This window comes from Hippocampus guttulatus, chromosome 17, assembly GCF_054856545.1.
Source record: "Hippocampus guttulatus isolate MCC_2025c chromosome 17, RoL_Hgut_1.0, whole genome shotgun sequence".
In the NCBI taxonomy this organism is placed as follows: Eukaryota; Metazoa; Chordata; class Actinopteri; order Syngnathiformes; family Syngnathidae; genus Hippocampus; species Hippocampus guttulatus.
The window spans coordinates 14,213,024-14,285,112 of record NC_141277.1 but is presented as its reverse complement, the minus strand read 5'-3'; positions in this window follow the sequence as shown (position 1 = coordinate 14,285,112).

The following is a 72,089-nucleotide window of genomic DNA, read 5'->3' as shown; positions in this document are numbered from 1 at the left end:
AAGATACATTCAAAGTCAGAAAGCGCGCTCAGCTCGGGCTGAAAATGCATTAAAAGCAATAAAAACTCAAATTGAGTGTCACGCCTAAACCAAAGGGCTTATGCACACACTTCAACATGTATTTAGTTCAGGATGTCCTCCTGAAGCCTAAATGAGCATTAATTTGACTACACAACTCATTCCTATGAAGATACATTCAAACTCACAAAACGTGCTCAGCTCGGGCTGAAAATGCATTTAAAGCAATAAAAACACAAATTGAGTGTCACGCCTAAACCAAAGGACTTATGCACACACTTCAACATGTATTTTGTTCAGGATGACCTCCTGAAGCCCACATGAGCATTAATTTGACTACACAACTCATTCCTATGAAGATACATTCAAACTCACAAAACGTGCTCAGCTCGGGCTGAAAATGCATTTCACAATAAAAACTCAAATTGAGTGTCACGCCTAAACCAAAGGGCTTATGCACACACTTCAACATGTATTTTGTTCAGGATGATCACCTGAAGCCTAAATGAGCATTAATTTGACCACACAACTAATTCCTATGAAGATACATTCAAACTCACAAAACGTGCTCAGCTCGGGCTGAAAATGCATTTAAAGCAATAAAAACCCAAATTGAGTGTCACACCTAAACCAAAGGACTTATGCACACACTTCAACATGTACTTAGTTCAGGATGTCCTCCTGAAGCCTAAATGAGCATTATTTTGATCACATAACTCATTCCTATGAAGATACATTCAAACTCACAAAACGTGCTCAGCTCGGGCTGAAAATGCATTTCGCAATAAAAACTCAAATTGAGTGTCACGCCTAAACCAAAGGACTTATGCACACACCTCAACATGTATTTTGTTCAGGATCACCTCCTGAAGCCTAAATGAGCAATATTTTGACCACACAACTCATTCCTATGAAGATACATTCAAACTCACAAAACGTGCTCAGCTCGGGCTGAAAATGCATTTAAAGCAATAAAAACTCAAATTGAGTGTCACACCTAAACCAAAGGACTCATGCACACACTTCAACATGTATTTTGTTCAGGATGACCTCCTGAAGCCCATATGAGCATTAATTTGACCACACAACTCATTCCTATGAAGATACATTCAAACTCACAAAACGTGCTCAGCTCGGGCAGAAAATGCATTTAATGCAATAAAAACTCAAATTGAGTGTCACGCCTAAACCAAAGGACTTATGCACACACTTCAACATGTATTTTGTTCAGGATGACCACCTGAAGCCTAAATGAGCATTAATTTGACGACACAACTCATTCCTATGAAGATACATTCAAACTCAGAACACGTGCTCAGCTCGGCCCGAAACTGCACTTAAAGCAATAAAAACTGAAATTGAGTATAGTCATGGTACCTGCGTTGAGTTATAATTAGTTCAAGAACAAAGAGAAATTGAATAATTGGCTGAAGAGTACAGTTATACAGTCATACAAATGTAAAATGGTTTCAGGCCTTGGAGACAATAACGGACTTTGGTCAGTAGAGGCCAACATAGACCATAACATGATTCAAGACACATTTTGAAAACTTGTTCCACTCGGCCTGAAAATGCATTTAAAGCAATAATAACTCAAATTGAGTGTCACTCCCAAACCAAAGGACTTTTGCACACACTTCAATGTATTTAGTTCAGGATGTCCTCCTGAAGCCTAAATGAGCAGTAATTTGACTACACAACTCATTCCTATGAAGATACATTCAAACTCACAAAACGTGCTCAGCTCGGGCTGAAAATGCATTTAAAGCAATAAAAACACAAATTGAGTGTCACGCCTAAACCAAAGGACTTATGCACACACTTCAACATGTATTTTGTTCAGGATGACTTCCTGAAGCCTAAATGAGCAATAATTTGACCACACAACTCATTCCTATGAAGATACATTCAAAGTCAGAAAGCGCACTCAGCTCGGGCTGAAAATGCATTTAAAGCAATAAAAACTCAAATTGAGTGTCACGCCTAAACCAAAGGACTTATGCACACACTTCAACATGTATTTAGTTCAGGATGACCACCTGAAGCATAAATGAGCATTAATTTGAACACACAACTCATTCCTATGAAGATACATTCAAAGTCAGAAAGCGCGCTCAGCTCGGGCTGAAAATGCATTAAAAGCAATAGAAACTCAAATTGAGTGTCACGCCTAAACCAAAGGACTTATGCACACACTTCAACATGTATTTTGTTCAGGATGACCTCCTGAAGCCTAAATGAGCAATAATTTGACCACACAACTCATTCCTATGAAGATACATTCAAAGTCAGAAAGCGCGCTCAGCTCGGGCTGAAAATGCATTTAAAGCAATAAAAACTCAAATTGAGTGTCACGCCCAAACCAAAGGACTTATGCACACACTTCAACATGTATTTTGTTCAGGATGACCACCTGAAGCCTAAATGAGCATTAATTTGACCACACAACTCATTCTTTGAAGATACATTCAAACTCACAAAACGTGCTCAGCTCCGGCTGAAAAATGCATTTAAAGCAATAAAAACTCAAATTGAGTGTCACACCTAAACCAAAGGACTTATGCACACACTTCAACATGTATTTTGTTCAAGATGACCTCCTGAAGCCCATATGAGCATTAATTTGACTACACAACTCATTCCTATGAAGATACATTCAAACTCACAAAACGTGCTCAGCTCGGGCTGAAACTGCATTTAAAGCAATAAAAACTCAAATTGAGTGTCACGCCTAAACCAAAGGACTTATGCACACACTTCAACATGTATTTTGTTCAGGATGACCTCCTGAAGCCCATATGAGCATTAATTTGACTACACAACTCATTCCTATAAAGATACATTCAAACTCACAAAACGTGCTCAGCTCGGGCTGAAAATGCATTTAAAGCAATAAAAACTCAAATTGAGTGTCACGCCCAAACCAAAGGACTTATGCACACACTTCAACATGTATTTTGTTCAAGATGTCCTCCTGAAGCCTAAATGAGCATTAATATGATCACACATCTCATTCCTATGAAGATACATTCAAACTCAGAACACGTGCTCAGCTCGGCCCGAAACTGCACTTAAAGCAATAAAAACTGAAATTGAGTATAGTCATGGTACCTGCGTTGAGTTATAATTAGTTCAAGAACAAAGAGAAATTGAATAATTGGCTGAAGAGTACAGTTATACAGTCATACAAATGTAAAATGGTTTCAGGCCTCGGAGACAATAACGGACTTTGGTCAGTAGAGGTCAACATAGACCATAACATGATTCAAGACACATTTTGAAAACTTGTTCCACTCGGCCTGAAAATGCATTTAAAGCAATAATAACTCAAATTGAGTGTCACTCCCAAACCAAAGGACTTTTGCACACACTTCAATGTATTTAGTTCAGGATGTCCTCCTGAAGCCTAAATGAGCAGTAATTTGACTACACAACTCATTCCTATGAAGATACATTCAAACTCAAAAAACGTGCTCAGCTCAGCAAAAAATGCATTTAAAGCAATAAAAACTCAAATTGAGTGTCACGCCTAAACCAAAGGACTTATGCACACACTTCAACATGTATTTTGTTCAGGATGACCTCCTGAAGCCTAAATGAGCAATAATTTGACCACACAACTCATTCCTATGAAGATACATTCAAAGTCAGAAAGCGCGCTCAGCTCGGGCTGAAAATGCATTTAAAGCAATAAAAACTCAAATTGAGTGTCACGCCTAAACCAAAGGACTTATGCACACACTTCAACATGTATTTAGTTCAGGATGACCACCTGAAGCATAAATGAGCATTAATTTGACCACACAACTCATTCCTATGAAGATACATTCAAACTCACAAAACGTGCTCAGCTCGGGCTGAAAATGCATTTAAAGCAATAAAAACTCAAATTGAGTGTCACGCCTAAACCAAAGGACTTATGCACACACTTCAACATGTATTTTGTTCAGGATGACCTCCTGAAGCCTAAATGAGCAATAATTTGACCACACAACTCATTCCTATGAAGATACATTCAAAGTCAGAAAGCGCGCTCAGCTCGGGCTGAAAATGCATTTAAAGCAATAAAAACTCAAATTGAGTGTCACGCCTAAACCAAAGGACTTATGCACACACTTCAACATGTATTTTGTTCAGGATGACCTCCTGAAGCCCATATGAGCATTAATTTGACTACACAACTCATTCCTATGAAGATACATTCAAACTCACAAAACGTGCTCAGCTCGGGCTGAAAATGCATTTAAAGCAATAAAAACTCAAATTGAGTGTCACGCCTAAACCAAAGGACTTATGCACACACTTCATCTATTTTGTTCAGGATGACCTCCCGAAGCCTAAATTAGCATTCATTTGACCACACAACTCATTCCTATGAAGATACTTCAAACTCAGAAAACTTGCTCAGCTCTGCCTGAAAATGCATTTCGCAATAAAAACTCAAATTGAGTGTCACGCCTAAACCAAAGGACTGATGCACACACTTCAACATGTATTTTGTTCAGGATGGCCTCCTGAAGCCTATATGAGAATTAATTTGACCACACAACTCATTCCTATGAAGATACATTCAAACTCACAAAACGTGCTCAGCTTGGGCTGAAAATGCATTTAAAGCAATAAAAACTCAAATTGATTGTCACGCCTAAAAAAAGGACTTATGCACACACTTCATGAATTTTTTTCAGGATGACCTCCTGAAGCCTAAATGAGCATTAATTTGACGACACAACTCATTCCTATGAAGATACATTCAAACTCACAAAAAATGCTCAGCTCGGCCTGAAAATGCATTTAAAGCAATAAAAACTCAAATTGAGTGTCACGCCCAAACCAAAGGACTTATGCACGCACTTAAACATGTATTTTGTTCAGGATGACCTCCTGAAGCCTAAATGAGCAATAATTTGACTACACAACTCATTCCTATGAAGATACATTCAAAGTCAGAAAGCGTGCTCAGCTCGGGCTGAAAATGCATTTAAAGCAATAAAAACTCAAATTGAGTGTCACGCCTAAACCAAAGGACTTATGCACACACTTCAACATGTATTTTGTTCAGGATGACCTCCCGAAGCCTAAATTAGCATTAATTTGACCACACAACTCATTCCTATGAAGATACTTTAAACTCAGAAAACCCGCTCAGCTCTGCCTGAAAATGCATTTCGCAATAAAAACTCAAATTGAGTGTCACGCCTACACCAAAGGACTTATGCACACACTTCAACATGAAGTTTGTTCAGGATGACCACCTGAAGCCTAAATGAGCATTAATTTGACCACACAACTCATTCCTATGAAGATACATTCAAACTCACAAAACATGCTCAGCTCGGGCTGAAAATGCATTTAAAGCAATAAAAACTCAAATTGAGTGTCACGCCTAAACCAAAGGACTTATGCACACACTTCAACATGTATTTAGTTCAGGAGGTCATCCTGAAGCCTATATGAGCATTAATTTGACCACACAACTCATTTGTATCAAGATACATTCAAACTCACAAAACGTGCTCAGCTCGGGCTGAAAATGTATTCAAAGCAATAAAAACTCAAATTGAGTGTCATGCCTAAACCAAAGGACTTATGCACACACTTCAACATGTATTTAGTTCAGGAGGTCATCCTGAAGCCTATATGAGCATTAATTTGACCACACAACTCATTCCTATGAAGATACATTCAAACTCACAAAACGTGCTCAGCTCGGGCTGAAAATGCATTTAAAGCAATAAAAACTCAAATTGAGTGTCACGCCTAAACCAAAGGATTTATGCACACACTCCAACATGTATTTAGTTCAGGAGGTCATCCTGAAGCCTATATGAGCATTAATTTGACCACACAAGTCATTCCTATCAAGATACAATCAAACTCACAAAACGTGCTCAGCTCGGGCTGAAAATGCATTCAAAGCAATAAAAACTCAAATTGAGTGTCACGCCTAAACCAAAGGACTTATGCACACACTTCAACATGTATTTTGTTCAGGATGACCTCCCGAAGCCTAAATTAGCAATAATTTGACCACACGTCATTCCTATGAAGATACTTCAAACTCAGAAAACTTGCTCAGCTCTGCCTGAAAATGCATTTCGCAATAAAAACTCAAATTCAGTGTCACGCCTAAACCAAAGGACTTATGCACACACTTCAACATGCATTTTGTTCAGGATGACCACCTGAAGCCTAAATGAGCATTAATTTGACTACACAACTCATTCCTATGAAGATACATTCGAACTCACAAAACATGCTCAGCTCGGGCTGAAAATGCATTTAAAGCGAAAAAACTCAAATTGAGTGTCACGCCTAAACCAAAGGACTTATGCACACACTTCAACATGTATTTAGTTCAGGTTGACCTCCTGAAGCCTAAATGAGCAATAATTTGACTACACAACTCATTCCTATGAAGATACATTCAAAGTCATAAAGCGCGCTCAGCTCGGGCTGAAAATGCATTTAAAGCAATAAAAACTCAAATTGAGTGTCACGCCTAAACCAAAGGACTTATGCACACACTTCAACATGTATTTAGTTCAGGAGGTCATCCTGAAGCCTATATGAGCATTAATTTGACCACACAACTCATTCCTATCAAGATACATTCAAACTCACAAAACGTGCTCAGCTCGGGCTGAAAATGCATTTAAAGCAATAAAAACTCAAATTGAGTGTCACGCCTAAACCAAAGGACTTATGCACACACTTCAACATGTATTTAGTTCAGGAGGTCATCCTGAACCCTATATGAGCATTAATTTGACCACACAACTCATTCGTATCAAGATACATTCAAACTCACAAAACGTGCTCAGCTCGGGCTGAAAATGCATTTAAAGCAATAAAAACTCAAATTGAGTGTCACGCCTAAACCAAAGGACTTATGCACACACATCAACATCTATTTTGTTCAGGATGACCTCCCGAAGCCTAAATTAGCATTCATTTGACCACACAACTCATTCCTATGAAGATACTTCAAACTTAGAAAACTTGCTCAGCTCTGCCTGAAAATGCATTTCGCAATAAAAACTCAAATTGAGTGTCACGCCTAAACCAAAGGACTGATGCACACACTTCAACATGTATTTTGTTCAGGATGGCCTCCTGAAGCCTATATGAGAATTAATTTGACCACACAACTCATTCCTATGAAGATACATTCAAACTCACAAAACGTGCTCAGCTTGGGCTGAAAATGCATTTAAAGCAATAAAAACTCAAATTGATTGTCACGCCTAAAAAAAGGACTTATCCACACACTTCAACATGTATTTTGTTCAGGATGACCTCCTGAAGCCTAAATGAGCAATAATTTGACCACACAACTCATTCCTATGAAGATACATTCAAAGTCAGAAAGCGCTCTCAGCTCGGGCTGAAAATGCATTTAAAGCAATAAAAACTCAAATTGAGTGTCACGCCTAAACCAAAGGACTTATGCACACACTTCAACATGTATTTAGTTCAGGAGGTCATCCTGAAGCCTATATGAGCATTAATTTGACCACACAACTCATTCCTATGAAGATACATTCAAACTCACAAAACGTGCTCAGCTCGGCCTGAAAATGCATATAAAGCAATAAAAACTCAAACTGAGGTTCACGCCTAAACCAAAAGACTTATGCACACAGTTCAACATGTATTTAGTTCAGGAGGTCATCCTGAAGCCTATATGAGCATTAATTTGACCACACAACTCATTCCTATGAAGATACATTCAAACTCACAAAACGTGCTCAGCTCGGGCTGAAAATGCATTTAAAGCAATAAAAACTCAAATTGAGTGTCACGCCTAAACCAAAGGATTTATGCACACACTCCAACATGTATTTAGTTCAGGAGGTCATCCTGAAGCCTATATGAGCATTAATTTGACCACACAAGTCATTCCTATCAAGATACAATCAAACTCACAAAACGTGCTCAGCTCGGGCTGAAAATGCATTCAAAGCAATAAAAACTCAAATTGAGTGTCACGCCTAAACCAAAGGACTTATGCACACACTTCAACATGTATTTAGTTCAGGAGGTCATCCTGAAGCCTATATGAGCATTAATTTGACCACACAACTCATTTGTATCAAGATACATTCAAACTCACAAAACGTGCTCAGCTCGGGCTGAAAATGTATTCAAAGCAATAAAACCTCAAATTGAGTGTCACGCCTAAACCAAAGGACTTATGCACACACTTCAACATGTATTTTGTTCAGGATGACCTCCAGAAGCCTAAATGAGCAATAATTTGACTACAGAACTCATTCCTATGAAGATACATTCAAAGTCAGAAAGCGCGCTCAGCTCGGGCTGAAAATGCATTTAAAGCAATAAAAACTCAAAATGAGTGTCACGCCTAAACCAAAGGACTTATGCACACACTTCAACATGTATTTTGTTCAGGATGACCACCTGAAGCCTAAATGAGCATTAATTTGACCACACAACTCATTCCTATGAAGATACATTCAAACTCACAAAACGTGCTCAGCTTGGGCTGAAAATGCATTTAAAGCAATAAAAACTCAAATTGAGTGTCACACCTAAACCTTATGCACCCACTTCAACATGTATTTTGTTCAGGATGACCTCCTGAAGCCTAAATGAGCATTAATTTGACTACACAACTCATTCCTATGAAGATACATTCAAACTCAAGAAACGTGCTCAGCTCGGGCTGAAAATGCATTAAAAGCAATAAAAACTCAAATTGAGTGTCACGCCTAAACCAAAGGACTTATGCACGCACTTCAACATGTATTTAGTTCAGGAGGTCATCCTGAAGCCTATATGAGAATTAATTTGACCACACAACTCATTTGTATCAAGATACATTCAAACTCACAAAACGTGCTCAGCTCGGGCTGAAAATGTATTCAAAGCAATAAAACCTCAAATTGAGTGTCACGCCTAAACCAAAGGACTTATGCACACACTTCAACATGTATTTTGTTCAGGATGACCTCCAGAAGCCTAAATGAGCAATAATTTGACCACACAACTCATTCCTATGAAGATACATTCAAACACACAAAACGTGCTCAGCTTGGGCTGAAAATGCATTTAAAGCAATAAAAACTCAAATTGATTGTCACGCCTAAAAAAAGGACTTATGCACACACTTCATTAATCTTTTTCAGGATGACCTCCTGAAGCCTAAATGAGCATTAATTTGACGACACAACTCATTCCTATGAAGATACATTCAAAGTCAGAAAGCGCGCTCAGCTCGGGCTGAAAATGCATTTAACGCAATAAAAACTCAAATTGAGTGTCACACCCAAACCAAAGGACTTATGCACACACTTCAACATGTATTTTGTTCAGGATGACCACCTGAAGCCTAAATGAGCATTAATTTGACCACACAACTCATTCTTTGAAGATACATTCAAACTCACAAAACGTGCTCAGCTCCGGCTGAAAAATGCATTTAAAGCAATAAAAACTCAAATTGAGTGTCACACCTAAACCAAAGGACTTATGCACACACTTCAACATGTATTTTGTTCAAGATGACCTCCTGAAGCCCATATGAGCATTAATTTGACTACACAACTCATTCCTATGAAGATACATTCAAACTCACAAAACGTGCTCAGCTCGGGCTGAAACTGCATTTAAAGCAATAAAAACTCAAATTGAGTGTCACGCCTAAACCAAAGGACTTATGCACACACTTCAACATGTATTTTGTTCAGGATGACCTCCTGAAGCCCATATGAGCATTAATTTGACTACACAACTCATTCCTATAAAGATACATTCAAACTCACAAAACGTGCTCAGCTCGGGCTGAAAATGCATTTAAAGCAATAAAAACTCAAATTGAGTGTCACGCCCAAACCAAAGGACTTATGCACACACTTCAACATGTATTTTGTTCAAGATGTCCTCCTGAAGCCTAAATGAGCATTAATATGATCACACATCTCATTCCTATGAAGATACATTCAAACTCAGAACACGTGCTCAGCTCGGCCCGAAACTGCACTTAAAGCAATAAAAACTGAAATTGAGTATAGTCATGGTACCTGCGTTGAGTTATAATTAGTTCAAGAACAAAGAGAAATTGAATAATTGGCTGAAGAGTACAGTTATACAGTCATACAAATGTAAAATGGTTTCAGGCCTCGGAGACAATAACGGACTTTGGTCAGTAGAGGGCAACATAGACCATAACATGATTCAAGACACATTTTGAAAACTTGTTCCACTGGGCCGGAAAATGCATTTAAAGCAATAATAACTCAAATTGAGTGTCACTCCCAAACCAAAGGACTTTTGCACACACTTCAATGTATTTAGTTCAGGATGTCCTCCTGAAGACTAAATGAGCAGTAATTTGACTACACAACTCATTCCTATGAAGATACATTCAAACTCCAAAAACGTGCTCAGCTCAGCAAAAAATGCATTTAAAGCAATAAAAACTCAAATTGAGTGTCACGCCTAAACCAAAGGACTTATGCACACACTTCAACATGTATTTTGTTCAGGATGACCTCCTGAAGCCTAAATGAGCAATAATTTGACCACACAACTCATTCCTATGAAGATACATTCAAAGTCAGAAAGCGCACTCAGCTCGGGCTGAAAATGCATTTAAAGCAATAAAAACTCAAATTGAGTGTCACGCCTAAACCAAAGGACTTATGCACACACTTCAACATGTATTTAGTTCAGGATGACCACCTGAAGCATAAATGAGCATTAAATTGAACACACAACTCATTCCTATGAAGATACATTCAAAGTCAGAAAGCGCGCTCAGCTCGGGCTGAAAATGCATTAAAAGCAATAAAAACTCAAATTGAGTGTCACGCCTAAACCAAAGGGCTTATGCACACACTTCAACATGTATTTAGTTCAGGATGTCCTCCTGAAGCCTAAATGAGCATTAATTTGACTACACAACTCATTCCTATGAAGATACATTCAAACTCACAAAACGTGCTCAGCTCGGGCTGAAAATGCATTTAAAGCAATAAAAACACAAATTGAGTGTCACGCCTAAACCAAAGGACTTATGCACACACTTCAACATGTATTTTGTTCAGGATGACCTCCTGAAGCCCACATGAGCATTAATTTGACTACACAACTCATTCCTATGAAGATACATTCAAACTCACAAAACGTGCTCAGCTCGGGCTGAAAATGCATTTCACAATAAAAACTCAAATTGAGTGTCACGCCTAAACCAAAGGGCTTATGCACACACTTCAACATGTATTTTGTTCAGGATGATCACCTGAAGCCTAAATGAGCATTAATTTGACCACACAACTAATTCCTATGAAGATACATTCAAACTCACAAAACGTGCTCAGCTCGGGCTGAAAATGCATTTAAAGCAATAAAAACCCAAATTGAGTGTCACACCTAAACCAAAGGACTTATGCACACACTTCAACATGTACTTAGTTCAGGATGTCCTCCTGAAGCCTAAATGAGCATTATTTTGATCACATAACTCATTCCTATGAAGATACATTCAAACTCACAAAACGTGCTCAGCTCGGGCTGAAAATGCATTTCGCAATAAAAACTCAAATTGAGTGTCACGCCTAAACCAAAGGACTTATGCACACACCTCAACATGTATTTTGTTCAGGATCACCTCCTGAAGCCTAAATGAGCAATATTTTGACCACACAACTCATTCTTATGAAGATACATTCAAACTCACAAAACGTGCTAAGCTCGGGCTGAAAATGCATTTAAAGCAATAAAAACTCAAATTGAGTGTCACACCTAAACCAAAGGACTCATGCACACACTTCAACATGTATTTTGTTCAGGATGACCTCCTGAAGCCCATATGAGCATTAATTTGACCACACAACTCATTCCTATGAAGATACATTCAAACTCACAAAACGTGCTCAGCTAGGGCTAAAAATGCATTTAAAGCAAAGAAACTCAAATTGAGTGTCACACCTAAACCAAAGGACTTATGCACACACTTCAACATGTATTTTGTTCAGGATGACCTCTGAAGCCTAAATGAGCAATAATTTGACCACACAACTCATTCCTATGAAGATACATTCAAAGTCAGAAAGCGCGCTCAGCTCGGGCTGAAAATGCATTTTAACCATGAAAACTCAAATTGAGTGTCACGCCCAATCCAAAGGACTTATGCACACACTTCAACATGTACTTAGTTCAGGATGTCCTCCTGAAGCCCAAATGAGCATTAATTTGACCACACAACTCATTCCGATGAAGATACATTCAAACTCACAAAACGTGCTCAGCTCGGGCTGAAACTGCATTTAAAGCAATAAAAACTCAAATTGAGTGTCACACCAAAACCAAAGGACTTATGCACACACTTCAACATGTATTTTGTTCAGGATGACCACCTGAAGCCTAAATGAGCATTAATTTGACCACACAACTCATTCTTTGAAGATACATTCAAACTCACAAAACGTGCTCAGCTCCGGCTGAAAAATGCATTTAAAGCAATAAAAACTCAAATTGAGTGTCACACCTAAACCAAAGGACTTATGCACACACTTCAACATGTATTTTGTTCAAGATGACCTCCTGAAGCCCATATGAGCATTAATTTGACTACACAACTCATTCCTATGAAGATACATTCAAACTCACAAAACGTGCTCAGCTCGGGCTGAAACTGCATTTAAAGCAATAAAAACTCAAATTGAGTGTCACGCCTAAACCAAAGGACTTATGCACACACTTCAACATGTATTTTGTTCAGGATGACCTCCTGAAGCCCATATGAGCATTAATTTGACTACACAACTCATTCCTATAAAGATACATTCAAACTCACAAAACGTGCTCAGCTCGGGCTGAAAATGCATTTAAAGCAATAAAAACTCAAATTGAGTGTCACGCCCAAACCAAAGGACTTATGCACACACTTCAACATGTATTTTGTTCAAGATGTCCTCCTGAAGCCTAAATGAGCATTAATATGATCACACATCTCATTCCTATGAAGATACATTCAAACTCAGAACACGTGCTCAGCTCGGCCCGAAACTGCACTTAAAGCAATAAAAACTGAAATTGAGTATAGTCATGGTACCTGCGTTGAGTTATAATTAGTTCAAGAACAAAGAGAAATTGAATAATTGGCTGAAGAGTACAGTTATACAGTCATACAAATGTAAAATGGTTTCAGGCCTCGGAGACAATAACGGACTTTGGTCAGTAGAGGGCAACATAGACCATAACATGATTCAAGACACATTTTGAAAACTTGTTCCACTCGGCCTGAAAATGCATTTAAAGCAATAATAACTCAAATTGAGTGTCACTCCCAAACCAAAGGACTTTTGCACACACTTCAATGTATTTAGTTCAGGATGTCCTCCTGAAGCCTAAATGAGCAGTAATTTGACTACACAACTCATTCCTATGAAGATACATTCAAACTCCAAAAACGTGCTCAGCTCAGCAAAAAATGCATTTAAAGCAATAAAAACTCAAATTGAGTGTCACGCCTAAACCAAAGGACTTATGCACACACTTGAACATGTATTTTGTTCAGGATGACTTCCTGAAGCCTAAATGAGCAATAATTTGACCACACAACTCATTCCTATGAAGATACATTCAAAGTCAGAAAGCGCACTCAGCTCGGGCTGAAAATGCATTTAAAGCAATAAAAACTCAAATTGAGTGTCACGCCTAAACCAAAGGACTTATGCACACACTTCAACATGTATTTAGTTCAGGATGACCACCTGAAGCATAAATGAGCATTAATTTGACCACACAACTCATTCCAATGAAGATACATTCAAAGTCAGAAAGCGCGCTCAGCTCGGGCTGAAAATGCATTAAAAGCAATAAAAACTCAAATTGAGTGTCACGCCTAAACCAAAGGGCTTATGCACACACTTCAACATGTATTTAGTTCAGGATGTCCTCCTGAAGCCTAAATGAGCATTAATTTGACTACACAACTCATTCCTATGAAGATACATTCAAACTGACAAAACGTGCTCAGCTCGGGCTGAAAATGCATTTAAAGCAATAAAAACACAAATTGAGTGTCACGCCTAAACCAAAGGACTTATGCACACACTTCAACATGTATTTTGTTCAAGATGACCTCCTGAAGCCCATATGAGCATTAATTTGACTACACAACTCATTCCTATGAAGATACATTCAAACTCACAAAACGTGCTCAGCTCGGGCTGAAACTGCATTTAAAGCAATAAAAACTCAAATTGAGTGTCACGCCTAAACCAAAGGACTTATGCACACACTTCAACATGTATTTTGTTCAGGATCACCTCCTGAAGCCCATATGAGCATTAATTTGACTACACAACTCATTCCTATAAAGATACATTCAAACTCACAAAACGTGCTCAGCTCGGGCTGAAACTGCATTTAAAGCAATAAAAACTCAAATTGAGTGTCACGCCTAAACCAAAGGACTTATGCACACACTTCAACATGTATTTTGTTCAAGATGTCCTCCTGAAGCCTAAATGAGCATTAATATGATCACACATCTCATTCCTATGAAGATACATTCAAACTCAGAACACGTGCTCAGCTCGGCCCGAAACTGCACTTAAAGCAATAAAAACTGAAATTGAGTATAGTCATGGTACCTGCGTTGAGTTATAATTAGTTCAAGAACAAAGAGAAATTGAATAATTGGCTGAAGAGTACAGTTATACAGTCATACAAATGTAAAATGGTTTCAGGCCTCGGAGACAATAACGGACTTTGGTCAGTAGAGGGCAACATAGACCATAACATGATTCAAGACACATTTTGAAAACTTGTTCCACTGGGCCTGAAAATGCATTTAAAGCAATAATAACTCAAATTGAGTGTCACTCCCAAACCAAAGGACTTTTGCACACACTTCAATGTATTTAGTTCAGGATGTCCTCCTGAAGCCTAAATGAGCAGTAATTTGACTACACAACTCATTCCTATGAAGATACATTCAAACTCAAAAAACGTGCTCAGCTCAGCAAAAAATGCATTTAAAGCAATAAAAACTCAAATTGAGTGTCACGCCTAAACCAAAGGACTTATGCACACACTTCAACATGTATTTTGTTCAGGATGACCTCCTGAAGCCTAAATGAGCAATAATTTGACCACACAACTCATTCCTATGAAGATACATTCAAAGTCAGAAAGCGCACTCAGCTCGGGCTGAAAATGCATTTAAAGCAATAAAAACTCAAATTGAGTGTCACGCCTAAACCAAAGGACTTATGCACACACTTCAACATGTATTTAGTTCAGGATGACCACCTGAAGCATAAATGAGCATTAATTTGACCACACAACTCATTCCTATGAAGATACATTCAAAGTCAGAAAGCGCGCTCAGCTCGGGCTGAAAATGCATTAAAAGCAATAAAAACTCAAATTGAGTGTCACGCCTAAACCAAAGGGCTTATGCACACACTTCAACATGTATTTAGTTCAGGATGTCCTCCTGAAGCCTAAATGAGCATTAATTTGACTACACAACTCATTCCTATGAAGATACATTCAAACTCACAAAACGTGCTCAGCTCGGGCTGAAAATGCATTTAAAGCAATAAAAACACAAATTGAGTGTCACGCCTAAACCAAAGGACTTATGCACACACTTCAACATGTATTTTGTTCAGGATGACCTCCTGAAGCCCACATGAGCATTAATTTGACTACAAAACTCATTCCTATGAAGATACATTCAAACTCACAAAACGTGCTCAGCTCGGGCTGAAAATGCATTTCACAATAAAAACTCAAATTGAGTGTCACGCCTAAACCAAAGGGCTTATGCACACACTTCAACATGTATTTTGTTCAGGATGATCACCTGAAGCCTAAATGAGCATTAATTTGACCACACAACTAATTCCTATGAAGATACATTCAAACTCACAAAACGTGCTCAGCTCGGGCTGAAAATGCATTTAAAGCAATAAAAACCCAAATTGAGTGTCACACCTAAACCAAAGGACTTATGCACACACTTCAACATGTACTTAGTTCAGGATGTCCTCCTGAAGCCTAAATGAGCATTATTTTGATCACATAACTCATTCCTATGAAGATACATTCAAACTCACAAAACGTGCTCAGCTCGGGCTGAAAATGCATTTCGCAATAAAAACTCAAATTGAGTGTCACGCCTAAACCAAAGGACTTATGCACACACCTCAACATGTATTTTGTTCAGGATCACCTCCTGAAGCCTAAATGAGCAATATTTTGACCACACAACTCATTCCTATGAAGATACATTCAAACTCACAAAACGTGCTCAGCTCGGGCTGAAAATGCATTTAAAGCAATAAAAACTCAAATTGAGTGTCACACCTAAACCAAAGGACTCATGCACACACTTCAACATGTATTTTGTTCAGGATGACCTCCTGAAGCCCATATGAGCATTAATTTGACCACACAACTCATTCCTATGAAGATACATTCAAACTCACAAAACGTGCTCAGCTCGGGCAGAAAATGCATTTAAAGCAATAACAACTCAAATTGAGTGTCACGCCTAAACCAAAGGACTTATGCACACACTTCAACATGTATTTTGTTCAGGATGACCTCCTGAAGCCTAAATGAGCATTAATTTGACGACACAACTCATTCCTATGAAGATACATTCAAAGTCAGAAAGCGCGCTCAGCTCGGGCTGAAAATGCATTTTAACCAATAAAAACTCAAATTGAGTGTCACGCCCAATCCAAAGGACTTATGCACACACTTCAACATGTACTTAGTTCAGGATGTCCTCCTGAAGCCCAAATGAGCATTAATTTGACCACACAACTCATTCCGATGAAGATACATTCAAACTCACAAAACGTGCTCAGCTCGGGCTGAAAATCCATTTAAAGCAATAAAAACTCAAATTGAGTGTCACACCCAAACCAAAGGACTTATGCACACACTTCAACATGTATTTTGTTCAGGATGACCACCTGAAGCCTAAATGAGCATTAATTTGACCACACAACTCATTCTTTGAAGATACATTCAAACTCACAAAACGTGCTCAGCTCCGGCTGAAAAATGCATTTAAAGCAATAAAAACTCAAATTGAGTGTCACACCTAAACCAAAGGACTTATGCACACACTTCAACATGTATTTTGTTCAAGATGACCTCCTGAAGCCCATATGAGCATTAATTTGACTACACAACTCATTCCTATGAAGATACATTCAAACTCACAAAACGTGCTCAGCTCGGGCTGAAACTGCATTTAAAGCAATAAAAACTCAAATTGAGTGTCACGCCTAAACCAAAGGACTTATGCACACACTTCAACATGTATTTTGTTCAGGATGACCTCCTGAAGCCCATATGAGCATTAATTTGACTACACAACTCATTCCTATAAAGATACATTCAAACTCACAAAACGTGCTCAGCTCGGGCTGAAAATGCATTTAAAGCAATAAAAACTCAAATTGAGTGTCACGCCCAAACCAAAGGACTTATGCACACACTTCAACATGTATTTTGTTCAAGATGTCCTCCTGAAGCCTAAATGAGCAGTAATTTGACTACACAACTCATTCCTATGAAGATACATTCAAACTCCAAAAACGTGCTCAGCTCAGCAAAAAATGCATTTAAAGCAATAAAAACTCAAATTGAGTGTCACGCCTAAACCAAAGGACTTATGCACACACTTCAACATGTATTTTGTTCAGGATGACTTCCTGAAGCCTAAATGAGCAATAATTTGACCACACAACTCATTCCTATGAAGATACATTCAAAGTCAGAAAGCGCACTCAGCTCGGGCTGAAAATGCATTTAAAGCAATAAAAACTCAAATTGAGTGTCACGCCTAAACCAAAGGACTTATGCACACACTTCAACATGTATTTAGTTCAGGATGACCACCTGAAGCATAAATGAGCATTAATTTGACCACACAACTCATTCCAATGAAGATACATTCAAAGTCAGAAAGCGCGCTCAGCTCGGGCTGAAAATGCATTAAAAGCAATAAAAACTCAAATTGAGTGTCACGCCTAAACCAAAGGGCTTATGCACACACTTCAACATGTATTTAGTTCAGGATGTCCTCCTGAAGCCTAAATGAGCATTAATTTGACTACACAACTCATTCCTATGAAGATACATTCAAACTGACAAAACGTGCTCAGCTCGGGCTGAAAATGCATTTAAAGCAATAAAAACACAAATTGAGTGTCACGCCTAAACCAAAGGACTTATGCACACACTTCAACATGTATTTTGTTCAAGATGACCTCCTGAAGCCCATATGAGCATTAATTTGACTACACAACTCATTCCTATGAAGATACATTCAAACTCACAAAACGTGCTCAGCTCGGGCTGAAACTGCATTTAAAGCAATAAAAACTCAAATTGAGTGTCACGCCTAAACCAAAGGACTTATGCACACACTTCAACATGTATTTTGTTCAGGATCACCTCCTGAAGCCCATATGAGCATTAATTTGACTACACAACTCATTCCTATAAAGATACATTCAAACTCACAAAACGTGCTCAGCTCGGGCTGAAACTGCATTTAAAGCAATAAAAACTCAAATTGAGTGTCACGCCTAAACCAAAGGACTTATGCACACACTTCAACATGTATTTTGTTCAAGATGTCCTCCTGAAGCCTAAATGAGCATTAATATGATCACACATCTCATTCCTATAAAGATACATTCAAACTCAGAACACGTGCTCAGCTCGGCCCGAAACTGCACTTAAAGCAATAAAAACTGAAATTGAGTATAGTCATGGTACCTGCGTTGAGTTATAATTAGTTCAAGAACAAAGAGAAATTGAATAATTGGCTGAAGAGTACAGTTATACAGTCATACAAATGTAAAATGGTTTCAGGCCTCTGAGACAATAACGGACTTTGGTCAGTAGAGGGCAACATAGACCATAACATGATTCAAGACACATTTTGAAAACTTTTTCCACTCGGCTTGAAAATGCATTTAAAGCAATAATAACTCAAATTGAGTGTCACTCCCAAACCAAAGGACTTTTGCACACACTTCAATGTATTTAGTTCAGGATGTCCTCCTGAAGCCTAAATGAGCAGTAATTTGACTACACAACTCATTCCTATGAAGATACATTCAAACTCAAAAAACGTGCTCAGCTCAGCAAAAAATGCATTTAAAGCAATAAAAACTCAAATTGAGTGTCACGCCTAAACCAAAGGATTTATGCACACACTTCAACATGTATTTTGTTCAGGATGGCCTCCTGAAGCCTATATGAGAATTAATTTGACCACACAACTCATTCCTATGAAGATACATTCAAACTCACAAAACGTGCTCAGCTTGGGCTGAAAATGCATTTAAAGCAATAAAAACTCAAATTGATTGTCACGCCTAAAAAAAGGACTTATGCACACACTTCATGAATTTTTTTCAGGATGACCTCCTGAAGCCTAAATGAGCATTAATTTGACGACACAACTCATTCCTATGAAGATACATTCAAACTCACAAACAATGCTCAGCTCGGCCTGAAAATGCATTTAAAGCAATAAAAACTCAAATTGAGTGTCACGCCCAAACCAAAGGACTTATGCACGCACTTAAACATGTATTTTGTTCAGGATGACCTCCTGAAGCCTAAATGAGCAATAATTTGACTACACAACTCATTCCTATGAAGATACATTCAAAGTCAGAAAGCGCGCTCAGCTCGGGCTGAAAATGCATTTAAAGCAATAAAAACTCAAATTGAGTGTCACGCCTAAACCAAAGGACTGATGCACACACTTCAACATGTATTTTGTTCAGGATGACCTCCCGAAGCCTAAATTAGCATTAATTTGACCACACAACTCATTCCTATGAAGATACTTTAAACTCAGAAAACCCGCTCAGCTCTGCCTGAAAATGCATTTCGCAATAAAAACTCAAATTGAGTGTCACGCCTACACCAAAGGACTTATGCACACACTTCAACATGCAGTTTGTTCAGGATGACCACCTGAAGCCTAAATGAGCATTAATTTGACCACACAACTCATTCCTATGAAGATACATTCAAACTCACAAAACATGCTCAGCTCGGGCTGAAAATGCATTTAAAGCAATAAAAACTCAAATTGAGTGTCACGCCTAAACCAAAGGACTTATGCACACACTTCAACATGTATTTAGTTCAGGAGGTCATCCTGAAGCCTATATGAGCATTAATTTGACCACACAACTCATTTGTATCAAGATACATTCAAACTCACAAAACGTGCTCAGCTCGGGCTGAAAATGTATTCAAAGCAATAAAAACTCAAATTGAGTGTCATGCCTAAACCAAAGGACTTATGCACACACTTCAACATGTATGTCTTTCAGGATGACCTCCCGAAGCCTATATGAGCATTAATTTGACCACACAACTCATTCCTATGAAGATACATTCAAACTCACAAAACGTGCTCAGCTCGGGCTGAAAATGCATTTAAAGCAATAAAAACTCAAATTGAGTGTCACGCCTAAACCAAAGGATTTATGCACACACTTCAACATGTATTTAGTTCAGGAGGTCATCCTGAAGCCTATATGAGCATTAATTTGACCAGACAACTCATTCCTATCAAGATACAATCAAACTCACAAAACGTGCTCAGCTCGGGCTGAAAATGCATTCAAAGCAATAAAACCTCAAATTGAGTGTCACGCCTAAACCAAAGGACTTATGCACACACTTCAACATGTATTTTGTTCAGGATGACCTCCCGAAGCCTAAATTAGCAATAATTTGACCACACGTCATTCCTATGAAGATACTTCAAACTCAGAAAACTTGCTCAGCTCTGCCTGAAAATGCATTTCGCAATAAAAACTCAAATTCAGTGTCACGCCTAAACCAAAGGACTTATGCACACACTTCAACATGCATTTTGTTCAGGATGACCACCTGAAGCCTAAATGAGCATTAATTTGACTACACAACTCATTCCTATGAAGATACATTCAAAGTCATAAAACATGCTCAGCTCGGGCTGAAAATGCATTTAAAGCGAAAAAACTCAAATTGATTGTCACGCCTAAAAAAAGGACTTATGCACACACTTCATGAATTTTTTTCAGGATGACCTCCTGAAGCCTAAATGAGCATTAATTTGACGACACAACTCATTCCTATGAAGATACATTCAAACTCACAAAAAATGCTCAGCTCGGCCTGAAAATGCATTTAAAGCAATAAAAACTCAAATTGAGTGTCACGCCCAAACCAAAGGACTTATGCACGCACTTAAACATGTATTTTGTTCAGGATGACATCCTGAAGCCGAAATGAGCATTAATTTGACCACACAACTCATTCCTATGAAGATACATTCAAACTCACAAAACGTGCTCAGCTCGGCCTGAAAATGCATATAAAGCAATAAAAACTCAAACTGAGGTTCACGCCTAAACCAAAAGACTTATGCACACAGTTCAACATGTATTTAGTTCAGGAGGTCATCCTGAAGCCTATATGAGCATTAATTTGACCACACAACTCATTCCTATGAAGATACATTCAAACTCACAAAACGTGCTCAGCTCGGGCTGAAAATGCATTTAAAGCAATAAAAACTCAAATTGAGTGTCACGCCTAAACCAAAGGACTTATGCACACACTTCAACATGTATTTAGTTCAGGAGGTCATCCTGAAGTCTATATGAGCATTAATTTGACCACACAACTCATTCCTATCAAGATACATTCAAACTCACAAAACGTGCTCAGCTCGGGCTGAAAATGCATTTAAAGCAATAAAAACTCAAATTGAGTGTCACAGCTAAACCAAAGGACTTATGCACACACTTCAACATGTATTTAGTTCAGGAGGTCATCCTGAAGCCTATATGAGCATTAATTTGACCACACAACCCATTCGTATCAAGACACATTCAAACTCACAAAACGTGCTCAGCTCGGGCTGAAAATGTATTCAAAGCAATAAAACCTCAAATTGAGTGTCACGCCTAAACCAAAGGACTTATGCACACACTTCAACATGAATTTTGTTCAGGATGACCTCCCGAAGCCTATATGAGCATTAATTTGACCACACAACTCATTCCTATGAAGATACATTCAAACTCACAAAACGTGCTCAGCTCGGGCTGAAAATGCATTTAAAGCAATAAAAACTCAAATTGAGTGTCACGCCTAAACCAAAGGATTTATGCACACACTCCAACATGTATTTAGTTCAGGAGGTCATCCTGAAGCCTATATGAGCATTAATTTGACCACACAACTCATTCCTATCAAGATACAATCAAACTCACAAAACGTGCTCAGCTCGGGCTGAAAATGCATTCAAAGCAATAAAAACTCAAATTGAGTGTCACGCCTAAACCAAAGGACTTATGCACACACTTCAACATGTATTTTGTTCAGGATGACCTCCGGAAGCCTATATGAGCATTAATTTCACCACACAACTCATTCCTATGAAGATACATTCAAACTCACAAAACGTGCTCAGCTCGGGCTGAAAATGCATTTAAAGCAATAAAAACTCAAATTGAGTGTCACGACTAAACCAAAGGATTTATGCACACACTCCAACATGTATTTAGTTCAGGAGGTCATCCTGAAGCCTATATGAGCATTAATTTGACCACACAACTCATTCCTATCAAGATACAATCAAACTCACAAAACGTGCTCAGCTCGGGCTGAAAATGCATTCAAAGCAATAAAACCTCAAATTGAGTGCCACGCCTAAACCAAAGGACTTATGCACACACTTCAACATGTATTTTGTTCAGGATGACCTCCCGAAGCCTAAATTAGCAATAATTTGACCACACAAGTCATTCCTATGAAGATACTTCAAACTCAGAAAACTTGCTCAGCTCTGCCTGAAAATGCATTTCGCAATAAAAACTCAAATTGAGTGTCACGCCTAAACCAAAGGACTTATGCACACAATTCAACATGTATTTAGTTCAGGAGGTCATCCTGAAGCCTAAATGAGCATTAATTTGACTACACAACTCATTCCTATGAAGATACATTCAAACTCACAAAACGTGCTCAGCTCGGCCTGAAAATGCATATAAAGCAATAAAAACTCAAACTGAGGTTCACGCCTAAACCAAAAGACTTATGCACACAGTTCAACATGTATTTAGTTCAGGAGGTCATCCTGAAGCCTATATGAGCATTAATTTGACCACACAACTCATTCCTATGAAGATACATTCAAACTCACAAAACGTGCTCAGCTCGGGCTGAAAATGCATTTAAAGCAATAAAAACTCAAATTGAGTGTCACGCCTAAACCAAAGGACTTATGCACACACTTCAACATGTATTTAGTTCAGGAGGTCATCCTGAAGTCTATATGAGCATTAATTTGACCACACAACTCATTCCTATCAAGATACATTCAAACTCACAAAACGTGCTCAGCTCGGGCTAAAAATGCATTTAAAGCAATAAAACCTCAAATTGAGTGTCACAGCTAAACCAAAGGACTTATGCACACACTTCAACATGTATTTAGTTCAGGAGGTCATCCTGAAGCATATATGAGCATTAATTTGACCACACAACCCATTCGTATCAAGATACATTCAAACTCACAAAACGTGCTCAGCTCGGGCTGAAAATGCATTCAAAGCAATAAAAACTCAAATTGAGTGTCACGCCTAAACCAAAGGACTTATGCACACACTTCAACATGTATTTTGTTCAGGATGACCTCCGGAAGCCTATATGAGCATTAATTTGACCACACAACTCATTCCTATGAAGATACATTCAAACTCACAAAACGTGCTCAGCTCGGGCTGAAAATGCATTTAAAGCAATAAAAACTCAAATTGAGTGTCACGACTAAACCAAAGGATTTATGCACACACTCCAACATGTATTTAGTTCAGGAGGTCATCCTGAAGCCTATATGAGCATTAATTTGACCACACAACTCATTCCTATCAAGATACAATCAAACTCACAAAACGTGCTCAGCTCGGGCTGAAAATGCATTCAAAGCAATAAAACCTCAAATTGAGTGCCACGCCTAAACCAAAGGACTTATGCACACACTTCAACATGTATTTTGTTCAGGATGACCTCCCGAAGCCTAAATTAGCAATAATTTGACCACACAAGTCATTCCTATGAAGATACTTCAAACTCAGAAAACTTGCTCAGCTCTGCCTGAAAATGCATTTCGCAATAAAAACTCAAATTGAGTGTCACGCCTAAACCAAAGGACTTATGCACACACTTCAACATGTATTTAGTTCAGGAGGTCATCCTGAAGCCTAAATGAGCATTAATTTGACTACACAACTCATTCCTATGAAGATACATTCAAACTCACAAAACGTGCTCAGCTCGGGCTAAAAATGCATTTAAAGCAAAAAAACTCAAATTGAGTGTCACGCCTAAACCAAAGGACTTATGCACACACTTCAACATGTATTTTGTTCAGGATGACCTCCTGAAGCCTAAATGAGCATTAATTTGACCACACAACTCATTCTATGAAGATACATTCAAACTCACAAAACGTGCTCAGCTCGGGCTGAAAATGCATTTAAAGCAATAAAAACTCAAATTGAGTGTCACACCTAAACCAAAGGACTTATGCACACACTTCAACATGTATTTTGTTCAGGATGTCCTCCTGAAGCCTAAATGAGCATTAATTTGACTACACAACTCATTCCTATGAAGATACATTCAAACTCACGAAACGTGCTCAGCTCGGGCTGAAAATGCATTAAAAGCAATAAAAACTCAAATTGAGTGTCACGCCTAAACCAAAGGACTTATGCACACACTTCAACATGTATTTAGTTCAGAAGGTCATCCTGAAGCCTATATGAGAATTAATTTGACCACACAACTCATTTGTATCAAGATACATTCAAACTCACAAAACGTGCTCAGCTGGGGCTGAAAATGTATTCAAAGCAATAAAACCTCAAATTGAGTGTCACGCCTAAACCAAAGGACTTATGCACACACTTCAACATGTATTTTGTTCAGGATGACCTCCAGAAGCCTAAATGAGCAATAATTTGACTACAGAACTCATTCCTATGAAGATACAATCAAAGTCAGAAAGCGCGCTCAGCTCGGGCTGAAAATGCATTTAAAGCAATAAAAACTCAAAATGAGTGTCACGCCTAAACCAAAGGACTTATGCACACACTTCAACATGTATTTTGTTCAGGATGACCACCTGAAGCCTAAATGAGCATTAATTTGACCACACAACTCATTCCTATGAAGATACATTCAAACTCACAAAACGTGCTCAGCTCGGGCTGAAAATGCATTTAACGCAATAAAAACTCAAATTGAGTGTCACGCCTAAACCAAAGGACTTATGCACACACTTTAACATGTATTTTGTTCAGGATGACCTCCTGAAGCATATATGAGCATTAATTTGACCACACAACTCATTCCTATGAAGATACATTCAAACACACAAAACGTGCTCAGCTTGGGCTGAAAATGCATTTAAAGCAATAAAAACTCAAATTGATTGTCACGCCTAAAAAAAGGACTTATGCACACACTTCATGAATCTTTTTCAGGATGACCTCCTGAAGCCTAAATGAGCATTAATTTGACGACACAACTCATTCCTATGAAGATACATTCAAAGTCAGAAAGCGCGCTCAGCTCGGGCTGAAAATGCATTTAACGCAATAAAAACTCAAATTGAGTGTCACGCCTAAACCAAAGGACTTATGCACACACTTTAACATGTATTTTGTTCAGGATGACCTCCTGAAGCCTATACGAGCATTAATTTGACCACACAACTCATTCCTATGAAGATACATTCAAACTCACAAAACGTGCTCAGCTCGGGCTGAAAATGCATTTAAAGCAATAAAAACTCAAATTGAGTGTCACGCCTAAACCAAAGGATTTATGCACACACTTCAACATGTATTTAGTTCAGGAGGTCATCCTGAAGCCTAATGAGCATTAATTTGACCACACAACTCATTTGTATCAAGATACATTCAAACTCACAAAACGTGCTCAGCTCGGGCTGAAAATGTATTCAAAGCAATAAAACCTCAAATTGAGTGTCACGCCTAAACCAAAGGACTTATGCACACACTTCAACATGTATTTTGTTCAGGATGACCTCCCGAAGCCTATATGAGCATTAATTTGACCACACAACTCATTCCTATGAAGATACATTCAAACTCACAAAACGTGCTCAGCTCGGGCTGAAAATGCATTTAAAGCAATAAAAACTCAAATTGAGTGTCACGCCTAAACCAAAGGATTTATGCAAACACTTCAACATGTATTTAGTTCAGGAGGTCATCCTGAAGCCTATATGAGCATTAATTTGACCACACAACTCATTCCTATCAAGATACAATCAAACTCACAAAACGTGCTCAGCTCGGGCTGAAAATGCATTCAAAGCAATAAAAGCTCAAATTGAGTGTCACGCCTAAACCAAAGGACTTATGCAAACACTTCAACATGTATTTTGTTCAGGATGACCTCCCGAAGCCTAAATTAGCAATAATTTGGCCACACAAGTCATTCCTATGAAGATGCTTCAAACTCAGAAAACTTGCTCAGCTCTGCCTGAAAATGCATTTCGCAATAAAAACTCAAATTGAGTGTCACGCCTAAACCAAAGGACTTATGCACACACTTCAACATGCATTTTGTTCAGGATGACCACCTGAAGCCTAAATGAGCATTAATTTGACCAAACAACTCATTCCTATGAAGATACATTCAAACTCACAAAACGTGCTCAGCTCGGGCTGAAAAGGCATTTAAAGCAATAAAAACTCAAATTGAGTGTCACGCCTAAACCAAAGGACTTATGCACACACTTCATTATGTATTTTGTTCAGGATGACCTCCTGAAGCCTATATGAGCATTAATTTGACCACACATCTCATTTCTATGAAGATACATTGAAACTCACAAAACGTGCTCAGGTCGGGCTAAAAATGCATTCAAAGCAATAAAAACTCAAATAAAGGTTCACACCTAAACCAAAGGATTTATGCACACACTTCAACATATATTTAGTTCAGGATGTCCTCCTGAAGCCTAAATGAGCATTAATTTGACTACACAACTCATTCCTATGAAGATACATTCAAAGTCAGAAAGCGCGCTCAGCTCGGGCTGAAATGCATTTAAAGCAATAAAAACTCAAATTGAGTGTCACGCCCAAACCAAAGGATTATGCACACACTTCAACATGTATTTAGTTCAGGATGTCCTCCTGAAGCCTAAATGAGCATTAATTTGACTACACAACTCATTCCTATGAAGATACATTCAAAGTCAGAACGCGCGCTCAGCTCGGGCTGAAAATGCATTTAAAGCAATAAAAACTCAAATTGAGTGTCACACCTAAACCAAAGGACTTATGCACATAGTTTAACATGTATTTTGTTCAGGATGACCTCCTGAAGCCTAAATGAGCATTAATTTGACCAAACAACTCATTCCTATGAAGATACATTCGAACTCACAAAACGTGCTCAGCTCGGGCTGAAAAGGCATTTAAAGCAATAAAAACTCAAATTGAGTGTCAAGCCTAAACCAAAGGGCTTATGCACACACTTCAACATGTATTTAGTTCAGGATGTCTTCCTGAAGCCTAAATGAGCATTAATTTGACTACACAACTCATTCCTATGAATATACATTCAAAGTCAGAAAGCGCGCTCAGCTCGGGCTGAAAATGCATTTAAAGCAATAAAAACTCAAATTGAGTGTCAAGCCTAAACCAAAGGGCTTATGCACACACTTCAACATGTATTTCGTTCAGGATGACCTCCTGAAGCCTAAATGAGCATTAATTTGACCACACATCTCATTCCTATGAAGATACATTCAAACTCAGAACACGTGCTCAGCTCGGCCCGAAACTCCACTTAAAGCAATAAAAACTGAAATTGAATATAGTCATGGTACCCGCGTTGAGTTATAATTAGTTCAAGAACAAAGAGAAATTGAATAATTGGCTCAGGAGTACAGTTATACAGTCATATAAATGAAAATGGTTTCAGGCCTCGGAGACAATAACGGACTTTGGTCAGTAGAGGGCAACATAGACCATAACATGATTTAAGACATATTTTGAAAACTTGTTCCACTCGGCCTGAAAATGCATTTAAAGAAATAATAATTCAAATTGAGTGTCACTCCCAAACCAAAGGACTTTTGCACACACTTCAACATGTATTTAGTTTAGGATGTCCTCCTGGAGCCTAAATGAGCAGTAATTTGACTACACAACTCATTCCTATGAAGATACATTCAAACTCAAAAAACGTGCTCAGCTCGGCAAAAAATGCATTTAAAGCAATAAAAACTCAAATTGAGTGTCACGCCCAAACCAAGGGACTTATGCACACACTTCAACATGTACTTAGTTCAGGATGTCCTCCTGAAGCCTAAATGAGCATTAATTTGACCACACAACTCATTCCTATGAAGATACATTCAAAGTCAGAAAGCGCGCTCAGCTCGGGCTGAAAATGCATTTAAAGCAATAAAAACTCAAATTGAGTGTCACACCTAAACCAAAGGACTTATGCACACACTTCAACATGTACTTAGTTCAGGATGTCCTCCTGAAGCCTAAATGAGCATTATTTTGATCACACAACTCATTCCTATGAAGATACATTCAAACTCACAAAACGTGCTCAGCTCGGGCTGAAAATGCATTTAAAGCAATAAAAACTCAAATTGAGTGTCACGCCAAAATCAAAGGACTTATGCACACACTTCAATATGTATTTTGTTCAGGATGACCCCCTGAAGCCTATATGAGCATTAATTTGACCACACAACTCATTCCTATGAAGATACATTCAAACTCACAAAACGTGCTCAGCTTGGGCTGAAAATGCATTTAAAGCAATAAAAACTCAAATTGAGTGTCACGCCTAAACCAAAGGACTTATGCACACACTTCAACATGTATTTTGTTCAGGATGACCACCTGAAGCTTAAATGAGCATTAATTTGACCACACAACTCATTCCTATGAAGATACATTCAAACTCATAAAACGTGCTCAGCTCGGGCTGAAAATGCATTTAAAGCAATAAAAACTCAAATTGAGTGTCAAGCCTAAACCAAAGGACTTATGCACACACTTCAACATGTATTTTGTTCAGGATGACCTCCTGAAGCCTAAATGAGCATTAATTTGACCACACATTTCATTCCTATGAAGATACATTCAAACTCAGAAAACGTGCTCAGCTGGGCCTGAAAATGCATTTCGCAATAAAAACTCAAATTGAGTGTCACGCCTAAACCAAAGGGCTTATGCACACACTTCAACATGTATTTAGTTCAGGATGTCCTCCTAAAGCCTAAATGAGCATTAATTTGACTACACAACTCATTCCTATGAAGATACATTCAAAGTCAGAACACGTGCTCAGCTCGGCCCGAAACTCCACTTAAAGCAATAAAAACTGAAATTGAGTATAGTCATGGTACCCGCGTTGAGTTATAATTAGTTCAAGAACAAAGAGAAATTGAATAATTGGCTCAAGAGTACAGTCATACAGTCATATAAATGAAAATGGTTTCAGGCCTCGGAGACAATAACGGACTTTGGTCAGTAGAGGGCAACATAGACCATAACATGATTTAAGACATATTTGAAAACTTGTTCTACTCGGCCTGAAAATGCATTTAAAGAAATAATAACTCAAATTGAGTGTCACTCCCAAACCAAAGGACTTATGCACACACTTCAACATGTATTTAGTTTAGGATGTCCTCCTGAAGCCTAAATGAGCAGTAATTTGACTACACAACTCATTCCTATGAAGATACATTCAAACTCAAAAAACGTGCTCAGCTCGGCAAAAAATGCATTTAAAGCAATAAAAACTCAAATTGAGTGTCACACCCAAACCAAGGGACTTATGCACACACTTCAACATGTACTTAGTTCAGGATGTCCTCCTGAAGCCTAAATGAGCATTAATTTGACCACACAACTCATTCCTATGAAGATACATTCAAACTCACAAAACGTGCTGAGCTCGGGCTGAAAATGCATTTAAAGCAATAAAAACTCAAATTGAGTGTCACACCTAAACCAAAGGACTTATGCACACACTTCAACATGTATTTTGTTCAGGATGGCCTCCTGAAGCCTAAATGAGCATTAATTAAACTACACAACTCATTCCTATGAAGATACATTCAAAGTCAGAAAGCGCGCTCAGCTCGGGCAAAAAATGCATTTAAAGCAATAAAAACTCAAATTGAGTGTCACGCCTAAACCAAAAGACTTATGCACACACTTCAATATGTATTTTGTTCAGGATGACCACCTGAAGCTTAAATGAGCATTAATTTGACCACACATTTCATTCCTATGAAGATACATTCAAACTCAGAAAACGTGCTCAGCTCGGCCTGAAAATTCATTTAGCAATAAAAACTCAAATTGAGTGTCACGCCTAAACCAAAGGACTTATGCACACACTTCATTATGTATTTTGTTCAGGATGACCTCCTGAAGCCTAAATGAGCATTAATTTGACCACACATCTCATTTCTATGAAGATACATTCAAACTCACAAAACGTGCTCAGCTCGGGCTGAAATGCATTTAAGCAATAAAAACTCAAATTGAGTGTCACGCCCAAACCAAAGGATTATGCACACACTTCAACATGTATTTAGTTCAGGATGTCCTCCTGAAGCCTAAATGACCATTAATTTGACTACACAACTCATTCCTATGAAGATACATTCAAAGTCAGAACGCGCGCTCAGCTCGGGCTGAAAATGAATTTAAAGCAATAAAAACTTAAATTGAGTGTCACACCTAAACCAAAGGACTTATGCACTTACTTTAACATGTATTTTGTTCAGGATGACCTCCTGAAGTCTAAATGAGCATTAATTTGACAACACAACTCATTCCTATGAAGATATATTCGAACTCACAAAATGTGCTCAGCTCGGGCTGAAAAGGCATTTAAAGCAATCAAAACTCAAATTGAGTGTCAAGCCTAAGCCAAAGGGCTAATGCACACACTTCAACATGTATTTAGTTCAGGATGTCTTCCTGAAGCCTAAATGAGCATTAATTTGACTACACAACTCATTCCTATGAATATACATTCAAAGTCAGAAAGCGCGCTCAGCTCGGGCTGAAAATGCATTTAAAGCAATAAAAACTCAAATTGAGTGTCAAGCCTAAACCAAAGGGCTTATGCACACACTTCAACATGTATTTAGTTCAGGATGTCTTCCTGAAGCCTAAATGAGCATTAATTTGACTACACAACTCATTCCTATGAATATACATTCAAAGTCAGAAAGCGCACTCAGCTCGGGCTGAAAATGCATTTAAAGCAATAAATACTCAAATTGAGTGTCACACCTAAACCAAAGGACTTATGCACACACTTCAACATGTATTTCGTTCAGGATGACCTCCTGAAGCCTAAATGAGCATTAATTTGACCACACAACTCATTCCTATGAAGATACATTTAAACTCACAAAACGTGCTCAGCTCGGGCTGAAAATGCATTTAAAGCAATAAAACTCAAATTGAGTGTCACGCCTAAACCAAAGGACTTATGCACACACTTCATTATGTATTTTGTTCAGGATGACCTCCTGAAGCCTAAATGAGCATTAATTTGACCACACATCTCATTTCTATGAAGATACATTCAAACTCACAAAACGTGCTCAGCTCGGGCTAAAAATGCATTAAAGCAATAAAAACTCAAATTGAGTGTCACGCCTAAACCAAAGGGTTTATGCACACACTTCAACATGTATTTAGTTCAGGATGTCCTCCTGAAGCCTAAATGAGCATTAATTTGACTACACAACTCATTCCTATGAAGATACATTCAAAGTCAGAAAGCGCGCTCAGCTCGGGCTGAAATGCATTTAAAGCAATAAAAACTCAAATTGAGTGTCACGCCCAAACCAAAGGATTATGCACACACTTCAACATTTATTTAGTTCAGGATGTCCTCCTGAAGCCTAAATGAGCATTAATTTGACTACACAACTCATTCCTATGAAGATACATTCAAAGTCAGAACGCGCGCTCAGCTCGGGCTGAAAATGCATTTAAAGCAATAAAAACTCAAATTGAGTGTCACACCTAAACCAAAGGACTTATGCACATACTTTAACATGTATTTTGTTCAGGATGACCTCCTGAAGCCTAAATGAGCATAATTTTGACCACACAACTCATTCCTATGAAGATACATTCGAACTCACAAAACGTGCTCAGCTCGGGCTGAAAAGTTTAAAGCAATAAAAACTCAAATTGAGTGTCAAGCCTAAACCAAAGGGCTTATGCAAACACTTCAACATGTATTTAGTTCAGGATGTCTTCCTGAAGCCTAAATGAGCATTAATTTGACTACACAACTCATTCCTATGAATATACATTCAAAGTCAGAAAGCGCGCTCAGCTCGGGCTGAAAATGCATTTTAAGCAATAAATACTCAAATTGAGTGTCACACCTAAACCAAAGGACGTATGCACACACTTCAACATGTATTTCGTTCAGGATGACCCCCTGAAGCCTAAATGAGCATTAATTTGACCACACAACTCATTCCTATGAAGATACATTCAAACTCACAAAACGTGCTCAGCTCGGGCTGAAAATGCATTTAAAGCAATAAAAACTCAAATTGAGTGTCACGCCTAAACCAAAGGACTTATGCACACACTTCATCATGTATTTTGTTCAGGATGACCTCCTGAAGCCTAAATGAGCATTAATTTGACCACACATCTAAATTCTATGAAGATACATTCAAACTCACAAAACGTGCTCAGCTTGGGCTAAAAATGCATTTAAAGCAATAAAAACTCAAATTGAGTGTCACGCCTAAACCGAAGGGTTTATGCACACACTTCAACATGTATTTAGTTCAGGATGTCCTCCTGAAGCCTAAATGAGCATTAATTTGACTACACAACTCATTCCTATGAAGATACATTCAAAGTCAGAAAGCGCGCTCAGCTCGGGCTGAAATGCATTTAAAGCAATAAAAACTCAAATTGAGTGTCACGCCCAAACCAAAGGATTATGCACACACTTCAACATGTATTTAGTTCAGGATGTCCTCCTGAAGCCTAAATGAGCATTAATTTGACTACACAACTCATTCCTATGAAGATACATTCAAAGTCAGAACGCGCGCTCAGCTCGGGCTGAAAATGCATTTAAAGCAATAAAAACTCAAATTGAGTGTCACACCTAAACCAAAGGACTTATGCACATACTTTAACATGTATTTTGTTCAGGATGACTCCTGAAGCCTAAATGAGCATTAATTTGACCACACAACTCATTCCTATGAAGATACATGCGAACTCACAAAATGTGCTCAGCTCGGGCTAAAAATGCATTTAAAGCAATAAAAACTAAAATTGAGTGTCACGCCTAAACCAAAGGGTTTATGCACACACTTCAACATGTATTTAGTTCAGGATGTCCTCCTGAAGCCTAAATGAGCATTAATTTGACTACACAACTCATTCCTATGAAGATACATTCAAAGTCAGAACGCGCGCTAAGCTCGGGCTGAAAATGCATTTAAAGCAATAAAAACTGAAATTGAGTGTCACACCTAAACCAAAGGACTTATGCCCACACTTTAACATGTATTTTGTTCAGGATGACCTCCTGAAGCCTAAATGAGCATTAATTTGACCACACAACTCATTCCTATGAAGATACATTCAAACTCACAAAATGTGCTCAGCTCGGGCTGAAAATGCATTTAAAGCAATAAAAACTCAAATTGAGTGTCACGCCTAAACCAAAGGACTTATGCACACACTTCAACATGTATTTTGTTCAGGATGACCTCCTGAAGCCTAAATTAGCATTAATTTGACCACACATTTCATTCCTATGAAGATACATTCAAACTCAGAAAACGTGCTCAGCTCGGCCTGAAAATGCATTTCGCAATAAAAACTCAAATTGAGTGTCACGCCTAAACCAAAGGGTTTATGCACACACTTCAACATGTATTTAGTTCAGGATGTCCTCCTGAAGCCTAAATGAGCATTAATTTGACTACACAACTCATTCCTATGAAGATACATTCAAAGTCAGAAAGCGCGCTCAGCTCGGGCTGAAATGCATTTAAAGCAATAAAAACTCAAATTGAGTGTCACGCCCTAACCAAAGGATTATGCACACACTTCAACATGTATTTAGTTCAGGATGTCCTCCTGAAGCCTAAATGAGCATTAATTTGACTACACAACTAATTCCTATGAAGATACATTCAAAGTCAGAACGCGCGCTCAGCTCGGGCTGAAAATGCATTTAAAGCAATAAAAACTCAAATTGAGTGTCACACCTGAACCAAAGGACTTATGCACACACTTTAAAATGTATTTTGTTCAGGATGACCTCCTGAAGCCTATATGAGCATTAATTTGACCACACAACTCATTCCTATGAAGATACATTCAAAATCACAAAACGTGCTCAGCTCGGGCTGAAAATGCATTTAAAGCAATAAAAACTCAAATTGAGTGTCACACCTAAACCAAAGGACTTATGCACATACTTTAACATGTATTTTGTTCAGGATGACCTCCTGAAGCCTAAATGAGCATTAATTTGACCACACAACTCATTCCTATGAAGATACATTCAAACTCACAAAACGTGCTCAGCTCGGGCTGAAAATGCATTTAAAGCAATAAAAACTCAAATCGAGTGTCAAGCCTAAACCAAAGGGTTTATGCACACACTTCAACATGTATTTAGTTCAGGATGTCCTCCTGAAGCCTAAATGAGCATTAATTTGACTACACAACTCATTCCTATGAATAAACATTCAAAGTCAGAAAGCACGCTCAGCTCGGGCTGAAAATGCATTTAAAGCAATTGATACTCAAATTGAGTGTCACACCTAAACCAAAGGACTTATGCACACACTTCAACATGTATTTCGTTCAGGATGACCTCCTGAAGCCTAAATGAGCATTAATTTGACCACACAACTCATTCCTATGAAGATACATTCAAACTCACAAAACGTGGTCAGCTCGGGCTGAAAATGCATTTAAAGCAATAAAAACTCAAATTGAGTGTCACGCCTAAACCAAAGGACTTATGCACACACTTCATTATGTATTTTGTTCAGGATGACCTCCCGAAGCCTATATGAGCATTAATTTGACCACACAACTCATTCCTATGAAGATACATTCAAACTCACAAAACGTGCTCAGCTCGGGCTGAAAATGCATTTAAAGCAATAAAAACTCAAATTGAGTGTCACGCCTAAACCAAAGGATTTATGCACACACTCCAACATGTATTTAGTTCAGGAGGTCATCCTGAAGCCTATATGAGCATTAATTTGACCACACAACTCATTCCTATCAAGATACAATCAAACTCACAAAACGTGCTCAGCTCGGGCTGAAAATGCATTCAAAGCAATAAAACCTCAAATTGAGTGCCACGCCTAAACCAAAGGACTTATGCACACACTTCAACATGTATTTTGTTCAGGATGACCTCCCGAAGCCTAAATTAGCAATAATTTGACCACACAAGTAATTCCTATGAAGATACTTCAAACTCAGAAAACTTGCTCAGCTCTGCCTGAAAATGCATTTCGCAATAAAAACTCAAATTGAGTGTCACGCCTAAACCAAAGGACTTATGCACACACTTCAACATGTATTTAGTTCAGGAGGTCATCCTGAAGCCTAAATGAGCATTAATTTGACTACACAACTCATTCCTATGAAGATACATTCAAACTCACAAAACGTGCTTAGCTCGGGCTAAAAATGCATTTAAAGCAATAAAAACTCAAAATGAGTGTCACGCCTAAACCAAAGGATTTATGCACACACTTCAACATGTATTTTGTTCAGGATGACCACCTGAAGCCTAAATGAGCATTAATTTGACCACACAACTCATTCCTATGAAGATACATTCAAACTCACAAAACGTGCTCAGCTCGGGCTGAAAATGCATTTAACGCAATAAAAACTCAAATTGAGTGTCACGCCTAAACCAAAGGACTTATGCACACACTTTAACATGTATTTTGTTCAGGATGACCTCCTGAAGCATATATGAGCATTAATTTGACCACACAACTCATTCCTATGAAGATACATTCAAACACACAAAACGTGCTCAGCTTGGGCTGAAAATGCATTTAAAGCAATAAAAACTCAAATTGATTGTCACGCCTAAAAAAAGGACTTATGCACACACTTCATGAATCTTTTTCAGGATGACTTCCTGAAGCCTAAATGAGCATTAATTTGACGACACAACTCATTCCTATGAAGATACATTCAAAGTCAGAAAGCGCGCTCAGCTCGGGCTGAAAATGCATTTAACGCAATAAAAACTCAAATTGAGTGTCACGCCTAAACCAAAGGACTTATGCACACACTTTAACATGTATTTTGTTCAGGATGACCTCCTGAAGCCTATATGAGCATTAATTTGACCACACAACTCATTCCTATGAAGATACATTCAAACTCACAAAACGTGCTCAGCTCGGGCTGAAAATGCATTTAAAGCAATAAAAACTCAAATTGAGTGTCACGCCTAAACCAAAGGATTTATGCACACACTTCAACATGTATTTAGTTCAAGAGGTCATCCTGAAGCCTAATGAGCATTAATTTGACCACACAACTCATTTGTATCAAGATACATTCAAACTCACAAAACGTGCTCAGCTCGGGCTGAAAATGTATTCAAAGCAATAAAACCTCAAATTGAGTGTCACGCCTAAACCAAAGGACTTATGCACACACTTCAACATGTATTTTGTTCAGGATGACCTCCCGAAGCCTATATGAGCATTAATTTGACCACACAACTCATTCCTATGAAGATACATTCAAACTCACAAAACGTGCTCAGCTCGGGCTGAAAATGCATTTAAAGCAATAAAAACTCAAATTGAGTGTCACGCCTAAACCAAAGGATTTATGCACACACTTCAACATGTATTTAGTTCAGGAGGTCATCCTGAAGCCTATATGAGCATTAATTTGACCACACAACTCATTCCTATCAAGATACAATCAAACTCACAAAACGTGCTCAGCTCGGGCTGAAAATGCATTCAAAGCAATAAAACCTCAAATTGAGTGTCACGCCTAAACCAAAGGACTTATGCACACACTTCAACATGTATTTTGTTCAGGATGACCTCCCGAAGCCTAAATTAGCAATAATTTGGCCACACAAGTCATTCCTATGAAGATGCTTCAAACTCAGAAAACTTGCTCAGCTCTGCCTGAAAATGCATTTCGCAATAAAAACTCAAATTGAGTGTCACGCCTAAACCAAAGGACTTATGCACACACTTCAACATGCATTTTGTTCAGGATGACCACCTGAAGCCTAAATGAGCATTAATTTGACTACACAACTCATTCCTATGAAGATACATTCGAACTCACAAAACACACTCAGCTCGGGCTGAAAATGCATTTAAAGCAAAAAAACTCAAATTGAGTGTCACGCCTAAACCAAAGGACTTATGCACACACTTCAACATGTATTTTGTTCAGGATGACCTCCTGAAGCCTAAATGAGCAATAATTTGACTACACAACTCATTCCTATGAAGATACATTCAAAGTCAGAAAGCGTGCTCAGCTCGGGCTGAAAATGCATTTAAAGCAATAAAAACTCAAATTGAGTGTCACGCCTAAACCAAAGGACTTATGCACACACTTCAACATGTATTTAGTTCAGGAGGTCATCCTGAAGCCTATATGAGCATTAATTTGACCACACAACTCATTCCTATCAAGATACATTCAAACTCACAAAACGTGCTCAGCTCGGGCTGAAAATGCATTTAAAGCAATAAAAACTCAAATTGAGTGTCACGCCTAAACCAAAGGACTTATGCACACACTTCAACATGTATTTAGTTCAGAAGGTCATCCTGAAGCCTATATGAGAATTAATTTGACCACACAACTCATTTGTATCAAGATACATTCAAACTCACAAAACGTGCTCAGCTCGGGCTGAAAATGTATTCAAAGCAATAAAACCTCAAATTGAGTGTCACGCCTAAACCAAAGGACTTATGCACACACTTCAACATGTATTTTGTTCAGGATGACCTCCAGAAGCCTAAATGAGCAATAATTTGACTACAGAACTCATTCCTATGAAGATACATTCAAAGTCAGAAAGCGCGCTCAGCTCGGGCTGAAAATGCATTTAAAGCAATAAAAACTCAAAATGAGTGTCACGCCTAAACCAAAGGACTTATGCACACACTTCAACGTGTATTTTGTTCAGGATGACCACCTGAAGCCTAAATGAGCATTAATTTGACCACACAACTCATTCCTATGAAGATACATTCAAACTCACAAAACGTGCTCAGCTCGGGCTGAAAATGCATTTAACGCAATAAAAACTCAAATTGAGTGTCACGCCTAAACCAAAGGACTTATGCACACACTTTAACATGTATTTTGTTCAGGATGACCTCCTGAAGCATATATGAGCATTAATTTGACCACACAACTCATTCCTATGAAGATACATTCAAACACACAAAACGTGCTCAGCTTGGGCTGAAAATGCATTTAAAGCAATAAAAACTCAAATTGATTGTCACGCCTAAAAAAAGGACTTATGCACACACTTCATGAATCTTTTTCAGGATGACCTCCTGAAGCCTAAATGAGCATTAATTTGACGACACAACTCATTCCTATGAAGATACATTCAAAGTCAGAAAGCGCGCTCAGCTCGGGCTGAAAATGCATTTAACGCAATAAAAACTCAAATTGAGTGTCACGCCTAAACCAAAGGACTTATGCACACACTTTAACATGTATTTTGTTCAGGATGACCTCCTGAAGCCTATATGAGCATTAATTTGACCACACAACTCATTCCTATGAAGATACATTCAAACTCACAAAACGTGCTCAGCTCGGGCTGAAAATGCATTTAAAGCAATAAAAACTCAAATTGAGTGTCACGCCTAAACCAAAGGATTTATGCACACACTTCAACATGTATTTAGTTCAGGAGGTCATCCTGAAGCCTAATGAGCATTAATTTGACCACACAACTCATTTGTATCAAGATACATTCAAACTCACAAAACGTGCTCAGCTCGGGCTGAAAATGTATTCAAAGCAATAAAACCTCAAATTGAGTGTCACGCCTAAACCAAAGGACTTATGCACACACTTCAACATGTATTTTGTTCAGGATGACCTCCCGAAGCCTATATGAGCATTAATTTGACCACACAACTCATTCCTATGAAGATACATTCAAACTCACAAAACGTGCTCAGCTCGGGCTGAAAATGCATTTAAAGCAATAAAAACTCAAATTGAGTGTCACGCCTAAACCAAAGGATTTATGCACACACTTCAACATGTATTTAGTTCAGGAGGTCATCCTGAAGCCTATATGAGCATTAATTTGACCACACAACTCATTCCTATCAAGATACAATCAAACTCACAAAACGTGCTCAGCTCGGGCTGAAAATGCATTCAAAGCAATAAAACCTCAAATTGAGTGTCACGCCTAAACCAAAGGACTTATGCACACACTTCAACATGTATTTTGTTCAGGATGACCTCCCGAAGCCTAAATTAGCAATAATTTGGCCACACAAGTCATTCCTATGAAGATGCTTCAAACTCAGAAAACTTGCTCAGCTCTGCCTGAAAATGCATTTCGCAATAAAAACTCAAATTGAGCGTCACGCCTAAACCAAAGGACTTATGCACACACTTCAACATGCATTTTGTTCAGGATGACCACCTGAAGCCTAAATGAGCATTAATTTGACCACACAACTCATTCCTATGAAGAGACATTCGAACTCACAAAACACACTCAGCTCGGGCTGAAAATGCATTTAAAGCAATAAAACCTCAAATTGAGTGTCACGCCTAAACCAAAGGACTTATGCACACACTTCAACATGTATTTTGTTCAGGATGACCTCCCGAAGCCTATATGAGCATTAATTTGACCACACAACTCATTCCTATGAAGATACATTCAAACTCACAAAACGTGCTCAGCTCGGGCTGAAAATGCATTTAAAGCAATAAAAACTCAAATTGAGTGTCACGCCTAAACCAAAGGATTTATGCACACACTCCAACATGTATTTAGTTCAGGAGGTCATCCTGAAGCCTATATGAGCATTAATTTGACCACACAACTCATTCCTATCAAGATACAATCAAACTCACAAAACGTGCTCAGCTCGGGCTGAAAATGCATTCAAAGCAATAAAACCTCAAATTGAGTGCCACGCCTAAACCAAAGGACTTATGCACACACTTCAACATGTATTTTGTTCAGGATGACCTCCCGAAGCCTAAATTAGCAATAATTTGACCACACGTCATTCCTATGAAGATACTTCAAACTCACAAAATGTGCTCAGCTCGGGCTAAAAATGCATTTAAAGCAAAAAAACTCAAATTGAGTGTCACGCCTAAACCAAAGGACTTATGCACACACTTCAACATGTATTTTGTTCAGGATGACCTCCTGAAGCCTAAATGAGCATTAATTTGACCACACAACTCATTCTATGAAGATACATTCAAACTCACAAAACGTGCTCAGCTCGGGCTGAAAATGCATTTAAAGCAATAAAAACTCAAATTGAGTGTCACGCCTAAACCAAAGGACTTATGCACACACTTCAACATGTATTTTGTTCAGGATGACCTCCAGAAGCCTAAATGAGCAATAATTTGACTACAGAACTCATTCCTATGAAGATACATTCAAAGTCAGAAAGCGCGCTCAGCTCGGGCTGAAAATGCATTTAAAGCAATAAAAACTCAAAATGAGTGTCACGCCTAAACCAAAGGACTTATGCACACACTTCAACATGTATTTTGTTCAGGATGACCACCTGAAGCCTAAATGAGCATTAATTTGACCACACAACTCATTCCTATGAAGATACATTCAAACTCACAAAACGTGCTCAGCTCGGGCTGAAAATGCATTTAACGCAATAAAAACTCAAATTGAGTGTCACGCCTAAACCAAAGGACTTATGCACACACTTTAACATGTATTTTGTTCAGGATGACCTCCTGAAGCCTATATGAGCATTAATTTGACCACACAACTCATTCCTATGAAGATACATTCAAACTCACAAAACGTGCTCAGCTCGGGCTGAAAATGCATTTAAAGCAATAAAAACTCAAATTGAGTGTCACGCCTAAACCAAAGGATTTATGCACACACTTCAACATGTATTTAGTTCAGGAGGTCATCCTGAAGCCTAATGAGCATTAATTTGACCACACAACTCATTTGTATCAAGATACATTCAAACTCACAAAACGTGCTCAGCTCGGGCTGAAAATGTATTCAAAGCAATAAAACCTCAAATTGAGTGTCACGCCTAAACCAAAGGACTTATGCACACACTTCAACATGTATTTTGTTCAGGATGACCTCCCGAAGCCTATATGAGCATTAATTTGACCACACAACTCATTCGTATGAAGATACATTCAAACTCACAAAACGTGCTCAGCTCGGGCTGAAAATGCATTTAAAGCAATAAAAACTCAAATTGAGTGTCACGCCTAAACCAAAGGATTTATGCACACACTTCAACATGTATTTAGTTCAGGATGTCTTCCTGAAGCCTAAAGAGCATTAGACTACACAACTCATTCCTATGAAGATACATTCAAAGTCAGAAAGCGCGCTCAGCTCGGAATGAAAATGCATTCAAAGCAATAAAACCTCAAATTGAGTGTCACGCCTAAACCAAAGGACTTATGCACACACTTCAACATGTATTTTGTTCAGGATGACCTCCCGAAGCCTATATGAGCATTAATTTGACCACACAACTCATTCCTATGAAGATACATTCAAACTCACAAAACGTGCTCAGCTCGGGCTGAAAATGCATTTAAAGCAATAAAAACTCAAATTGAGTGTCACGCCTAAACGAAAGGATTTATGCACACACTCCAACATGTATTTAGTTCAGGAGGTCATCCTGAAGCCTATATGAGCGTTAATTTGACCACACAACTCATTCCTATCAAGATACAATCAAACTCACAAAACGTGCTCAGCTCGGGCTGAAAATGCATTCAAAGCAATAAAACCTCAAATTGAGTGCCACGCCTAAACCAAAGGACTTATGCACACACTTCAACATGTATTTTGTTCAGGATGTCCTCCCGAAGCCTAAATTAGCAATAATTTGACCACACGTCATTCCTATGAAGATACTTCAAACTCACAAAATGTGCTCAGCTCGGGCTAAAAATGCATTTAAAGCAAAAAAACTCTAATTGAGTGTCACGCCTAAACCAAAGGACTTATGCACACACTTCAACATGTATTTTGTTCAGGATGACCTCCTGAAGCCTAAATGAGCATTAATTTGACCACACAACTCATTCTATGAAGATACATTCAAACTCACAAAACGTGCTCAGCTCGGGCTGAAAATGCATTTAAAGCAATAAAAACTCAAATTGAGTGTCACACCTAAACCAAAGGACTTATGCACACACTTCAACATGTATTTTGTTCAGGATGACCTCCTGAAGCCTAAATGAGCATTAATTTGACTACACAACTCATTCCTATGAAGATACATTCAAACTCACGAAACGTGCTCAGCTCGGGCTGAAAATGCATTAAAAGCAATAAAAACTCAAATTGAGTGTCACGCCTAAACCAAAGGACTTATGCACACACTTCAACATGTATTTAGTTCAGGAGGTCATCCTGAAGCCTATATGAGAATTAATTTGACCACACAACTCATTTGTATCAAGATACATTCAAACTCACAAAACGTGCTCAGCTCGGGCTGAAAATGTATTCAAAGCAATAAAACCTCAAATTGAGTGTCACGCCTAAACCAAAGGACTTATGCACACACTTCAACATGTATTTTGTTCAGGATGACCTCCAGAAGCCTAAATGAGCAATAATTTGACTACAGAACTCATTCCTATGAAGATACATTCAAAGTCAGAAAGCGCGCTCAGCTCGGGCTGAAAATGCATTTAACGCAATAAAAACTCAAATTGAGTGTCACGCCTAAACCAAAGGACTTATGCACACACTTTAACATGTATTTTGTTCAGGATGACCTCCTGAAGCATATATGAGCATTAATTTGACCACACAACTCATTCCTATGAAGATACATTCAAACACACAAAACGTGCTCAGCTTGGGCTGAAAATGCATTTAAAACAATAAAAACTCAAATTGATTGTCACGCCTAAAAAAAGGACTTATGCACACACTTCATGAATCTTTTTCAGGATGACCTCCTGAAGCCTAAATGAGCATTAATTTGACGACACAACTCATTCCTATGAAGATACATTCAAAGTCAGAAAGCGCGCTCAGCTCGGGCTGAAAATGCATTTAACGCAATAAAAACTCAAATTGAGTGTCACGCCTAAACCAAAGGACTTATGCACACACTTTAACATGTATTTTGTTCAGGATGACCTCCTGAAGCCTATATGAGCATTAATTTGACCACACAACTCATTCCTATGAAGATAAATTCAAACTCACAAAACGTGCTCAGCTCGGGCTGAAAATGCATTTAAAGCAATAAAAACTCAAATTGAGTGTCACGCCTAAACCAAAGGATTTATGCACACACTTCAACATGTATTTAGTTCAGGAGGTCATCCTGAAGCCTAATGAGCATTAATTTGACCACACAACTCATTTGTATCAAGATACATTCAAACTCACAAAACGTGCTCAGCTCGGGCTGAAAATGTATTCAAAGCAATAAAACCTCAAATTGAGTGTCACGCCTAAACCAAAGGACTTATGCACACACTTCAACATGTATTTTGTTCAGGATGACCTCCCGAAGCCTATATGAGCATTAATTTGACCACACAACTCATTCCTATGAAGATACATTCAAACTCACAAAACGTGCTCAGCTCGGGCTGAAAATGCATTTAAAGCAATACAAACTCAAATTGAGTGTCACGCCTAAACCAAAGGATTTATGCACACACTCCAACATGTATTTAGTTCAGGAGGTCATCCTGAAGCCTATATGAGCATTAATTTGACCACACAACTCATTCCTATCAAGATACAATCAAACTCACAAAACGTGCTCAGCTCGGGCTGAAAATGCATTCAAAGCAATAAAACCTCAAATTGAGTGCCACGCCTAAACCAAAGGACTTATGCACACACTTCAACATGTATTTTGTTCAGGATGTCCTCCCGAAGCCTAAATTAGCAATAATTTGACCACACGTCATTCCTATGAAGATACTTCAAACTCACAAAATGTGCTCAGCTCGGGCTAAAAATGCATTTAAAGCAAAAAAACTCTAATTGAGTGTCACGCCTAAACCAAAGGACTTATGCACACACTTCAACATGTATTTTGTTCAGGATGACCTCCTGAAGCCTAAATGAGCATTAATTTGACCACACAACTCATTCTATGAAGATACATTCAAACTCACAAAACGTGCTCAGCTCGGGCTGAAAATGCATTTAAAGCAATAAAAACTCAAATTGAGTGTCACACCTAAACCAAAGGACTTATGCACACACTTCAACATGTATTTTGTTCAGGATGACCTCCTGAAGCCTAAATGAGCATTAATTTGACTACACAACTCATTCCTATGAAGATACATTCAAACTCACGAAACGTGCTCAGCTCGGGCTGAAAATGCATTAAAAGCAATAAAAACTCAAATTGAGTGTCACGCCTAAACCAAAGGACTTATGCACACACTTCAACATGTATTTAGTTCAGGAGGTCATCCTGAAGCCTATATGAGAATTAATTTGACCACACAACTCATTTGTATCAAGATACATTCAAACTCACAAAACGTGCTCAGCTCGGGCTGAAAATGTATTCAAAGCAATAAAACCTCAAATTGAGTGTCACGCCTAAACCAAAGGACTTATGCACACACTTCAACATGTATTTTGTTCAGGATGACCTCCAGAAGCCTAAATGAGCAATAATTTGACTACAGAACTCATTCCTATGAAGATACATTCAAAGTCAGAAAGCGCGCTCAGCTCGGGCTGAAAATGCATTTAACGCAATAAAAACTCAAATTGAGTGTCACGCCTAAACCAAAGTACTTATGCACACACTTTAACATGTATTTTGTTCAGGATGACCTCCTGAAGCATATATGAGCATTAATTTGACCACACAACTCATTCCTATGAAGATACATTCAAACACACAAAACGTGCTCAGCTTGGGCTGAAAATGCATTTAAAACAATAAAAACTCAAATTGATTGTCACGCCTAAAAAAAGGACTTATGCACACACTTCATGAATCTTTTTCAGGATGACCTCCTGAAGCCTAAATGAGCATTAATTTGACGACACAACTCATTCCTATGAAGATACATTCAAAGTCAGAAAGCGCGCTCAGCTCGGGCTGAAAATGCATTTAACGCAATAAAAACTCAAATTGAGTGTCACGCCTAAACCAAAGGACTTATGCACACACTTTAACATGTATTTTGTTCAGGATGACCTCCTGAAGCCTATATGAGCATTAATTTGACCACACAACTCATTCCTATGAAGATAAATTCAAACTCACAAAACGTGCTCAGCTCGGGCTGAAAATGCATTTAAAGCAATAAAAACTCAAATTGAGTGTCACGCCTAAACCAAAGGATTTATGCACACACTTCAACATGTATTTAGTTCAGGAGGTCATCCTGAAGCCTAATGAGCATTAATTTGACCACACAACTCATTTGTATCAAGATACATTCAAACTCACAAAACGTGCTCAGCTCGGGCTGAAAATGTATTCAAAGCAATAAAACCTCAAATTGAGTGTCACGCCTAAACCAAAGGACTTATGCACACACTTCAACATGTATTTTGTTCAGGATGACCTCCCGAAGCCTATATGAGCATTAATTTGACCACACAACTCATTCCTATGAAGATACATTCAAACTCACAAAACGTGCTCAGCTCGGGCTGAAAATGCATTTAAAGCAATACAAACTCAAATTGAGTGTCACGCCTAAACCAAAGGATTTATGCACACACTTCAACATGTATTTTGTTCAGGATGACCTCCCGAAGCCTAAATTAGCAATAATTTGGCCACACAAGTCATTCCTATGAAGATGCTTCAAACTCAGAAAACTTGCTCAGCTCTGCCTGAAAATGCATTTCGCAATAAAAACTCAAATTGAGTGTCACGCCTAAACCAAAGGACTTATGCACACACTTCAACATGCATTTTGTTCAGGATGACCACCTGAAGCCTAAATGAGCATTAATTTGACTACACAACTCATTCCTATGAAGATACATTCGAACTCACAAAACACACTCAGCTCGGGCTGAAAATGCATTTAAAGCAAAAAAACTCAAATTGAGTGTCACGCCTAAACCAAAGGACTTATGCACACACTTCAACATGTATTTTGTTCAGGATGACCTCCTGAAGCCTAAATGAGCAATAATTTGACTACACAACTCATTCCTATGAAGATACATTCAAAGTCAGAAAGCGTGCTCAGCTCGGGCTGAAAATGCATTTAAAGCAATAAAAACTCAAATTGAGTGTCACGCCTAAACCAAAGGACTTATGCACACACTTCAACATGTATTTAGTTCAGGAGGTCATCCTGAAGCCTATATGAGCATTAATTTGACCACACAACTCATTCCTATCAAGATACATTCAAACTCACAAAACGTTTTCAGCTCGGGCTGAAAATGCATTTAAAGCAAAAAAACTCAAATTGAGTGTCACGCCTAAACCAAAGGACTTATGCACACACTTCAACATGTATTTTGTTCAGGATGACCTCCTGAAGCCTAAATGAGCATTAATTTGACCACACAACTCATTCTATGAAGATACATTCAAACTCACAAAACGTGCTCAGCTCGGGCTGAAAATGCATTTAAAGCAATAAAAACTCAAATTGAGTGTCACACCTAAACCAAAGGACTTATGCACACACGTCAACATGTATTTTGTTCAGGATGACCCCCTGAAGCCTAAATGAGCATTAATTTGACTACACAACTCATTCCTATGAAGATACATTCAAACTCACGAAACGTGCTCAGCTCGGGCTGAAAATGCATTAAAAGCAATAAAAACTCAAAATGAGTGTCACGCCTAAACCAAAGGACTTATGCACACACTTCAACATGTATTTAGTTCAGGAGGTCATCCTGAAGCCTTTATGAGAATTAATTTGACCACACAACTCATTTGTATCAAGATACATTCAAACTCACAAAACGTGCTCAGCTCGGGCTGAAAATGTATTCAAAGCAATAAAACCTCAAATTGAGTGTCACGCCTAAACCAAAGGACTTATGCACACACTTCAACATGCATTTTGTTCAGGATGACCACCTGAAGCCTAAATGAGCATTAATTTGACTACACAACTCATTCCTATGAAGATACATTCGAACTCACAAAACATGCTCAGCTCGGGCTGAAAATGCATTTAAAGCAAAAAAACTCAAATTGAGTGTCACGCCTAAACCAAAGGACTTATGCACACACTTCAACATGTATTTTGTTCAGGATGACCTCCTGAAGCCTAAATGAGCAATAATTTGACTACACAACTCATTCCTATGAAGATACATTCAAAGTCAGAAAGCGCGCTCAGCTCGGGCTGAAAATGCATTTAAAGCAATAAAAACTCAAATTGAGTGTCACGCCTAAACCAAAGGACTTATGCACACACTTCAACATGTATTTAGTTCAGGAGGTCATCCTGAAGCCTATATGAGCATTAATTTGACCACACTACTCATTCCTATGAAGATACATTCAAACTCACAAAACGTGCTCAGCCGGGCTGAAAATGCATTTAAAGCAATAAAAACTCAAATTGAGTGTCACGCCTAAACCAAAGGACTTATGCACACACTTCATGTATTTAGTTCAGGAGGTCATCCTGAAGCCTAAATGAGCATTAATTTGACTACACAACTCATTCCTATGAAGATACATTCAAACTCACGAAACGTGCTCAGCTCGGGCTGAAAATGCATTAAAAGCAATAAAAACTCAAATTGAGTGTCACGCCTAAACCAAAGGACTTATGCACACACTTCAACATGTATTTAGTTCAGGAGGTCATCCTGAAGCCTATATGAGAATTAATTTGACCACACAACTCATTTGTATCAAGATACATTCAAACTCACAAAAAGTGCTCAGCTCGGGCTGAAAATGTATTCAAAGCAATAAAACCTCAAATTGAGTGTCACGCCTAAACCAAAGGACTTATGCACACACTTCAACATGTATTTTGTTCAGGATGACCTCCCGAAGCCTATATGAGCATTAATTTGGCCACACAACTCATTCCTATGAAGATACATTCAAACTCACAAAACGTGCTCAGCTCGGGCTGAAAATGCATTTAAAGCAATAAAAACTCAAATTGAGTGTCACGCCTAAACCAAAGGATTTATGCACACACTTCAACATGTATTTAGTTCAGGGGGTCATCCTGAAGCCTATATGAGCATTAATTTGACCACACAACTCATTCCTATCAAGATACAATCAAACTCACAAAACGTGCTCAGCTCGGGCTGAAAATGCATTCAAAGCAATAAAAACTCAAATTGAGTGTCACGCCTAAACCAAAGGACTTATGCACACACTTCAACATGTATTTTGTTCAGGATGACCTCCAGAAGCCTAAATGAGCAATAATTTGACTACAGAACTCATTCCTATGAAGATACATTCAAAGTCAGAAAGCGCGCTCAGCTCGGGCTGAAAATGCATTTAAAGCAATAAAAACTCAAATTGAGTGTCACGCCTAAACCAAAGGACTTATGCACACACTTCAACATGTATTTCGTTCAGGATGACCTCCTGAAGCCTAAATGAGCATTAATTTGACCACACAACTCATTCCTATGAAGATACATTCAAACTCACAAAACGTGGTCAGCTCGGGCTGAAAATGCATTTAAAGCAATAAAAACTCAAATTGAGTGTCACGCCTAAACCAAAGGACTTATGCACACACTTCATTATGTATTCTGTTCAGGATGACCTCCTGAAGCCTAAATGAGCATTAATTTGACCACACATCTCATTTCTATGAAGATACATTCAAACTCACAAAACGTGGTCAGCTCGGGCTGAAAATGCATTTAAAGCAATAAAAACTCAAATTGAGTGTCACGCCTAAACCAAAGGACTTATGCACACATTTCAACATGTATTTCGTTCAGGATGACCTCCTGAAGCCTAAATGAGCATTAATTTGACCACACAACTCATTCCTATGAAGATACATTCAAACTCACAAAATGTGCTCAGCTCGGGCTGAAAATGCATTTAAAGCAATAAAAACTCAAATTGAGTGTCACACCTAAACCAAAGGACGTATGCACACACTTTAACATGGATTTTGTTCAGGATGACCTCCTGAAGCCTAAATGAGCATTAATTTGACCACACAACTCATTCCTATGAAGATACATTCGAACTCACAAAACGTGCTCAGCTCGGGCTGAAAATGCATTTAAAGCAATAAAAACTCAAATTGAGTGTCACACCTAAACCAAAGGACGTATGCACACACTTTAACATGTATTTTGTTCAGGATGACCTCCTGAAGCCTAAATGAGCATTAATTTGACCACACAACTCATTCCTATGAATGTACATTTGAACTCACAAAACGTGCTCAGCTCGGGCTGAAAAGGCATTTAAAGCAATAAAAACTCAAATTGAGTGTCAAGCCTAAACCAAAGGGCTTATGCACACACTTCAACATGTATTTAGTTCAGGATGTCTTCCTGAAGCCTAAATGAGCATTAATTTGACTACACAACTGATTCCTATGAATATACATTCAAACTCACAAAACGTGCTCAGCTCGGGCTGAAAATGCATTTAAAGCAATACAAACTCAAATTGAGTGTCACGCCTAAACCAAAGGACTTATGCACACACTTCATTATGTATTTTGTTCAGGATGACCTCCTGAAGCCTAAATGAGCATTAATTTGACCACACATCTCATTTCTATGAAGATACATTCAAACTCACAAAACGTGCTCAGCTCGGGCTAAAAATGCATTTAAAGCAATAAAAACTCAAATTGAGTGTCACGCCTAAACCAAAGGGTTTATGCACACACTTGAACATGTATTTAGTTCAGGATGTCCTCCTGAAGCCTAAATGAGCATTAATTTGACTACACATCTCATTTCTATGAAGATACATTCAAACTCACAAAACGTGCTCAGCTCGGGCTAAAAATGCATTAAAGCAATAAAAACTCAAATTGAGTGTCACGCCTAAACCAAAGGGTTTATGCACACACTTCAACATGTATTTAGTTCAGGATGTCCTCCTGAAGCCTAAATGAGCATTAATTTGACTACACAACTCATTCCTATGAAGATAAATTCAAAGTCAGAACGCGCGCTCAGCTCGGGCTGAAAATGCATTTAAAGCAATAAAAACTCAAATTGAGTGTCACACCTAAACCAAAGGACTTATGCACATACTTTAACATGTATTTTGTTCAGGATGACCTCCTGAAGCCTAAATGAGCATTAATTTGACCAAACAACTCATTCCTATGAAGATACATTCGAACTCACAAAACGTGCTCAGCTCGGGCTGAAAAGGCATTTAAAGCAATAAAAACTCAAATTGAGTGTCAAGCCTAAACCAAAGGGCTTATGCACACACTTCATTATGTATTTAGTTCAGGATGTCTTCCTGAAGCCTAAATGAGCATTAATTTGACTACACAACTCATTCCTATGAATATACATTCAAAGTCAGACAGCGCGCTCAGCTCGGGCTGAAAAGGCATTTAAAGCAATAAAAACTCAAATTGAGTGTCAAGCCTAAACCAAAGGGCTTATGCACACACTTCAACATGTATTTAGTTCAGGATGTCTTCCTGAAGCCTAAATGAGCATTAATTTGACTACACAACTGATTCCTATGAATATACATTCAAACTCACAAAACGTGCTCAGCTCGGGCTGAAAATGCATTTAAAGCAATACAAACTCAAATTGAGTGTCACGCCTAAACCAAAGGACTTATGCACACACTTCATTATGTATTTTGTTCAGGATGACCTCCTGAAGCCTAAATGAGCATTAATTTGACCACACATCTCATTTCTATGAAGATACATTCAAACTCACAAAACCTGCTCAGCTCGGGCTAAAAATGCATTTAAAGCAATAAAAACTCAAATTGAGTGTCACGCCTAAACCAAAGGGTTTATGCACACACTTGAACATGTATTTAGTTCAGGATGTCCTCCTGAAGCCTAAATGAGCATTAATTTGACTACACAACTCATTCCTATGAAGATACATTCAAAGTCAGAAAGCGCGCTCAGCTTGGGCTGAAATGCATTTAAAGCAATAAAAACTCAAATTGAGTGTCACGCCCAAACCAAAGGATTATGCACACACTTCAACATGTATTTAGTTCAGGATGTCCTCCTGAAGCCTAAATGAGCATTAATTTGACTACACAACTCATTCCTATGAAGATAAATTCAAAGTCAGAACGCGCGCTCAGCTCGGGCTGAAAATGCATTTAAAGCAATAAAAACTCAAATTGAGTGTCACACCTAAACCAAAGGACTTATGCACATACTTTAACATGTATTTTGTTCAGGATGACCTCCTGAAGCCTAAATGAGCATTAATTTGACCAAACAACTCATTCCTATGAAGATACATTCGAACTCACAAAACGTGCTCAGCTCGGGCTGAAAAGGCATTTAAAGCAATAAAAACTCAAATTGAGTGTCAAGCCTAAACCAAAGGGCTTATGCACACACTTCATTATGTATTTAGTTCAGGATGTCTTCCTGAAGCCTAAATGAGCATTAATTTGACTACACAACTCATTCCTATGAATATACATTCAAAGTCAGACAGCGCGCTCAGCTCGGGCTGAAAATGCATTTAAAGCAATAAAAACTCAAATTGAGTGTCAAGCCTAAACCAAAGGGCTTATGCACACACTTCAACATGTATTTCGTTCAGGATGACCTCCTGAAGCCTAAATGAGCATTAATTTGACTACACAACTCATTCCTATGAAGATACATTCAAAGTCAGAAAGCGCGCTCAGCTTGGGCTGAAATGCATTTAAAGCAATAAAAACTCAAATTGAGTGTCACGCCCAAACCAAAGGATTATGCACACACTTCAACATGTATTTAGTTCAGGATGTCCTCCTGAAGCCTAAATGAGCATTAATTTGACTACACAACTCATTCCTATGAAGATAAATTCAAAGTCAGAACGCGCGCTCAGCTCGGGCTGAAAAGGCATTTAAAGCAATAAAAACTCAAATTGAGTGTCACACCTAAACCAAAGGACGTATGCACACACTTTAACATGTATTTTGTTCAGGATGACCTCCTGAAGCCTAAATGAGCATTAATTTGACCACACAACTCATTCCTATGAAGATACATTCAAACTCACAAAACGTGGTCAGCTCGGGCTGAAAATGCATTTAAAGCAATAAAAACTCAAATTGAGTGTCACACCTAAACCAAAGGACTTATGCACATACTTTAACATGTATTTTGTTCAGGATGACCTCCTGAAGCCTAAATGAGCATTAATTTGACCAAACAACTCATTCCTATGAAGATACATTCGAACTCACAAAACGTGCTCAGCTCGGGCTGAAAAGGCATTTAAAGCAATAAAAACTCAAATTGAGTGTCAAGCCTAAACCAAAGGGCTTATGCACACACTTCATTATGTATTTAGTTCAGGATGTCTTCCTGAAGCCTAAATGAGCATTAATTTGACTACACAACTCATTCCTATGAATATACATTCAAAGTCAGACAGCGCGCTCAGCTCGGGCTGAAAATGCATTTAAAGCAATAAAAACTCAAATTGAGTGTCAAGCCTAAACCAAAGGGCTTATGCACACACTTCAACATGTATTTCGTTCAGGAGGTCATCCTGAAGCCTATATGAGCATTAATTTGACCACACAACTCATTCCTATCAAGATACAATCAAACTCACAAAACGTGCTCAGCTCGGGCTGAAAATGCATTCAAAGCAATAAAAGCTCAAATTGAGTGTCACGCCTAAACCAAAGGACTTATGCAAACACTTCAACATGTATTTTGTTCAGGATGACCTCCCGAAGCCTAAATTAGCAATAATTTGGCCACACAAGTCATTCCTATGAAGATGCTTCAAACTCAGAAAACTTGCTCAGCTCTGCCTGAAAATGCATTTCGCAATAAAAACTCAAATTGAGTGTCACGCCTAAACCAAAGGACTTATGCACACACTTCAACATGCATTTTGTTCAGGATGACCACCTGAAGCCTAAATGAGCATTAATTTTACCACACAACTCATTCCTATGAAGATACATTCGAACTCACAAAACACACTCAGCTCGGGCTGAAAATGCATTTAAAGCAATAAAACCTCAAATTGAGTGTCACGCCTAAACCAAAGGACTTATGCACACACTTCAACATGTATTTTGTTCAGGATGACCTCCCGAAGCCTATATGAGCATTAATTTGACCACACAACTCATTCCTATGAAGATACATTCAAACTCACAAAACGTGCTCAGCTCGGGCTGAAAATGCATTTAAAGCAATGAAAACTCAAATTGAGTGTCACGCCTAAACCAAAGGATTTATGCACACACTCCAACATGTATTTAGTTCAGGAGGTCATCCTGAAGCCTATATGAGCATTAATTTGACCACACAACTCATTCCTATCAAGATACAATCAAACTCACAAAACGTGCTCAGCTCGGGCTGAAAATGCATTCAAAGCAATAAAACCTCAAATTGAGTGCCACGCCTAAACCAAAGGACTTATGCACACACTTCAACATGTATTTTGTTCAGGATGACCTCCCGAAGCCTAAATTAGCAATAATTTGACCACACAAGTAATTCCTATGAAGATACTTCAAACTCAGAAAACTTGCTCAGCTCTGCCTGAAAATGCATTTCGCAATAAAAACTCAAATTGAGTGTCACGCCTAAACCAAAGGACTTATGCACACACTTCAACATGTATTTAGTTCAGGAGGTCATCCTGAAGCCTAAATGAGCATTAATTTGACTACACAACTCATTCCTATGAAGATACATTCAAACTCACAAAACGTGCTCAGCTCGGGCTAAAAATGCATTTAAAGCAATAAAAACTCAAAATGAGTGTCACGCCTAAACCAAAGGATTTATGCACACACTTCAACATGTATTTTGTTCAGGATGACCACCTGAAGCCTAAATGAGCATTAATTTGACCACACAACTCATTCCTATGAAGATACATTCAAACTCACAAAACGTGCTCAGCTCGGGCTGAAAATGCATTTAACGCAATAAAAACTCAAATTGAGTGTCACGCCTAAACCAAAGGACTTATGCACACACTTTAACATGTATTTTGTTCAGGATGACCTCCTGAAGCATATATGAGCATTAATTTGACCACACAACTCATTCCTATGAAGATACATTCAAACACACAAAACGTGCTCAGCTTGGGCTGAAAATGCATTTAAAGCAATAAAAACTCAAATTGATTGTCACGCCTAAAAAAAGGACTTATGCACACACTTCATGAATCTTTTTCAGGATGACCTCCTGAAGCCTAAATGAGCATTAATTTGACGACACAACTCATTCCTATGAAGATACATTCAAAGTCAGAAAGCGCGCTCAGCTCGGGCTGAAAATGCATTTAACGCAATAAAAACTCAAATTGAGTGTCACGCCTAAACCAAAGGACTTATGCACACACTTTAACATGTATTTTGTACAGGATGACCTCCTGAAGCCTATATGAGCATTAATTTGACCACACAACTCATTCCTATGAAGATACATTCAAACTCACAAAACGTGCTCAGCTCGGGCTGAAAATGCATTTAAAGCAATAAAAACTCAAATTGAGTGTCACGCCTAAACCAAAGGATTTATGCACACACTTCAACATGTATTTAGTTCAGGAGGTCATCCTGAAGCCTAATGAGCATTAATTTGACCACACAACTCATTTGTATCAAGATACATTCAAACTCACAAAACGTGCTCAGCTCGGGCTGAAAATGTATTCAAAGCAATAAAACCTCAAATTGAGTGTCACGCCTAAACCAAAGGACTTATGCACACACTTCAACATGTATTTTGTTCAGGATGACCTCCCGAAGCCTATATGAGCATTAATTTGACCACACAACTCATTCCTATGAAGATACATTCAAACTCACAAAACGTGCTCAGCTCGGGCTGAAAATGCATTTAAAGCAATAAAAACTCAAATTGAGTGTCACGCCTAAACCAAAGGATTTATGCACACACTTCAACATGTATTTAGTTCAGGAGGTCATCCTGAAGCCTATATGAGCATTAATTTGACCACACAACTCATTCCTATCAAGATACAATCAAACTCACAAAACGTGCTCAGCTCGGGCTGAAAATGCATTCAAAGCAATAAAACCTCAAATTGAGTGTCACGCCTAAACCAAAGGACTTATGCACACACTTCAACATGTATTTTGTTCAGGATGACCTCCCGAAGCCTAAATTAGCAATAATTTGGCCACACAAGTCATTCCTATGAAGATGCTTCAAACTCAGAAAACTTGCTCAGCTCTGCCTGAAAATGCATTTCGCAATAAAAACTCAAATTGAGCGTCACGCCTAAACCAAAGGACTTATGCACACACTTCAACATGCATTTTGTTCAGGATGACCACCTGAAGCCTAAATGAGCATTAATTTGACCACACAACTCATTCCTATGAAGATACATTCGAACTCACAAAACACACTCAGCTCGGGCTGAAAATGCATTTAAAGCAATAAAACCTCAAATTGAGTGTCACGCCTAAACCAAAGGACTTATGCACACACTTCAACATGTATTTTGTTCAGGATGACCTCCCGAAGCCTATATGAGCATTAATTTGACCACACAACTCATTCCTATGAAGATACATTCAAACTCACAAAACGTGCTCAGCTCGGGCTGAAAATGCATTTAAAGCAATAAAAACTCAAATTGAGTGTCACGCCTAAACCAAAGGATTTATGCACACACTCCAACATGTATTTAGTTCAGGAGGTCATCCTGAAGCCTATATGAGCATTAATTTGACCACACAACTCATTCCTATCAAGATACAATCAAACTCACAAAACGTGCTCAGCTCGGGCTGAAAATGCATTCAAAGCAATAAAACCTCAAATTGAGTGCCACGCCTAAACCAAAGGACTTATGCACACACTTCAACATGTATTTTGTTCAGGATGACCTCCCGAAGCCTAAATTAGCAATAATTTGACCACACGTCATTCCTATGAAGATACTTCAAACTCACAAAATGTGCTCAGCTCGGGCTAAAAATGCATTTAAAGCAAAAAAACTCAAATTGAGTGTCACGCCTAAACCAAAGGACTTATGCACACACTTCAACATGTATTTTGTTCAGGATGACCTCCTGAAGCCTAAATGAGCATTAATTTGACCACACAACTCATTCTATGAAGATACATTCAAACTCACAAAACGTGCTCAGCTCGGGCTGAAAATGCATTTAAAGCAATAAAAACTCAAATTGAGTGTCACGCCTAAACCAAAGGACTTATGCACACACTTCAACATGTATTTTGTTCAGGATGACCTCCAGAAGCCTAAATGAGCAATAATTTGACTACAGAACTCATTCCTATGAAGATACATTCAAAGTCAGAAAGCGCGCTCAGCTCGGGCTGAAAATGCATTCAAAGCAATAAAACCTCAAATTGAGTGCCACGCCTAAACCAAAGGACTTATGCACACACTTCAACATGTATTTTGTTCAGGATGACCTCCCGAAGCCTAAATTAGCAATAATTTGACCACACGTCATTCCTATGAAGATACTTCAAACTCACAAAATGTGCTCAGCTCGGGCTAAAAATGCATTTAAAGCAAAAAAACTCAAATTGAGTGTCACGCCTAAACCAAAGGACTTATGCACACACTTCAACATGTATTTTGTTCAGGATGACCACCTGAAGCCTAAATGAGCATTAATTTGACCACACAACTCATTCCTATGAAGATACATTCAAACTCACAAAACGTGCTCAGCTCGGGCTGAAAATGCATTTAACGCAATAAAAACTCAAATTGAGTGTCACGCCTAAACCAAAGGACTTATGCACACACTTTAACATGTATTTTGTTCAGGATGACCTCCTGAAGCCTATATGAGCATTAATTTGACCACACAACTCATTCCTATGAAGATACATTCAAACTCACAAAACGTGCTCAGCTCGGGCTGAAAATGCATTTAAAGCAATAAAAACTCAAATTGAGTGTCACGCCTAAACCAAAGGATTTATGCACACACTTCAACATGTATTTAGTTCAGGAGGTCATCCTGAAGCCTAATGAGCATTAATTTGACCACACAACTCATTTGTATCAAGATACATTCAAACTCACAAAACGTGCTCAGCTCGGGCTGAAAATGTATTCAAAGCAATAAAACCTCAAATTGAGTGTCACGCCTAAACCAAAGGACTTATGCACACACTTCAACATGTATTTTGTTCAGGATGACCTCCCGAAGCCTATATGAGCATTAATTTGACCACACAACTCATTCGTATGAAGATACATTCAAACTCACAAAACGTGCTCAGCTCGGGCTGAAAATGCATTTAAAGCAATAAAAACTCAAATTGAGTGTCACGCCTAAACCAAAGGATTTATGCACACACTTCAACATGTATTTAGTTCAGGATGTCTTCCTGAAGCCTAAAGAGCATTAGACTACACAACTCATTCCTATGAAGATACATTCAAAGTCAGAAAGCGCGCTCAGCTCGGAATGAAAATGCATTCAAAGCAATAAAACCTCAAATTGAGTGTCACGCCTAAACCAAAGGACTTATGCACACACTTCAACATGTATTTTGTTCAGGATGACCTCCCGAAGCCTAAATTAGCAATAATTTGGCCACACAAGTCATTCCTATGAAGATGCTTCAAACTCAGAAAACTTGCTCAGCTCTGCCTGAAAATGCATTTCGCAATAAAAACTCAAATTGAGTGTCACGCCTAAACCAAAGGACTTATGCACACACTTCAACATGTATTTTGTTCAGGATGACCTCCCGAAGCCTATATGAGCATTAATTTGACCACACAACTCATTCCTATGAAGATACATTCAAACTCACAAAACGTGCTCAGCTCGGGCTGAAAATGCATTTAAAGCAATAAAAACTCAAATTGAGTGTCACGCCTAAACCAAAGGATTTATGCACACACTCCAACATGTATTTAGTTCAGGAGGTCATCCTGAAGCCTATATGAGCATTAATTTGACCACACAACTCATTCCTATCAAGATACAATCAAACTCACAAAACGTGCTCAGCTCGGGCTGAAAATGCATTCAAAGCAATAAAACCTCAAATTGAGTGCCACGCCTAAACCAAAGGACTTATGCACACACTTCAACATGTATTTTGTTCAGGATGTCCTCCCGAAGCCTAAATTAGCAATAATTTGACCACACGTCATTCCTATGAAGATACTTCAAACTCACAAAATGTGCTCAGCTCGGGCTAAAAATGCATTTAAAGCAAAAAAACTCTAATTGAGTGTCACGCCTAAACCAAAGGACTTATGCACACACTTCAACATGTATTTTGTTCAGGATGACCTCCTGAAGCCTAAATGAGCATTAATTTGACCACACAACTCATTCCTATGAAGATACATTCAAACTCACGAAACGTGCTCAGCTCGGGCTGAAAATGCATTAAAAGCAATAAAAACTCAAATTGAGTGTCACGCCTAAACCAAAGGACTTATGCACACACTTCAACATGTATTTTGTTCAGGATGACCTCCTGAAGCCTAAATGAGCATTAATTTGACTACACAACTCATTCCTATGAAGATACATTCAAACTCACGAAACGTGCTCAGCTCGGGCTGAAAATGCATTAAAAGCAATAAAAACTCAAATTGAGTGTCACGCCTAAACCAAAGGACTTATGCACACACTTCAACATGTATTTAGTTCAGGAGGTCATCCTGAAGCCTATATGAGAATTAATTTGACCACACAACTCATTTGTATCAAGATACATTCAAACTCACAAAACGTGCTCAGCTCGGGCTGAAAATGTATTCAAAGCAATAAAACCTCAAATTGAGTGTCACGCCTAAACCAAAGGACTTATGCACACACTTCAACATGTATTTTGTTCAGGATGACCTCCAGAAGCCTAAATGAGCAATAATTTGACTACAGAACTCATTCCTATGAAGATACATTCAAAGTCAGAAAGCGCGCTCAGCTCGGGCTGAAAATGCATTTAACGCAATAAAAACTCAAATTGAGTGTCACGCCTAAACCAAAGGACTTATGCACACACTTTAACATGTATTTTGTTCAGGATGACCTCCTGAAGCATATATGAGCATTAATTTGACCACACAACTCATTCCTATGAAGATACATTCAAACACACAAAACGTGCTCAGCTTGGGCTGAAAATGCATTTAAAACAATAAAAACTCAAATTGATTGTCACGCCTAAAAAAAGGACTTATGCACACACTTCATGAATCTTTTTCAGGATGACCTCCTGAAGCCTAAATGAGCATTAATTTGACGACACAACTCATTCCTATGAAGATACATTCAAAGTCAGAAAGCGCGCTCAGCTCGGGCTGAAAATGCATTTAACGCAATAAAAACTCAAATTGAGTGTCACGCCTAAACCAAAGGACTTATGCACACACTTTAACATGTATTTTGTTCAGGATGACCTCCTGAAGCCTATATGAGCATTATTTGACCACACAACTCATTCCTATGAAGATAAATTCAAACTCACAAAACGTGCTCAGCTCGGGCTGAAAATGCATTTAAAGCAATAAAAACTCAAATTGAGTGTCACGCCTAAACCAAAGGATTTATGCACACACTTCAACATGTATTTAGTTCAGGAGGTCATCCTGAAGCCTAATGAGCATTAATTTGACCACACAACTCATTTGTATCAAGATACATTCAAACTCACAAAACGTGCTCAGCTCGGGCTGAAAATGTATTCAAAGCAATAAAACCTCAAATTGAGTGTCACGCCTAAACCAAAGGACTTATGCACACACTTCAACATGTATTTTGTTCAGGATGACCTCCCGAAGCCTATATGAGCATTAATTTGACCACACAACTCATTCCTATGAAGATACATTCAAACTCACAAAACGTGCTCAGCTCGGGCTGAAAATGCATTTAAAGCAATACAAACTCAAATTGAGTGTCACGCCTAAACCAAAGGATTTATGCACACACTTCAACATGTATTTTGTTCAGGATGACCTCCCGAAGCCTAAATTAGCAATAATTTGGCCACACAAGTCATTCCTATGAAGATGCTTCAAACTCAGAAAACTTGCTCAGCTCTGCCTGAAAATGCATTTCGCAATAAAAACTCAAATTGAGTGTCACGCCTAAACCAAAGGACTTATGCACACACTTCAACATGCATTTTGTTCAGGATGACCACCTGAAGCCTAAATGAGCATTAATTTGACTACACAACTCATTCCTATGAAGATACATTCGAACTCACAAAACACACTCAGCTCGGGCTGAAAATGCATTTAAAGCAAAAAAACTCAAATTGAGTGTCACGCCTAAACCAAAGGACTTATGCACACACTTCAACATGTATTTTGTTCAGGATGACCTCCTGAAGCCTAAATGAGCAATAATTTGACTACACAACTCATTCCTATGAAGATACATTCAAAGTCAGAAAGCGTGCTCAGCTCGGGCTGAAAATGCATTTAAAGCAATAAAAACTCAAATTGAGTGTCACGCCTAAACCAAAGGACTTATGCACACACTTCAACATGTATTTAGTTCAGGAGGTCATCCTGAAGCCTATATGAGCATTAATTTGACCACACAACTCATTCCTATCAAGATACATTCAAACTCACAAAACGTTTTCAGCTCGGGCTGAAAATGCATTTAAAGCAATAAAAACTCAAATTGAGTGTCACGCCTAAACCAAAGGACTTATGCACACACTTCAACATGTATTTAGTTCAGGAGGTCATCCTGAAGCCTAAATGAGCATTAATTTGACTACACAACTCATTCCTATGAAGATACATTCAAACTCACAAAACGTGCTCAGCTCGGGCTAAAAATGCATTTAAAGCAAAAAAACTCAAATTGAGTGTCACGCCTAAACCAAAGGACTTATGCACACACTTCAACATGTATTTTGTTCAGGATGACCTCCTGAAGCCTAAATGAGCATTAATTTGACCACACAACTCATTCTATGAAGATACATTCAAACTCACAAAACGTGCTCAGCTCGGGCTGAAAATGCATTTAAAGCAATAAAAACTCAAATTGAGTGTCACACCTAAACCAAAGGACTTATGCACACACTTCAACATGTATTTTGTTCAGGATGACCCCCTGAAGCCTAAATGAGCATTAATTTGACTACACAACTCATTCCTATGAAGATACATTCAAACTCACGAAACGTGCTCAGCTCGGGCTGAAAATGCATTAAAAGCAATAAAAACTCAAAATGAGTGTCACGCCTAAACCAAAGGACTTATGCACACACTTCAACATGTATTTAGTTCAGGAGGTCATCCTGAAGCCTTTATGAGAATTAATTTGACCACACAACTCATTTGTATCAAGATACATTCAAACTCACAAAACGTGCTCAGCTCGGGCTGAAAATGTATTCAAAGCAATAAAACCTCAAATTGAGTGTCACGCCTAAACCAAAGGACTTATGCACACACTTCAACATGCATTTTGTTCAGGATGACCACCTGAAGCCTAAATGAGCATTAATTTGACTACACAACTCATTCCTATGAAGATACATTCGAACTCACAAAACATGCTCAGCTCGGGCTGAAAATGCATTTAAAGCAAAAAAACTCAAATTGAGTGTCACGCCTAAACCAAAGGACTTATGCACACACTTCAACATGTATTTTGTTCAGGATGACCTCCTGAAGCCTAAATGAGCAATAATTTGACTACACAACTCATTCCTATGAAGATACATTCAAAGTCAGAAAGCGCGCTCAGCTCGGGCTGAAAATGCATTTAAAGCAATAAAAACTCAAATTGAGTGTCACGCCTAAACCAAAGGACTTATGCACACACTTCAACATGTATTTAGTTCAGGAGGTCATCCTGAAGCCTATATGAGCATTAATTTGACCACACTACTCATTCCTATGAAGATACATTCAAACTCACAAAACGTGCTCAGCCGGGCTGAAAATGCATTTAAAGCAATAAAAACTCAAATTGAGTGTCACGCCTAAACCAAAGGACTTATGCACACACTTCAACATGTATTTAGTTCAGGAGGTCATCCTGAAGCCTATATGAGAATTAATTTGACCACACAACTCATTTGTATCAAGATACATTCAAACTCACAAAAAGTGCTCAGCTCGGGCTGAAAATGTATTCAAAGCAATAAAACCTCAAATTGAGTGTCACGCCTAAACCAAAGGACTTATGCACACACTTCAACATGTATTTTGTTCAGGATGACCTCCCGAAGCCTATATGAGCATTAATTTGGCCACACAACTCATTCCTATGAAGATACATTCAAACTCACAAAACGTGCTCAGCTCGGGCTGAAAATGCATTTAAAGCAATAAAAACTCAAATTGAGTGTCACGCCTAAACCAAAGGATTTATGCACACACTTCAACATGTATTTAGTTCAGGGGGTCATCCTGAAGCCTATATGAGCATTAATTTGACCACACAACTCATTCCTATCAAGATACAATCAAACTCACAAAACGTGCTCAGCTCGGGCTGAAAATGCATTCAAAGCAATAAAAACTCAAATTGAGTGTCACGCCTAAACCAAAGGACTTATGCACACACTTCAACATGTATTTTGTTCAGGATGACCTCCAGAAGCCTAAATGAGCAATAATTTGACTACAGAACTCATTCCTATGAAGATACATTCAAAGTCAGAAAGCGCGCTCAGCTCGGGCTGAAAATGCATTTAAAGCAATAAAAACTCAAATTGAGTGTCACGCCTAAACCAAAGGACTTATGCACACACTTCAACATGTATTTCGTTCAGGATGACCTCCTGAAGCCTAAATGAGCATTAATTTGACCACACAACACATTCCTATGAAGATACATTCAAACTCACAAAACGTGGTCAGCTCGGGCTGAAAATGCATTTAAAGCAATAAAAACTCAAATTGAGTGTCACGCCTAAACCAAAGGACTTATGCACACACTTCATTATGTATTCTGTTCAGGATGACCTCCTGAAGCCTAAATGAGCATTAATTTGACCACACATCTCATTTCTATGAAGATACATTCAAACTCACAAAACGTGGTCAGCTCGGGCTGAAAATGCATTTAAAGCAATAAAAACTCAAATTGAGTGTCACGCCTAAACCAAAGGACTTATGCACACATTTCAACATGTATTTCGTTCAGGATGACCTCCTGAAGCCTAAATGAGCATTAATTTGACCACACAACTCATTCCTATGAAGATACATTCAAACTCACAAAATGTGCTCAGCTCGGGCTGAAAATGCATTTAAAGCAATAAAAACTCAAATTGAGTGTCACACCTAAACCAAAGGACGTATGCACACACTTTAACATGGATTTTGTTCAGGATGACCTCCTGAAGCCTAAATGAGCATTAATTTGACCACACAACTCATTCCTATGAAGATACATTCGAACTCACAAAACGTGCTCAGCTCGGGCTGAAAATGCATTTAAAGCAATAAAAACTCAAATTGAGTGTCAAGCCTAAACCAAAGGGCTTATGCACACACTTCAACATGTATTTAGTTCAGGATGTCTTCCTGAAGCCTAAATGAGCATTAATTTGACTACACAACTGATTCCTATGAATATACATTCAAACTCACAAAACGTGCTCAGCTCGGGCTGAAAATGCATTTAAAGCAATACAAACTCAAATTGAGTGTCACGCCTAAACCAAAGGACTTATGCACACACTTCAACATGTATTTAGTTCAGGGGGTCATCCTGAAGCCTATATGAGCATTAATTTGACCACACAACTCATTCCTATCAAGATACAATCAAACTCACAAAACGTGCTCAGCTCGGGCTGAAAATGCATTCAAAGCAATAAAAACTCAAATTGAGTGTCACGCCTAAACCAAAGGACTTATGCACACACTTCAACATGTATTTTGTTCAGGATGACCTCCAGAAGCCTAAATGAGCAATAATTTGACTACAGAACTCATTCCTATGAAGATACATTCAAAGTCAGAAAGCGCGCTCAGCTCGGGCTGAAAATGCATTTAAAGCAATAAAAACTCAAATTGAGTGTCACGCCTAAACCAAAGGACTTATGCACACACTTCAACATGTATTTCGTTCAGGATGACCTCCTGAAGCCTAAATGAGCATTAATTTGACCACACAACTCATTCCTATGAAGATACATTCAAACTCACAAAACGTGGTCAGCTCGGGCTGAAAATGCATTTAAAGCAATAAAAACTCAAATTGAGTGTCACGCCTAAACCAAAGGACTTATGCACACACTTCATTATGTATTCTGTTCAGGATGACCTCCTGAAGCCTAAATGAGCATTAATTTGACCACACATCTCATTTCTATGAAGATACATTCAAACTCACAAAACGTGGTCAGCTCGGGCTGAAAATGCATTTAAAGCAATAAAAACTCAAATTGAGAGTCACGCCTAAACCAAAGGACTTATGCACACATTTCAACATGTATTTCGTTCAGGATGACCTCCTGAAGCCTAAATGAGCATTAATTTGACCACACAACTCATTCCTATGAAGATACATTCAAACTCACAAAATGTGCTCAGCTCGGGCTGAAAATGCATTTAAAGCAATAAAAACTCAAATTGAGTGTCACACCTAAACCAAAGGACGTATGCACACACTTTAACATGGATTTTGTTCAGGATGACCTCCTGAAGCCTAAATGAGCATTAATTTGACCACACAACTCATTCCTATGAAGATACATTCGAACTCACAAAACGTGCTCAGCTCGGGCTGAAAATGCATTTAAAGCAATAAAAACTCAAATTGAGTGTCAAGCCTAAACCAAAGGGCTTATGCACACACTTCAACATGTATTTAGTTCAGGATGTCTTCCTGAAGCCTAAATGAGCATTAATTTGACTACACAACTGATTCCTATGAATATACATTCAAACTCACAAAACGTGCTCAGCTCGGGCTGAAAATGCATTTAAAGCAATACAAACTCAAATTGAGTGTCACGCCTAAACCAAAGGACTTATGCACACACTTCATTATGTATTTTGTTCAGGATGACCTCCTGAAGCCTAAATGAGCATTAATTTGACCACACATCTCATTTCTATGAAGATACATTCAAACTCACAAAACGTGCTCAGCTCGGGCTAAAAATGCATTTAAAGCAATAAAAACTCAAATTGAGTGTCACGCCTAAACCAAAGGGTTTATGCACACACTTGAACATGTATTTAGTTCAGGATGTCCTCCTGAAGCCTAAATGAGCATTAATTTGACTACACAACTCATTCCTATGAAGATACATTCAAAGTCAGAAAGCGCGCTCAGCTTGGGCTGAAATGCATTTAAAGCAATAAAAACTCAAATTGAGTGTCACGCCCAAACCAAAGGATTATGCACACACTTCAACATGTATTTAGTTCAGGATGTCCTCCTGAAGCCTAAATGAGCATTAATTTGACTACACAACTCATTCCTATGAAGATAAATTCAAAGTCAGAACGCGCGCTCAGCTCGGGCTGAAAATGCATTTAAAGCAATAAAAACTCAAATTGAGTGTCACAGCTAAACCAAAGGACTTATGCACATACTTTAACATGTATTTTGTTCAGGATGACCTCCTGAAGCCTAAATGAGCATTAATTTGACCAAACAACTCATTCCTATGAAGATACATTCGAACTCACAAAACGTGCTCAGCTCGGGCTGAAAAGGCATTTAAAGCAATAAAAACTCAAATTGAGTGTCAAGCCTAAACCAAAGGGCTTATGCACACACTTCATTATGTATTTAGTTCAGGATGTCTTCCTGAAGCCTAAATGAGCATTAATTTGACTACACAACTCATTCCTATGAATATACATTCAAAGTCAGACAGCGCGCTCAGCTCGGGCTGAAAAGGCATTTAAAGCAATAAAAACTCAAATTGAGTGTCAAGCCTAAACCAAAGGGCTTATGCACACACTTCAACATGTATTTAGTTCAGGATGTCTTCCTGAAGCCTAAATGAGCATTAATTTGACTACACAACTGATTCCTATGAATATACATTCAAACTCACAAAACGTGCTCAGCTCGGGCTGAAAATGCATTTAAAGCAATACAAACTCAAATTGAGTGTCACGCCTAAACCAAAGGACTTATGCACACACTTCATTATGTATTTTGTTCAGGATGACCTCCTGAAGCCTAAATGAGCATTAATTTGACCACACATCTCATTTCTATGAAGATACATTCAAACTCACAAAACCTGCTCAGCTCGGGCTAAAAATGCATTTAAAGCAATAAAAACTCAAATTGAGTGTCACGCCTAAACCAAAGGGTTTATGCACACACTTGAACATGTATTTAGTTCAGGATGTCCTCCTGAAGCCTAAATGAGCATTAATTTGACTACACAACTCATTCCTATGAAGATACATTCAAAGTCAGAAAGCGCGCTCAGCTTGGGCTGAAATGCATTTAAAGCAATAAAAACTCAAATTGAGTGTCACGCCCAAACCAAAGGATTATGCACACACTTCAACATGTATTTAGTTCAGGATGTCCTCCTGAAGCCTAAATGAGCATTAATTTGACTACACAACTCATTCCTATGAAGATAAATTCAAAGTCAGAACGCGCGCTCAGCTCGGGCTGAAAATGCATTTAAAGCAATAAAAACTCAAATTGAGTGTCACACCTAAACCAAAGGACTTATGCACATACTTTAACATGTATTTTGTTCAGGATGACCTCCTGAAGCCTAAATGAGCATTAATTTGACCAAACAACTCATTCCTATGAAGATACATTCGAACTCACAAAACGTGCTCAGCTCGGGCTGAAAAGGCATTTAAAGCAATAAAAACTCAAATTGAGTGTCAAGCCTAAACCAAAGGGCTTATGCACACACTTCATTATGTATTTAGTTCAGGATGTCTTCCTGAAGCCTAAATGAGCATTAATTTGACTACACAACTCATTCCTATGAATATACATTCAAAGTCAGACAGCGCGCTCAGCTCGGGCTGAAAATGCATTTAAAGCAATAAAAACTCAAATTGAGTGTCAAGCCTAAACCAAAGGGCTTATGCACACACTTCAACATGTATTTCGTTCAGGATGACCTCCTGAAGCCTAAATGAGCATTAATTTGACTACACAACTCATTCCTATGAAGATACATTCAAAGTCAGAAAGCGCGCTCAGCTTGGGCTGAAATGCATTTAAAGCAATAAAAACTCAAATTGAGTGTCACGCCCAAACCAAAGGATTATGCACACACTTCAACATGTATTTAGTTCAGGATGTCCTCCTGAAGCCTAAATGAGCATTAATTTGACTACACAACTCATTCCTATGAAGATAAATTCAAAGTCAGAACGCGCGCTCAGCTCGGGCTGAAAAGGCATTTAAAGCAATAAAAACTCAAATTGGGTGTCAAGCCTAAACCAAAGGGCTTATGCACACACTTCATTATGTATTCTGTTCAGGATGACCTCCTGAAGCCTAAATGAGCATTAATTTGACCACACATCTCATTTCTATGAAGATACATTCAAACTCACAAAACGTGCTCAGCTCGGGCTGAAAATGCATTTAAAGCAATAAAAACTCAAATTGAGTGTCACACCTAAACCAAAGGACGTATGCACACACTTTAACATGTATTTTGTTCAGGATGACCTCCTGAAGCCTAAATGAGCATTAATTTGACCACACAACTCATTCCTATGAAGATACATTCAAACTCACAAAACGTGGTCAGCTCGGGCTGAAAATGCATTTAAAGCAATAAAAACTCAAATTGAGTGTCACACCTAAACCAAAGGACTTATGCACATACTTTAACATGTATTTTGTTCAGGATGACCTCCTGAAGCCTAAATGAGCATTAATTTGACCAAACAACTCATTCCTATGAAGATACATTCGAACTCACAAAACGTGCTCAGCTCGGGCTGAAAAGGCATTTAAAGCAATAAAAACTCAAATTGAGTGTCAAGCCTAAACCAAAGGGCTTATGCACACACTTCATTATGTATTTAGTTCAGGATGTCTTCCTGAAGCCTAAATGAGCATTAATTTGACTACACAACTCATTCCTATGAATATACATTCAAAGTCAGACAGCGCGCTCAGCTCGGGCTGAAAATGCATTTAAAGCAATAAAAACTCAAATTGAGTGTCAAGCCTAAACCAAAGGGCTTATGCACACACTTCAACATGTATTTCGTTCAGGATGACCTCCTGAAGCCTAAATGAGCATTAATTTGACTACACAACTCATTCCTATGAAGATACATTCAAAGTCAGAAAGCGCGCTCAGCTTGGGCTGAAATGCATTTAAAGCAATAAAAACTCAAATTGAGTGTCACGCCCAAACCAAAGGATTATGCACACACTTCAACATGTATTTTGTTCAGGATGTCCTCCTGAAGCCTAAATGAGCATTAATTTGACTACACAACTCATTCCTATGAAGATAAATTCAAAGTCAGAACGCGCGCTCAGCTCGGGCTGAAAATGCATTTAAAGCAATAAAAACTCAAATTGAGTGTCACACCTAAACCAAAGGACTTATGCACATACTTTAACATGTATTTTGTTCAGGATGACCTCCTGAAGCCTAAATGAGCATTAATTTGACCAAACAACTCATTCCTATGAAGATACATTCGAACTCACAAAACGTGCTCAGCTCGGGCTGAAAAGGCATTTAAAGCAATAAAAACTCAAATTGAGTGTCAAGCCTAAACCAAAGGGCTTATGCACACACTTCATTATGTATTTAGTTCAGGATGTCTTCCTGAAGCCTAAATGAGCATTAATTTGACTACACAACTCATTCCTATGAATATACATTCAAAGTCAGACAGCGCGCTCAGCTCGGACTGAAAATGCATTTAAAGCAATAAAAACTCAAATTGAGTGTCAAGCCTAAACCAAAGGGCTTATGCACACACTTCAACATGTATTTCGTTCAGGATGACCTCCTGAAGCCTAAATGAGCATTAATTTGACCACACAACTCATTCCTATGAAGATACATTCAAACTCACAAAACGTGGTCAGCTCGGGCTGAAAATGCATTTAAAGCAATAAAAACTCAAATTGAGTGTCACGCCTAAACCAAAGGACTTATGCACACACTTCATTATGTATTCTGTTCAGGATGACCTCCTGAAGCCTAAATGAGCATTAATTTGACCACACATCTCATTTCTATGAAGATACATTCAAACTCACAAAACGTGCTCAGCTCGGGCTGAAAATGCATTTAAAGCAATAAAAACTCAAATTGAGTGTCACACCTAAACCAAAGGACGTATGCACACACTTTAACATGTATTTTGTTCAGGATGACCTCCTGAAGCCTAAATGAGCATTAATTTGACCACACAACTCATTCCTATGAAGATACATTCAAACTCACAAAACGTGGTCAGCTCGGGCTGAAAATGCATTTAAAGCAATAAAAACTCAAATTGAGTGTCACGCCTAAACCAAAGGACTTATGCACACACTTCATTATGTATTTTGTTCAGGATGACCTCCTGAAGCCTAAATGAGCATTAATTTGACCACACATCTCATTTCTATGAAGATACATTCAAACTCACAAAACGTGCTCAGCTCAGGCTAAAAATGCATTTAAAGCATCCATCCATCCATCCATTTTCCGAACCGCTTGATCCTCACTAGGGTCGCGGGGGGTGCTGGAGCCTATCCCAGCCGTCTTCGGGCAGTAGGCGGGGACACCCTGAATCAGTTGCCAGCCAATCGCAGGGCACACAGAGACGAACAACCATTCACGCCCACACTCACACCTAGGGTCAATTTAGAGCGTCCAATCAGCCTGCCATGCATGTTTTTGGAATGTGGGAGGAAACCGGAGCACCCGGAGAAAACCCACGCAGGCCCGGGGAGAACATGCAAACTCCACACAGGGAGGCCGGAGCTGGAATTGAACCCGGTACCTCTGCACTGTGAAGCCGACGTGCTAACCACTGGACTACCGGGCCGCCTCGCATTTAAAGCAATAAAAACTCAAATTGAGTGTCACGCCTAAACCAAAGGGTTTATGCACACACTTCAACATGTATTTAGTTCAGGATGTCCTCCTGAAGCCTAAATGAGCATTAATTTGACTACACAACTCATTCCTATGAAGATACATTCAAAGTCAGAAAGCGCGCTCAGCTCGGGCTGAAATGCATTTAAAGCAATAAAAACTCAAATTGAGTGTCACGCCCAAACCAAAGGATTATGCACACACTTCAACATGTATTTAGTTCAGGATGTCCTCGTGAAGCCTAAATGAGCATTAATTTGACTACACAACTCATTCCTATGAAGATACATTCAAAGTCAGAACGCGCGCTCAGCTCGGGCTGAAAATGTATTTAAAGCAATAAAAACTCAAATTGAGTGTCACACCTAAACCAAAGGACTTATGCACATACTTTAACATGTATTTTGTTCAGGATGACCTCCTGAAGCCTAAATGAGCATTAATTTGACCAAACAACTCATTCCTATGAAGATACATTCGAACTCACAAAACGTGCTCAGCTCGGGCTGAAAAGGCATTTAAAGCAATAAAAACTCAAATTGAGTGTCACACCTAAACCAAAGGACTTATGCACACACTTCATTATGTATTTTGTTCAGGATGACCTCCTGAAGCCTAAATGAGCATTAATTTGACCACATATCTCATTTCTATGAAGATACATTCAAACTCACAAAACGTGCTCAGCTCGGGCTAAAAATGCATTCAAAGCAATAAAAACTCAAATAAAGGTTCACACCTAAACCAAAGGACTTATGCACACACTTCAACATATATTTAGTTTAGGATGTCCTCCTGAAGCCTAAATGAGCATTAATTTGACTACACAACTCATTCCTATGAAGATACATTCAAAGTCAGAACGCGCGCTCAGCTCGGGCTGAAAATGCATTTAAAGCAATAAAAACTCAAATTGAGTGTCACACCTAAACCAAAGGACTTATGCACATACTTTAACATGTATTTTGTTCAGGATGACCTCCTGAAGCCTAAATGAGAATTAATTTGACCAAACAACTCATTCCTATGAAGATACATTTGAACTCACAAAACGTGCTCAGATCGGGCTGAAAAGGCATTTAAAGCAATAAAAACTCAAATTGAGTGTCAAGCCTAAACCAAAGGTCTTATGCACACACTTGAACATGTATTTAGTTCAGGATGTCTTCCTGAAGCCTAAATGAGCATTAATTTGACTACACAACTCATTCCTATGAATATACATTCAAAGTCAGAAAGCGCGCTCAGCTCGGGCTGAAAATGCATTTAAAGCAATAAAAACTCAAATTGAGTGTCAAGCCTAAACCAAAGGGCTTATGCACACACTTCATGTATTTAGTTCAGGATGTCTTCCTGAAGCCTAAATGAGCATTAATTTGACTACACAACTCATTCCTATGAATATACATTCAAAGTCAGAAAGCGCGCTCAGCTCGGGCTGATAATGCATTTAAAGCAATAAATACTCAAATTGAGTGTCACACCTAAACCAAAGGACTTATGCACACA